The sequence below is a fragment of the Mangifera indica genome, chromosome 4, assembly GCF_011075055.1.
Source record: "Mangifera indica cultivar Alphonso chromosome 4, CATAS_Mindica_2.1, whole genome shotgun sequence".
Classification (NCBI taxonomy): domain Eukaryota; kingdom Viridiplantae; phylum Streptophyta; class Magnoliopsida; order Sapindales; family Anacardiaceae; genus Mangifera; species Mangifera indica.
Window position 1 is genome coordinate 8169359 of NC_058140.1, and position 60948 is coordinate 8230306.

At 32.0% G+C, this 60948-nt stretch overlaps 4 protein-coding genes across 9 annotated transcripts in view; 2 read left to right on the plus strand and 2 right to left on the minus strand.

Moving 5' to 3' along the window:
- Positions 1–816, plus strand: part of LOC123215054 (basic blue protein-like) — a 1009-nt gene extending 193 nt beyond the window's left edge. The window contains exons 1-2 of the mRNA XM_044635102.1: positions 1–25; positions 470–816. The exon at positions 1–25 is cut by the window's left edge and continues 193 nt beyond it. Coding sequence (XP_044491037.1) covers positions 1–25; positions 470–669 — 225 coding nt within the window. The 3' untranslated portion in view covers positions 670–816. The remainder of the gene's footprint in view (positions 26–469) is intronic.
- A 17355-nt stretch (positions 817–18171) lies between these two features.
- LOC123213485 (basic blue protein-like) lies at positions 18172–19033 on the plus strand. The gene is made up of 2 exons (XM_044632924.1): positions 18172–18397; positions 18579–19033. Exons 1-2 carry the CDS (start codon positions 18220–18222, stop codon positions 18776–18778), a joined length of 378 nt encoding a protein of 125 aa, XP_044488859.1. The 5' UTR covers positions 18172–18219; the 3' UTR covers positions 18779–19033.
- Positions 19034–40268: 21235 nt separating this feature from the next.
- On the minus strand, positions 40269–54181 carry LOC123214080 (probable plastid-lipid-associated protein 4, chloroplastic). 5 transcript variants are annotated; one of them, XM_044633789.1, is made up of 6 exons: positions 53839–54180; positions 53494–53607; positions 53040–53138; positions 41502–41576; positions 40928–40995; positions 40269–40557 (listed from the first exon to the last, which is right to left on the minus strand). In XM_044633789.1, exons 1-6 carry the CDS (start codon positions 54136–54138, stop codon positions 40485–40487), a joined length of 729 nt encoding a protein of 242 aa, XP_044489724.1. In that variant the 5' UTR covers positions 54139–54180; the 3' UTR covers positions 40269–40484. The 5 variants fall into 5 exon arrangements, with proteins under 5 accessions (XP_044489724.1, XP_044489723.1, XP_044489725.1 ...); XM_044633788.1 differs by having other exon boundaries at positions 41502–41612; XM_044633790.1 differs by lacking the exon at positions 53040–53138 and having other exon boundaries at positions 41502–41612.
- A 455-nt stretch (positions 54182–54636) lies between these two features.
- LOC123214784 (probable plastid-lipid-associated protein 4, chloroplastic) lies at positions 54637–60567 on the minus strand. 2 transcript variants are annotated; one of them, XM_044634769.1, is made up of 6 exons: positions 60205–60567; positions 59579–59692; positions 58984–59079; positions 57504–57539; positions 56013–56080; positions 54637–55002 (listed from the first exon to the last, which is right to left on the minus strand). In XM_044634769.1, exons 1-6 carry the CDS (start codon positions 60529–60531, stop codon positions 54930–54932), a joined length of 714 nt encoding a protein of 237 aa, XP_044490704.1. In that variant the 5' UTR covers positions 60532–60567; the 3' UTR covers positions 54637–54929. The 2 variants fall into 2 exon arrangements, with proteins under 2 accessions (XP_044490704.1, XP_044490705.1); XM_044634770.1 differs by lacking the exon at positions 57504–57539.
- Between the last annotated feature and the right edge of the window lie 381 nt (positions 60568–60948).

Here is a 60948-nt window from a genome sequence, read left to right on the forward strand (position 1 = left end):
ATATTTCAGACTGACGATGAACTCTGTGAGTATTTAGTTTAAATATATAGAATATTACTTTTTGAAAAAATTATTTAATTTGGTTCAAAAGTTTTGTTGGTCGAAATAATATATCTTTAGTTCAAACTTCGAATCAATAATTAAATTGTAAAACTCCTTTGACTTTATTGAGGTACCTTTATATTATTTTATATATATTAACATGCTTTATAGGGGATGAAATAATCTATTTGATTGGACTTATCTACCTATTAAAAGAGTTTTTTCTATGCATTTTAAATTTGATTCTTTATAAGCTCTACTAAAATTGGTAGAGCCAAACAAACCCTAACTAAAAACATGCACGGTGGTTGAAATATACCATCTATAGCAAGCAACTCTTTTTCTGCATGCATGTTAAACCCTTATGGATATTATGAAAAAAGTAACTAATCCTATGTATTTGAGGCAATTTCTGTTGAATTTACAGTGTTTTACTATAGTTCTGCGGACCACAACGTAGTGATTGTGTCACAGGAAGAGTATGAAAATTGCAAAGCCTCAAAAAATGCAAAAGTTTATCGGACAGGAAAGGATCAGATCAAGCTTAAAAAGGGACCAAATTATTTCATCTCCAGTATCAAAGGTCAATGCGGCAATGGATTAAAATTAGTCGTTCATGCACATTAATTCGCATATTTAAGCCAGTAATAACAGTGGTGCAATATTAATGCATCATGATATAAATTTACTAAATAAAAATGGCGGATTATTGCTTTTGTATGCGGGTGGTTTGTGTTTCGTTCCAAAGAAATAAAGCTTGTATTATTCCTCGAACTATTGTAAAAAGAACTAGAAATCGAACGTATTATTATATGCGGCTATTGTAGTTATTAGTTGTGTGAAGAAACGAATTGCAAGTATAATTAAAGAACATTGAAGAATTACTAATGTTCAATTTGAAATCAAGCAGGGGTAATGGTGAGTTTTACCAGTACTCATTGTTTCACTCAATCGACTGAAATATTAATAAAAGAATTCCTTTGAAGCTGGAACACATTGTTCATCTTCCTCATTGGTTTCTCGCCCCTATTTCTCTTCCTCATGCTTGCTTAGTGTAACAATCCAATGGTCCAAAAATTGAAATTTTGTATTTCTTTCTGACTAAATAATTGGTTCAAATTAGTTTGTGACGAGGATTGTTAGGTAGGATATTATTTTGTATAATTACAATGTAAACTTGATTCATGTTTTTTTTTTTTTTTTTTTGAAATAAAATTCCAATATATGTTTCCAGAATTGTTACTCATTTTTAAGGTTTTCTATGGTATTAGAGCTACTTTCTAGCATCAGTGGCTTATTTATGCACAGATTCAATGCCTCATGATTTGTTTTTGAAGTATACAATGTATGAGTCACCATTAGTCGATTCAATACACCAATTTGATAATTTTTCAATTTGGAATTTACAAGTAGTGAATCTGAGATTGAATGATGATAATTATCGCTACTAGAGAGCTTAGGTGATGTATTTCATTTGTGTTCATGGTCTTGAATCACGTCTAATAGGTTTGGAAAGTTGTCCTCCACATTATCTTGTTGTCAAATATGATTCTAGGTTAAAAGTTAAAAACATTAATCCTTAATATGTTTTTTGGAAGTGTTATGATAATTTGTTGATAAGTTGGCTTTTAGCGTCCATATTTGAGAATATGTTTAGTCATATAGCCTATTGTGGCATTGCTACATAAATTTTAAAAACCCTATAAGAATATTTTAGGACATAATCTAAAATTAGGGTTATGCAGTTGAAAAATTCTCTATTAACAATGAAGTATGGCTTGATCACTATAAATGATTTGGTTAGAAAAATAAAAGATGTAGCTGATGCACATGTATCGAGTGGTCAAGAAATAAACGAAGAGGAACTTATACATTTCATAGTAGATGGTTTAGGACCAAAGTTTGATGTAGTGATTGGACATGTTGTTTTAAAAATAGAGTCTCCCTTTTAAGCATAAGTTTAGCTAAGACCAAATTCATTCTTCAAAGATATGAACAATGGCTAAATAAGAATAAAGTGTATTCTTTTGACCTACATGAGGCACAACAAATATAGCATCACAAGTCAAAGATTTTCTAACAATTAAGCTAATGGAAGTAATGTAAGTGTTGTACAAACTAGTTTTCAAGCAAAAGGGAAAGGGATGGGTTTTAATAAACATTAAATAATATGTCAAGTATGTTGAAAAACAAGTCATATTACACTAAAATGTTACAGTCGGTTTGACATTACCGATATAGGAAATGCTTAACATATATCTAGTATTAATATTTGTCTCAATCCTAGTTACACTAGTGTTTTCAATTAAGACAATCATTATGAGGCAAATTCAATGGTTCAGTCAATAGTTCAACCACAGTTAACACAATTTGGCACAAAATTTTTTCACAATAAAGTCAACCTTCTAGTTCATCAGGCAATGGACACCAAGTGATTTGGGGCAATTTAGATCAGTCCAACATCACTTTTAAACCTCATGTTATTTCACCCAAAACATTTTTTGCTACTGTTAAATCCCTAAGTGTTTTAATGATGATAAAAATCTAAATTGGAATATCTAATAATGTCTAAGAAATGTGTTAAAACATTACCAAATGGATATAACTTGAAAAAAATAGGATTCAAAAATGAATGCCCGTGTGTCCTGAGATTGATGCCTATGTGTCCTCATGTTCAAGTTTTCAATGGAAAATTCATCATGCATTCTTCCTCGTTCAAATTAAAGGGAAGTCAACATGGTCAAGAGTCAAGCATGGATAAATACTCGTATGCTACAAGACATGCCCGTGTCTCTTAAATGAGAAAAATTGCAAAGAGCTTTCCTCATTCACAAGTCATTGTACATCAAGAAGAATTCAAAGGCGAAGACAATGAACACCCTTTTACGAATCATGGACGCTCTTTCATAAGCAAAATTTCATACATTCAAGTTCTCATTCTTTCTTCATTCATGCTCAATGTTCGACCATTCATGTAATGCAATGTAATGAATGACCATTCATTGAAAATGGATGCCCATTCAGGCATGTGGCGCGAGAAGAAAATTCAATTGTTTGGGGGTATGATCGAGGTTAATTGTGTCTAAAAAGAAGATCAACATGTCAGGGACACCCATTCATCTATGATACAAGTCCGTTCATATGACCTTTTTAAGAGCAAAACGTCCCTTTCAAATCTCAATGGCTTATTAATCAACAACCTTCTTCAGTACTTCAAAATCTCACCCTTTTAAAGTTTGTTTAATTACTCTCCCAATTATAAAATGTTTTAAGTTGTTTGGTTGTTTTTGGTACCCATTCCTTAGGTCATACAATAAACATGAGTTTGATTTTCATACACAAAATCGTTTGTTCATCGGGTGTAATTAATTACATAAAAGTTATTGTCTAAGTGCAAATGAAAAATTTTATGTTTCTACCAATGGCAGTTTTGATGAATCTTGTTTTGCTTTCAAAGAAAATCTTGATTTTTTTAATCATTATCATAGTGAAACACCCTATCATGGTTTCTAGTGATATTTTAATAAATAGTTTCTTCTTGAATCCTTCTTCTTCGTAAGATTCTATTGGGACATTGATGTGTGCACATTTTGCACACATCTAGCGTCTAGTTTTTAGGATTTTAGGCATATTTTATATTAAGTTTGGTTATGTTCTAATTAATTTTAGGTAATTTCGTAATATTTTCTCATTTAGTGTTTAAGTTTGTGTTTGTAAGAGTTTCCAGAAGTTTGAAGGCAATAGAAAGCAAATTCGGAACAAATTTGAAACTTGCAAAAAAGGAAGTAAAATTCTCCTTAAAAAAGAAAGCCAAAACAGGCAACTAATACGCCTATATTAGACAAAATTATAGAGATTCAACAAATACCCCAAGGTTTGAGCGCAAGTTGTCTGCCTAACTATATAAGGAGAATCACATGCATTCGATCATCATCATCTTTCACTTCAAGACTTCTCATTTAGTGTTTAAGTTTGTGTTTGTAGGAGTTTTGGGAAGTTTGAAGGCAAAAGAGATGCAAATTTGGAACAAATTTGAAACTTGCGAAAAAGGAAGCATAATTCTCCTAAAAATAGAAAGCTAAAACAAGCAACTAATACCCCTGTATTAGATAGAATCAGTAAGATTTAACAAATATCCCAAGGTTTGAGCACAAGTTGTCTGCTTAACTATATAAGGAGAATCACATGCATTCGATCATCATCATATTTTGCTTCAAGACTTCTCGGCGATTCAAGATTAATTAGAGAACAAGCAACCAGATTAAAGCATCAAGACTTGTGGAATACGACTAGAATTCAAGGGGATAATACTGAGCATTATTTCTTGAATCCATTCTCGTTATTTTTATACTCATTAAGATATGTTTTAATAGTTATAGTAATATCTAGACACAACAAAGGGGTTGGGTCAACCTAACACCCGACTCGGGCCCCCTAATTTTAGCCCAACCTATGAGGGCCCGACCCTCACTATAGTAGGTCATGTTAGGCTTAGGTTAGCTCATCATTGTGCAACAAATTAAAAAAATTTAAAAACTTTTTTTAATTTGGTTCTATGGGTGTAGAACAACTTCTACACTTCTGCACCAATAGAAGCTGCTGCCCTTTCAAATTTATTGTTATATTTTTTTCTTTTTTTTTTAATATAAAGCCCCCTCTCCTACTCTCTAAACTACATCAAAAACCTAATTTCTATATCTCTCTCAAAATTTTCTTTATTCAATCACTCTCTGCCTTTTCTTTGTTCAGTTTCTCTCTACATTTTCTTCATTCAATTTCAATCTCAAACTCTTTTAAATCTCAACGAAACTTTAATTCTATCTAGCAATTTAGTTTCCATTTGTTTGAAAATTTTGTATTTTTTCAATTATTTTTTTGTGTTTGGTTTTTTATTAATAAAATATTTTTAAAAAAATAATTATTAAATTTTACTAATTTATATTTTCTTTCAAATTAATATAATCGAAGATCGTAAATGGCATATCGATCTTTCAAATCATATTTTGTATATATTTTCAAATAATGTAAAATCATTTCTATTACTTATTGTCAAATTCTAATTAATAGAAACTCTTCATTTTATCAATAATGTCAAGTTGGGACTTGTTTTCTCCAATTACGTTTTCTTAGCTTACCCAATGCATAAGATCTAAGACAATTGTCGTCTATTTGCTCTGCCAACAAGAAAAACCAAGAAACTTGCACTAGGCCAATGTCACTTTTTTTTTTTTTGTTTTACCTACTACTTTCATTATTTCCTTAGTGTCTAACAATTTAGTTTCTATTTTGTTTTTTTAATTTTATTAATTATTATTTTTCTTTAAAACATTTTGATAATAAAAAAATTTATTATGTTATAAACGGTAAAAGGTGCTCAAATAATTAGGATAACTTCACTTTTATAGGCTCAAATGAAAATGAATGAGTTCAATGTAAACTCTATATAAGAGACCTCATAGAAACAAGTAAAAGTTCTCATTTGTTTCTACAAGGTCTCTCTTGTAGTGTTTATGTTGCACTCATTCATGATTAATTGAGTCTACAAAAGTGAAGTCATCCAAATTACTTGAACACTTTTTTCATTTCGAACATATTCAATTTTTCATTACCAAAATATTTAAAATAATAATAATTAACAAAATTAGAAAAACAAAATGGAGAGACTAAGTTGTTAGACATTAAAGAAATTGTGAAAATAGTAGATAAAACAAAAATACATGAAGTGACACTGTCTAACGACTACACACACAAGTTACTTGGCCCTTCTTGTTAGCAAAGCGTATGAGTGACAATTATCTTGACTAAAGCATTGGATAAGTCAAAAAAACATAGTTAGAGAAAGGAAGTCCTAGCATGGCATTATCGATAAATGAAAATTTTCCTTTAATTAAAATACGACAATAATTAATAAAAAATAATTTTATATCATTTGAAAATATATACAAAATGTTATTTAAAAGATCGACTTTTATTTACGATCTCTAGTTGAATTAATTTGAAAGGAAATATAAGTTAGTAAAGTTTAATAATTATTTTTAAAAAATTATTTTATTAAAAAAATGTTGGGTCAGCCCGTGCCCGCAATTGTGACAAAGTTTGCGGACCAGCCACAATACGACCCAACATAGATAGGGTCATGTCAAGGGCCTTCATTTTTATACGAGTTGGCTAAACATGAAAGGCCCGCTATTGTAAGGGACTAGACCCGACATGGCCTACAGGCACAATAGGCCTCACCAAAGTTGGCCTAATATGGCCTATTGTCATGTCTAGTAATATCTACCATATGAAAAGAAGGGAAAAAGACTATTTCCCACTCAAATTTTAGCTCAATCTCAAAACCACACCCACAGGAGATGAAAAACTCAAACTCTCACTCATGGTCAAACTTCTTTTAATTTTTTCTATTAAAGGGAAGGGTAAAATAGTTATTTTACTGTTTATATTAAAAGTTATAAAGTTTATTACTCCCCCCCCCCAAGTTTTAAAAACTAACATTTCACTTTTAATTAAAGTTTTTAAACTTTGAAAAGTAACATTTTCACCCCCAACCCTAGGGTTTCCACATTTTTCAAAACTTAGCCACCCCCTATAAATTTTAAAAATAGTAGTTTCACCCCCCACTCTTCAACTTCATCTTCCAGCTTCATCTTCGGCCTCCTCCTTCTCCTAGTGTGATGACGATAGTGCAATGAAGAGATCTTCATCTCCTCGTCACACAACCCAGATGACGAAAGACAACACTTTGTCATCCATTTTCACTCGTCGTGTTGTCTAAACGTAGCAATAAAGCGTCATCCTTTGTCTGTTCTTCCACATCTGGACGATACTTCATCGTCCAAATCTGGACAATGAAGGTTTGTCGTTTGTCGTCTAGATCTAGGCAACAAAGAATTGTCCTTCGTCATCCTTTATAGCCAGAGAAGGGAGATTGATGTAAAGCATCTACCGTCGATGGTGGTCAGAGAAGGAAGCAAACCCTAGGGATGAAATTTAAACTTTTCAAACTTTGAGAATGGGTGGGTTGAAGTGTTAGTTTTTAAAACATGGAAGGGGAAATGTAAAAATTTTGAAGTTTTAAAATTTATAGGTAAAATGATGATTTTACCCCTGTTTTTAACTAAAAATTTGGATGGCAGTTTTGTTAGAATATGCCCTAAAAACCAATCGTTTTAATTGGTTTTAAGGGTTGTATATCTTGCATATACATTATTAATAAAAGAAAAGTTCTGTTATACTTCACATGTTTTCAACGTCACTTATATATATATATATATATATGTTGTAGTTGTATATTACATCCATATTAACTACATGCATACGACATGTGAAAGGTCCCGATGAGTTTTAATAAACATCATCAAATCGTTCCCTACATAGGCAATCTATTTGGGCAATAGTATTGCATAATGGGTGCGTGCTATATCACCACAGTATATCAATGGATGATATTAGACATGGTGAATATACACATGGGTAAACAATGGAACCATTTGATGGTTAGAAAACTGATCAAAGGTTATTTTATTATATTGTTTATCGAACGTGACCGCTGAACGATGATCACATGGGCATTAATATGTAGTCAATGATACATCGTGAATCATACTAGTGTATAGATCTTTTGACTTGAGATATCACAGTTGTGCTTCGTTCTGGAACGTATGGTTCATACGGTGTATACCACGAAGCTAATCATGTCTCGTTCAGAAGTTGTTTTGATCATATGTTGCTTGAGCGAGAGGACAAGTGATGATCATACAAGGATCCGTCAGCTCGACTGCTCTCAAGTTCCCATACGAATATCGAGAAACATGAAAATCTAAGACACTGACCAGTGTAGATAAAAGACCACAAGAAAAGAGTTTCGATGTGGCACGTTATGATGTATTGCTTGATATTCGAAAAGATTAAATATTGGATTTTGACATTCCATGAATCCAAGTTTAATCGGGATGTAATGACGGAATGATTGGACTACATGGTAAGTGTGAGTAAGAAAGGTTCATTTGATATTATGTGAAGCTTGTATTTCATTATGATGTAGGGGTCATGGGACATTGCTAGATGATACCACATGATCAGTGGGAGCTTCATTTTGTAGCGGAAAATGAAGTATATCGGTTAACGACAGTTTTAGGTTATATAATGATATAATGAAACGTATCGTCCGATATGGGGCCCATGACTACGTCACTATGAACCTTGAAGGTCACACCTATATTTCAAGGAAGAAAATAGTGTTATGAAGCTGAAAATATTTATCCATGGTTGGCTAGCACTTTCCGAAGATAAAAATTGTGCTTTTCGAATAAGATTCAGAAAAGGGGCAAAATTGTCATTTTACACCTTTTAAATTGTTTAGAAAGTTAAAATGATTAATTTTGGGCACAAATCAATTAACATGTGTCAAATTCTCATTTCTCTTATTTTTCCACCAATGAGAATTAAACATATGTGTTAACTTGATAATTATCAAGTTTTAATGCAATAAATATGAGAGAAAATAAAGAAAAATATACATTTTTCTTTTCTTCTTCTTGTTTGCCGGGAAAAGCTTCTCCTTTCTCATTTTTCTTCCTTGAATGGTGTAAGTCAAGAGATCACTTATTTTAGCAATTCAAGCTTCCAAACTTCAAATCAAATTACAAGGTACAAGGTAGTTTACATGTTTCTATGTTTTATTTCTTGAAAAACCATGTAAACTTTTCAATACTATTGTTACATATGATGTGAACATAAATTGAAAATTTTAATTTTATTGCCAAAATCCTTCAAATGGTATCAGAGCAAGAGTTTGATCCTTGAATGACAAGAACATGCCATAATTTTAGGTGTTTGGAAGTGTTAGTGATCAAAACCTAAGCTATAATTTTTGTTATGTGTGATTGGTTCAAACCAAGTGTACATATGTTATTAGGAATGTCTTAATAGCATTGGAGAAGCTTTAAATTGTTGAAATTGTGTTGGATAACTTTTGACATAATTAAAATAATTAAAAAAAAAACCCTAATTTTAGAAATTTGGGTGATTTTTAAATTAATGGTTTAATCATGATTTATACATGATTGTCATGATATTCACATGAATTTTAATCTTGACTTTACATGGGAATGTGTTTTTTAAGAAACTTAGTTTGTGAGACTTAGTGAAGGGCATGAACAAGTTGACATGATTTCCATGTGTTTGGTTGATGGAAAGAACATTCAATGTTGATTGAATTATTATTAATTCCTTAAACTAGTGTTTGACTTGGTTTGATTGAGAATTGAATTCTTAATAGCTTGGATTGGATAAATTACTTTATGAGTAACCATATTCATGCTTGAATAATTATTATATGGTGAGATGAATTATGTTTGAGTGATGAATGATTCATATATGTCATGATCATGACACTTGTGAATTTGGCTCATTTTGGCATGTGTTATGTATTTATATTACAATTTGTCATTCTAAAATATATTCATGTTTAAGTATGAATTGAAACATGGTTAGTGAGATTTTGGTGAACTTGGTATATGTTTTGGAAACATCAAGAGTTAGGGTTTCATGGTTGGTTTCAAGAAATATGTAATATAGAATTTTGGTTTAAATTACTTTGTTTACTTGTTATGGTTTGATCTTGTAGACACCAAACATTGGATGTGTTTGTATTTTAGCAAACTTGAATGAAAAGCATGAAATATGGTAAATTATTTGTTAAGTTTACCAAATTACAAATTTAATTTATATGTATGAATGTTTGACTAGGATGCTCAAAATGTCATGTCATTAAAGGTATTTATGATAGTATTAATATGTGACATGTGTATGCTATATATATGAGACATAGTGACATAGTAAACATCATGCTTTTAAATGCTTAATATTATGTATGCTAGATTGAAATAGACTTAACATGTTAGATGTGTTTGTTGTCTTAGATACAAATAAAAACTCAAGTTTGCTAATCTAGGATTAAATTATAAGATATTGGATGTCTTATATGCAAGATCAACCTAATGTACATTTTAGATATGTGATATGCTAGGTTGTATGAAAATATGATTTCTTTTGTTTATTGAATAATATAGTTGATATGTGTTTAATAGCATGCCTAAGTTTTATGTTTTATGTTATCATGTAATTTATTTATGGTATATAACACATAGTTTTGTGTTTTAGAGAACTAAAACTTTTAGGCATGAAATATTCTTACAATACCATTTAGGATATTAGAAAAGCTTTCAATGGCATAAATTGTAAGAATATGATTAGTAATATGTCTTGGGTGACAAAAACGTATCCAAAGATATATACTAGATTACCCAAGATATAAAATGACTCTTATTAATAATAATAAAATCTTTCCTAAATTTTCAATATCAAATTCGAGCCTTCCATTGTGGGTTGATTAGGGTTACGTCATAAGGCTAGAAATCCTAGATTTCTATTATGTGATGGATACTATGTCATATGACGTAAAATTAGTCGATTGGTGTCTAGAGTACTATTTCTGTCATTCCCTAGATTCTATTATGTGCGGGAGTGATGGGGTATTATATCTGGAAAGCACGATGGGTTGAATTTGACTAGTTTAGAGTGCTTAAATCTATTATGTGTGGTGCTCAAAGCTAGAGGCTCACATGAATCATAGCTTGCATTTAGAATGTAAAAGGAAATCGATTCCTACTTATTGAGCTTGACGGACTTAGATCTATTATGTGCGGTTTGTCAAGTTTGATAAGAATTTGATTCCCCACTAGAAAGTGATCCAAAGAACTTTCCGAATCTTCAACCGGGGAAGTATAAGATTTGAATAAAATAGTAGGAGCTAATAAGATTAGGTTTATTGGTAATTTCTAATGAATTTGTTATTTCTTGCAGCATTCTCTCTTGTGATCTAGAATCTCAAAATGTCAATAGTAAACAATATACTCCTAAAATTGATAGACTCGCATGTGCTTATTGGTCCAAATTTTAAGGATTGGCTGAGAAATCTGACCATTGTTCTCAATCTTGAAAAGTCAGCTTATGTCTTGGAGGCACCTTTACCAACAGCAGTGGACCCTGATGCCCCTGAGGCAGAGCAAAGGGCTTATGCTGAATGGGTAGATGCTGACTTACGAGTTCGTAGTTATATGCTGGCATCAATGAACTCTGAACTTCAAACTCGGTTTGAGAACGTGAAGAGTGCGTATGAAATTATCACTACTTTAAGACAATTATATAGTGAAAATGCTCAAGTGAAGGAATATATTTTGATGACTTCACTATTCAGCATGCGGCTTAGAGAGGGCATTTCCCCAGATGATCATGTTATTAAAATGATTAATAAGACTGGGGAGTTACAAGTTATGGGCACAGATTTGCCGCATAATGTTCGGGTGAGTTTGATTCTCTATTCACTTCCTCCAACTTTTAAGCCGTTTATTACAAATTATAATCTCAATAGGATTGAGCGCACTCTCCCTGATCTTCTTAATGATATTCAAGAATTTTACAATAATGAGAAGAAAGGGAAAACACCAGCTGAGTTGCTAGCTATTTTTGCCACGAGAGGCAAAAAGAGGCAAGCTCAAAAGCCTTGGTGGAGAGGTTCACAGATGGGATCTGGTGGACCAAAAGTACAAAGAAAGGGTTTTAAGAAAACCACTACCAGATCTTCTAGGATGAAGGGTTTTGGCATTGGGGCATCACGTTCTCAGCCTCCACGACCATCTATTCCACAGAAAGAAAAGAAGCATGAGAAAAGCAATTGCTTTTATTGCAACCAAGAGGGGCATTTGAAGAGGAACTGTCCCCTATACCTTGATGATCTGAGAAAAAGCAAAACAGGTACATATCAGTGTTATGTAATTGAATTTGAATTAAATGTTAATTCAAACATTGATTCCTGGATATTAGATTCTGCTGCAACTTCACATGTTTGTGCTTGTTTACAGCATCTGCAGAATAGTTCTGCCTTGAGATGTGATGAGATCACACTGAGACTGGCTGATGGGACACGAGTTTCCGCAGAGGCTATAGGTGTATGTAATGTACAGTTACCTACTAGGCATGTAATAACTTTGTATAAAACTTTATATTTTGCTAATGCCACCAGGAATATCATCTCTATTCCAGTTTTGTGTAAAAATGGTTATCAATTTACCTTTAATAGGAATGAATGTCAAATTTATTTTGGGAATAGATTAGTAGGAAATGCTATCAATACAAATGGTTTGTATATGGTAGAGCTTGATTTACATAGCACTATGTATTCAAAATCATCTAAAAGAACTAGAGAACATATAAATCCAATAGTTCTATGGCAACACAGATTTGGTCATATTGGAGAGGATCGGATTCGACAATTAGGAGAAAGTGGACTTTTAGGTTCATTGGGTTTAGAACCCTATCCTACTTGTGAATCTTGTCTTCGAGAAAAAATGATCAAGCTTCCGTTTGAGAATAAAGGGGAGCGAGCCAATAATATATTAGAGTTGATACACACTGATGTGTGTGGCCCCTTTAATGAAATGGCCCGAGGAGGTTTTTCATACTTCATTACCTTTATCGATGATTATTCTCAATATAGGTATTTGTATTTAATGAAATACAAATCTGAAGTTTTTGAAAACTTCAGAGAGTTTCAAAAGGAAGTAGAAAACCAGACTAGGAAGAATATTAAAGCTTTACGTTCAGATTGTAGAGATGAATACTTGAGTACAGAATTCCAGGAGTTCTTAAGAGACAAAGGAATACTATCTCAGTTGACTCCGCCATTCACACCACAGCATAATGGTGTGTCTGAACAGAGAAATCGTACTTTATTAGATATGGTACGATCTATGATGAGTTTTACTGATTTGCCAGTTTATTTATGGGGATATACTCTTCAGACAGCACTGCATATGTTGAATAAAGCCCCATCGAAATCCATTCGAAAGACACCATACGAATTATGGTATGACAGACTTCTAAGTGTAAACTACCTGAAAATCTGGGGATGTCCTGCATTTGTCAAAGTGGTTAGAACTGATAAATTAGAGTCCTGAGCAGAAAAAGGTCGGTTTATCGGGTATCTAAAAGAAAGTTTAGGATATTATTTCGACTTTCACTCTGATCAAAGAATTATGGTCAGTAGAAATGTACATTTTCTTGAGAAAGAGTTCTTAGAGGAAGGTGGTGCAGGAAGGAAAATTGTGCTCGAAGAAGAGTTTGGAGAGCCCGTAACCGAGCCTATTCAGGTAAATCCTCCAGGTATACAATCACCTATACCAACTACAACGGCTCAAATAAGAAAGTCTGTTAGAGTGTCTCGACCTCCCGAGAGATATGGATTTCTGACAGAAGGAGATTTTGAATCTCTTCTAATGGGAGAAACTGAGCATCTAGAGGATCCAAAAACTTACCAAGAGGCAATATTGGATATTGACTCCGGTAGATGGCTAGAGGCAATGAATTCAGAAATTGAATCTATGAATGTCAATCAAGTATGGACGCTCATTGATCCACCTGATGGAATAGTTCCGATCGGATGTAAATGGATCTTCAAGAGAAAAATTGGCAAGGATGGAAAAGTTGAAACTTATAAAGCTCGATTGGTAGCTAAAAGTTATACTCAAAAACAAGGGTTGGATTATGAGGAGACCTTTTCACCAGTCGCGATGCTTAAATCCATCAGAATTCTCCTAGTCATCGTAGCATACTATGATTATGAGATATGGTAGATGGATGTTAAAACTGCTTTTCTCAATTGGTATATTGAGGAAAGTATCTATATGGAGCAGCCAATCGGTTTTGTATTCGCTACCGAGAGGCATAAAGTGTGCAAACTACATCGATCTATATATGGATTAAAACAAGCTTCAAGAAGCTGGAATATTCAATTTGATGAAACAATTTGAGTATTCGGTTTTATTAAAAATCTAGATGAGTCGTGTGTTTATAAATTGGATAGAGATAAAATTGTCGTTTTCCTAGTCTTGTATGTAGATGACATATTATTAATTGGAAACGACATTGGCACTATGACTGACTTTAAGCTATGGTTAGCGAAATCTTTTTCCATGAAGGATCTTGGAGAAGCAACTTATATTTTAGGTATTCGTATCTATAGAGATAGAGCAAAAGGATTAATAGGTTTATCTCAAAAGTTGTACATAGAGAAAGTGTTGAAACGCTTTCACATGCAAGACTCTAAGAGAGGTCTACTACCGTTTCCTCATAGAACACATCTATCAAAAGATATGTGTCCAAAGACTGATGAGGAACGACAATGAATGTGTGAGGTGTCATATGCTTCGGCAATAGGTAGTCTCATGTATGCCATGTTATGTACACGACCAGACATTGCTTTTATAGTTAGTGCAGTAAGCAAATATCAGTCAAATCTTGGAGAAAGACACTGGACAACAGTAAAAGCCATCCTAAAATATTTGAGAAAGACCAAGAAGTTGATACTAGGTTATGGGGGTCTAGAGTTGACGCTCAAAGGATACTCAGATTATGATTTTCAGTCAGATGTAGACGATAGAAAGTCTACGTCTGTATTTATTTTTGTTTGTAATGGAGGTGCAGTTAGTTGGAAAAGTGCTAAATAATCGACTATTGCAGACTCTACTACAGAAGCTGAGTATATTACCGCTTCAGAAGCTATAAAAGAGGTTGTTTGGATGCGTAAATTCACCACAGAGTTGGGTGTGGTTCCTCAGATGAGTCAACCAATAATTCTATTCTGTGACAATACTGGTGTCATTGCACAAGCAAAGGAACCAAGAGCGCATCAAAAGTCAAAACATGTTCAACAAAAATATCACATCTTGAGAGAATTCGTTGGAGCTGGAGATATTATCATTCAAAAGATTGCTTCGGCAGACAATCTTGCAGATCCACTAACTAAAGCACTGACGCAAAGACTGTTGGACCAGCATCTAGAGAAGATGGGCATTAGGTACCACAGCGATTGGCTTTAGTGCAAGTGGGAGTTTTTGTTAGAATATGCCCTAAAAACCAATCGCTTTAATTGGTTTTAAGGGTTGTATATCTTGCATATACATTATTAATAAAAGAAAAGTTATATTCTACTTCACATGTTTTCAACGTCACTTTTATATTTATATATATATATATATATATATATATATATATATATATGTGTGTGTGTGTGTAGTTGTATATTACATCCATATTAACTACATGCATACGACATGTGAAAGGTCCCATGAGTTTTAATAAACGTCATCAAATCGTTCCCTACATAGGCAATCTGTTTGGGCAATAGTATTGCATAGTGGGTGTGTGCTATATCACCACAGTATATCAATGGATGATATTAGACATGGTGGATATACACATGGGTAAACAATAGAACCATTTGATAGTTAGAAAACTGATCAAAGGTTATTTTATTATATTGTTTATCGAACGTGACCGCTGAACAATGATCACATGGGCATTAATATGTAGTCAATGATACATCGTGAATCATACTAGTGTATAGATCCTTTGACTTGAGATATCACAGTTGTGCTTCGTTCCGGAACGTATAGTTCATACGGTGTATACCACGAAGCTAATCATGTCTCGTTCAGAAGCCGTTTTGATCATATGTTGCTTGAGCGAGAGGACAAGTGATGATCATACAAGGATCCGTCAGCTCGGCTGCTCCTGAGTTTCCATACGAATATCGAGAAACATGAAAATCTAAGACACTGGCCAGTGTAGATAAAAGACCATAAGAAAAGAGTTTCGATGTGGCACGTTATGATGTATTGCTTGATATTCGAAAAGATTAAATATTGGATTTTGACATTCCATGAATCTAAGTTTAATCGGGATGTAATGACGGAAGGATTGGACTACATGGTAAGTGTGAGTAAGAAAGGTTCATTTGATATTATGTGAAGCTTGTATTTCATTGTGATGTAGGGGTCATGGGACATTGCTAGATGATACCACATGATCAGTGGGAGCTTCATTTTGTAGCGGAAAATGAAGTATATCGGTTAACGACAGTTTTAGGTTATATAATGATATAATGAAACGTATCGTCCGATATGGAGCCCATGACTACGTCACTATGAACCTTGAAGGTCACACCTATATTTCAAGGAAGAAAATAGTGTTATGAAGCTGAAAATATTTATCCATGGTTGGCTAGCACTTTCCGAGGATAAAAATTGTGCTTTTCGAATAAGATTCGAAAAAGGGGCAAAATTGTCATTTTACACCTTTTAAATTGTTTAGAAAGTTAAAATGATTAATTTTGGGCACAAATCAATTAACATGTGTCAAATTCTCATTTCTCTTATTTTTCTACCAATGAGAATTAAACATATGTGTTAACTTGATAATTATCAAGTTTTAATGCAATAAATATGAGAGAAAATAAAGAAAAATATACATTTTTCTTTTCTTCTTCTTGTTTGCAGGGAAAAGCTTCTTCTTTTTCATTTTTCTTCCTTGAATAGTGTAAGTCAAGAGATCACTTATTTTAGTGATTCAAGCTTCCAAACTTCAAATCAAATTACAAGATACAAGGTAGTTTACATGTTTCTATGTTTTATTTCTTGAAAAACCATGTAAACTTTTCAATACTATTGTTACATATGATGTGAACATAAATTGAAAATTTTAATTTTATTGCCAAAATCCTTCAAGTTTAGTCATGGACGAAAGTTTGGGTTTTTCATCTCCCATGAGTATGAGTTTGAGATTGGGACAAAATTTGGGTGGGACATAATCCTTTTCCCATGAAAAGAATGTTAAGTACTCAGAGGTGAAGAAAAAGGTTGGGTTTTAAATCCTAGTTCATCTTAAGGGGAGATTCAGATTAGGGAAAATTAAGGAAAAGAATCCAAAGCGATGAGTTTTGTACTAAAGCTCGCCGTTCCATTTAAGTTGGCTGTAAAAGTTCGATGGTCATCTGTGGCTATTCTTCTCCTCACTGTTAAGCTTTCTTTACTTAGTTTTTTTCCTTTTTTTTGGTAACGTACTTTAGTTTGTCCAACGGTAAGCATGTTCCAAATTGTGTTTTTTGTACAATTGAATCAATGGTTAGAATTTGTGTTGACATGGATCGCTAACTTGGATTCTATTTTATATAAAAGCCCCAATGTACCTACTTAAAGTCGGTTAATAAAAAAAATCAATTACTTTTTTCTTCAGTTTTGCTCAAATTTAGGATCGTATTCATGCACATATTCTAATTTATAATTAATAGAATATGATAAAATTAGAAGGTTATCTTAATCACATTATTTAATTGTTAAGACAAACGTGTCATAATAAGAATTTGAATTGATTAAGAAACACCACAAGAAATTTATCTTCTTAGTGTGAGGTTTATTGTAACACCAAAACGATGCTAGTAAAAAAGTCTTGGCATTGAATCATTAATTCTCCATATTACAACATTGTTGCATGCACCAACCAATTTGAGAAATATTATGTAAATATACTTTAGAGTACATAATTTTATAGATAAATAATATGTTATTATATAATTGAGTATTATTTTACCTTTAATTATAAATCATTCGATACATCATATATATATATTTAATTGTTATTAAAATATATATATATATATATAATTTTAGTTAATCAATTTTTGGTGAATAGTTGTTTTAAGTTCTTGATAACTCAATTAATTTTCTAAGATTGATATAGACAGTTTATCCTTTAGTCTAAGCTGTTTAAGTCAATCAAGTTAATGTTTCATGTTTCTCAATTTCTACGAAGCTCGAGACAAATGTCTAACACTCTAGACCCATATCTTCTTAAATTGATCTTTTTTTCGTTTATTTTGCAAATCAATTAAGTGTAACACAATTTTCTTACTTCATTGTCCTGTTCATCGACCTAGAGCATAGAATTGAGACTTACAGTCATTTCACATTTGCTTTTAAGTAGTATGGATATGACCCACCCCATATTTAACACATTATTCCCCCAAATAAACCCATCATCCAACAAAAATAACGTTTTATAGACAACCCACTACACAGTTCTTCTTAAGTCTTCTTCATTTTTCCAACTGCCAACTCAAAGTTTTACATCCATCCATCATTTTAGTTCTAATAATTCAAAACCATTGCTTTTTAGTAGATGTGTTCACACTAATAGGTCCCCACAGCCGGCTCCATAAAAAGGGCAAGTCACCCTTCACCTCACTAGCTAGTAATTTCTCTGGTTAAAATAAAAAAAATGGTGCAGGGAAGTGGCAGTGCAACGGTTGGGATTGTGTTGGTATTTTTATTGTTGCTTCAGACTGAGGTGAGTGAAGCAACAACTTACACTGTTGGTTATTCTGATACTAATGGTTGGACGTATAACGTCGCTAAATGGCCTAAAGGAAAGAGTTTTAAGGCTGGTGATGTTCTCGGTAAGGAAATTATGTTTTTCATATATAACCATGTTTATAGGACTATTTATACCTACGAATATATATTAATAGTAGACATCTACCAAAATCACTATATAGGAGATTAATAATCTCTTGGAGCAATTCTTTCTCTTATACATGTTTCCTTTATTAAGTTATATTTTTGTTAATGTTTTTACAGTATTCAACTATGATCCGTCCCTGCATGACGTGGTGGTTGTAAACAAAAGAGGTTACAAAAATTGCACAACCCCAAAAAATGCCAAAGTCTATCAAACAGGAAAGGATCGGATCACGCTTGCTCAAGGAAACAGCTATTATATCTGCAATTTCCCGGGCCACTGCGAGAATGGAATGAAAATAGCTGTTACTGCTAGCTAGATTATTATAAAGCTTTAGTTGACTTATATAATAAATGAGTTTGGTGTGGCTTTTACTCTATATATATATATATATATATATATATGGATATGTATCTGTATGTATGCATTCTACTTGAATAAATTTTATTGTAAGCGTGGCTTGTGTATGTATGTGCTTTTGTATTTTGTTCCGAGAAAAGTAAAGCTTGATATATGGGTTGATTATTAGGTATAATGCATATTCAAAAACTGGACACACAGTATTGCTTGTGAATTTTATATTTTTATGTCATTCAATATTATTTATTTTGTATTTAATTCTGACATTGATTTTCAGGATGAATTCATCCAGTTATGCCTGCAAAAACATAAACTATTGCGTAAACACTTTATTAAAACTATTAAAAACTAACAATAATAAATAATCATGATTTTGTTTTTTTAAAGAATGACAATGTCCCACCGAAGGTTTGTCTTTATGTTATTTTCCCACCCTCTAAATTCAAAAAAACATGTTTTCACATTCGTTATCCAATTCTCTTAATGAAATCTGTTAATGATGAGTTAGTGAAAATATAAAAAGCCTTTTATTTTTTTTTTTTTTTTTTGAAGCTGAATAATAATTTGTCCACAAAAAATGAATGACAAGTGAAAAAACTGATTTTTTTTTTTTAATTTGGTGGGAATCACTCGTTCTCCTGCTCTTTAGAATATAATTTATCAATAGCAAATAATATTTCAATGCCAATAACTAAATGTATGTACTATAATCTGAGGATTATTTTTTTTATAATATTGTTTAAAAGTACACTATTTTATAATATCACTTCTAAATAAAAGAGGGATAAAGTTCATGCCATGTCAACTAATTGGACTAGTCAAGAATCCATGCTAAACTTATGGATCATGAAATAGATAAGCCTACATGTTTTTCATAATAATTTTTGTTTTAACGGTTATTGCTTGGTAGTTTGTATTGTACCCATCACCACCGAAAGAAAAAAAAATAAAAAACGTAAAACAAAACAAAACAAAAAACAGAACGTTTTTATTATTACGTTCCAAACCTTATCTTAATATCTTGATAATTTTTTTTTTTTAATAAAAAGATGTCATTATCTTCTATCTCTCTTAAAAATAAAGTTGGTTGAACAGGTTAATTTTTAATATTTAATATTGTTTAACAGGAAGATAAATTACTGAGGAATTTAAGATACCAAAAGCTATTGGTAAAAGTTAATTTTTCTGGTGATTATGGTATGAGCTAATTATTATAAAATAATATATTTTGAACAATGTTATATGTACACACTTTTAGTACACAATTTGAATTCATAGATGATGTGTCATTATATAATTAGGTATTACTTCATCTTTAATTCAAAAGTATCTAATCACATATGTGTACATAGATTGTGTATTAAAAGTATGTATACATAGTTTTATTGATAAATTTTATAAAAGAATTTTACAAATATAAAGATAATTAAATTCATATAAACAATCAAAATTATCAGATAAATTTATATTAAATTTAAGGCTAAATGGTAAGTGTTGTCATCGACAACCAAATTAAAATCCTAAATTCCTACAACAAAAATATAGTAAAGGAAAGTAAGGATCGTTCCCTCGAAGAGTTCCAATTAATACGTCGTCTCAAATCAATCAAAACAAGGAAATAAGGGGGAAGGGTTTGAATTGAATGCGAATTATAATTAAAAATAATAAATAAAAATTAAGCAAAATAATCTAAAAGAAATAATCAATTAAACAAACCTTGGTCTATGGTCATATCCACTATTGGAACTACAATTGATCATCACAACCAAAAATATCAAATTAATTATTCAAATATTTATTGTGGTATTAATTACCTATCTTTCCTTACGATTGGTTAACCAAAAATATGTCTTTTAGTTAACCCTTATTGATTAACAACTCTGATATAATCTCGAATTTAATTAAGCAATAACATCAAGAATTAGAAAGACCAACAAAACAAGACAACACAAGCGTACAATGTTGCATTTAATCTAGTTGAATATTTTTCCCTAGGAATTATAGTTTCTAACACAGCAAACAATAAATCTCAGTTGTCACTTTAATTAGATGGATTGAACAATTACGGATTCAACATCTAAACTATTATTGATCGATTAATCAATAAACTAATCACGTGTCTTAGCAATCAACTAATATAATCATAATAAATAATCCAAGAAAATAATCAATACTTGAATAATTAGAAGATACATTAAAGAACAAAACTTAATCTCACAATTCTTATAGTTTCATGGTTTCAGATCTCTTCAACCAAGAAAAAAGAGTTTAGCAACTATAAACCATCCTAAGCTAGCCAAAATTCCCTTCTGCCAATTACAATGATGATTCTTTTTAGCAAAACAAAAGTATATTTATATATATTTTGTCCCCTCACTGAAATCCGGAAATAAAAAGTAATAATAATCCTTTAATCTAAGCAAGTAAATGTGATATATATCTTTCCCAAAAAGAAAGAAAAAGATATATGTTTTGATATATATTTTTCCCCCAAAAATATTTTTCTTTATCTATCTAAAATAATCTCTTTTGCCAACTAATAATCAACTTTTTTCTAGGAAGCAAATCTTAACTTTTGTGGAATATCTCAACTTATTTGGACGTCCAGATTTAAATTTCGAATTCTGCTCTCATCATTTCACATGCCCACACCTAGTTAGCATCACAGATTTTGTTAACTAGTAAATTTGCTCCAATTTTAGTCTTCTTGAACCAAATTCAGCTCCGAAAATGTTCAAACTTCTTAAGTGTAAAAAGATAAATAACCTCATTAGCTTGAATTAAATTTTCACACAATATAAGGGGATTAGAAATCAAAATAATGATAATTAACAACGTTATCACTAAATAACTATTTTCCAGCCGATCTTAGATGAAACAAAAAAATTTAACCTTTATATTTGAAAAGTGCAATTTTTCACTTGTTATCTATTTTCATTAGTGAAAATCAATACATAGAAAAATAGTCAAGTCAATTAACATGCATCTTTCTATTTTCACTTTTCCATTATTTTTTATATTTTTTCACTTTTATTCTTTTTATTTTATTTTTTCCCATATTCTTTCTATTTTCCCTTCTCCCATCATTCTTTCTACTTTCTCATTCCCTTGCTCTTTCCATTTGAAATGGCCTAACCATGTTTCTCTGTTCAAAACTTAATTCCATCTTCTTTCTCTCTCTATGCTCACCATATTCAATCCTTCTCATTATTATAAGTTTGGTATCTGTTGCATTCATTCTTTATCTGTATCAGTCTTGTAGGTTTTTCATTCTTAACTAATTGGTAACTGTTACATTCTTTCTTTGTTTGCATCAAGCATTGGATAACCTTTCCTTTAAAACCATTTCATATCATAGAGGCATTTCAATAGTCATGGTGCTCGTCACCTTTAGTTGTATGTCTTCATCTTTGTAAACTGTAAGACTTTAGGAGAATGTTCACAAATCACTATATTCAAGCTAGTTCCATGGTGTCTCTCATCTCTTTTGTTGCTTTACTTGTGCTAGAACATCACATTCGTTAGGATTTGTAATTAGTCTGATAAATGCCCTCGTTAGTATAATCTCCCAACAATTTGTCCTCGTTATTATAATAAATGCCCTGTACAATCAAGCATTTGTGATTTTTCATGCAAAATATACCTCTCCTTTGCAAAGGAAGTTGTACCTCTCCTTGTTCCAGTCTACCAATCACCCTTTAATTGATTAATGATCATGTCTCGATAATCCTTTTCACATTGTGATCATGCTTTCCCATTCTGTTGTGATGCCTCAATCTCTACAGACGACGAGCTTCACAGACAACGTGCTGCCTTCTGCCTATGGATGATTCGATTGCTTTTGCTCGGATTGGCAATTGAAACAATTTTTGCGAAGGTCTAAAGTACAATTTTTTTTAACTTAGTTAGGATTTTGATTTTTTTTCCAAGGGTATAAGTGGTACATTTTTTTTAATTAGTAAGGATAAATTTTTCAAAGTGGTAACAACAGTTTTATAATTTCAAAAAAAGGCAAAATAGCTTTTTTCTTTTTTTGGAAAATCAAATGGAATTCGTGAACAAAAGTTGATGACAAACGAAAAATTGAACTTTTAAACTTAAATGGTTAAAAATTGTCCTTTCATCAAAGTTCGGTGGAAAATAGTCCTTTGCCCTTAATATTGATTCATCAAATTTTTAGTTTAATAAAAAAAATTACAAAAAATTTATAAAAAAAAAGTGGATGTGGATGGTATCAAACTTTAGTAACTGATTGCAACCAATGCTTGTTGTATGTCTATCAACATTGTCAACGTTAAAAATGATAAGAGATTCAGGTCGGCCCAAGGAAAACAGAGATCAACAATATGAGAACACTTCAATCAAATCGATGAAACGATCGAAAGTAAACTAATTCGATGGGCAGTGTGAAAACACTACAATTCATTTTAATGTGTGTTAACTTAGGTGGCACCGATCATCTTTGTCATCGTATTTTTGAATATTATAAACAAATTTCACACCACTTGAGAGAGTAACAACAAACTATCTTCACCATATCATGATCGATTGGCAGCTTCACTGTAGTAGGTAATCTAAGCAGTTCAGTGTTAGAGAAATGATAAACTTCACCTTCACTCAATAGAAGATGTGCAACTGTATGGTCAAGTATGTTGTTGCTTTTGGCCAACCTTTTAATTACGTTGAAGCTGAAATTTAGGTGTGAATGATACAAAATAATGTTTAACTAGTATATAGAAAGATTCCTAGGTTTACACTTAAGTCTAACATCCTTAAAAATTTGGAACTGATAAAATTGAAAATTATGGCAAAGCTATCTGATTTTAATGATGTTATTTCTATTATTTCTTATTTATGAGTTACTTTTCTAATTAGGACTTAGAATACTTTTGCGCAACTATCCATTACATCAATTATGATTGGCAATTGTATAAAAAAGTTATTGCATTTAGGTCACTAGAATATCCCCATTCTAATGTTACAATTTATCAAGCATTACCAAATATTATTAATGAATATAAAATTATCAGCTTTATTTTAACTATTATATTAGATAATGTCAAAATAATAATAAAGTAGTTGAATTAATGATGAATCATATAAGTTTACTATTTGTTAGAAGATTCTTTCATATTAGGTCTAAATTTCATATCTTGAATTTAATAGCTCAAAATAGTTTGAGTTCAACAAAAGATTAAATGAAAAGAATTAGGCATGCCATCGGCATTGCTTACACTTCAACATCCCATTACACATACAAACATATAATAAAATGTGTAAACAAATGAGGTTAAGAACAAAAAAATAATAATAAACTAATGTTAAAACTAAGTAAAATTCAACATATCTCATGTTGAAAGCATATAAAGAACATGAAAAAACTATAACACAATTTTTCAATACATAACCAAAAGATTTTGAGAACTTAATTTTTTGAGTAAGTATGATCAAGACATGACCAATGCTCTAATGAAAATGTTAAAGCCCCTAAAACGATCACTAATCAATGTTCAAGTGTGTATTATCCCACCACATGCTTAATTTAATATTCTATGGTATAAATTAGTGATATTATTAAAGAATATTGGTATTATAATGTTTTTCAAGATATTGCAAGACAAACGGAGGAAAATTTTAAAATATATATTGGAAAGAAACACCTTTACTATTTGTTGCAGCCACCATTCTAAATCTTAGGGAAATTTTTTCAAGCATATAAAATTTATTAGAAACTATAAATGAAAAACTGATAGAATGTTTATCTTATAAAATAGAAGATATTTAGGATTTTATGCTCTTGAACCAAAGGTATAATATTTTCATTCTGTTAGAAATGTATAATATTTATAAAAATAAATATAGAAGGACGTCACAGACTCTTGAACCAAAGGTAAGTTCAGATGGTTCATCCAAACATAACTCACATTTATGATCTATTTTGTGCGAAGGTAAACAACAGGTAGGTCAAAGTTCAAATTATCATGAGTATTATAATTATATTAATATTGATCATTTTCTATAAATTATTTATCTAGAATGTGACTTCAATATTTTAGCATGGTGCAAAACAAATAAAGTCACTTATTTTGTGCTTTTTGTCATAACACATGATCTAATTATGCCTCTGTGTCTACTGTAGCATCAAAATCAATTTTTAAAGCAAGTGGATTATGTTGGATGACAAATGATCAAATTTACACCCTAATATAATGTGTAAAAAAATTTGGTGACTAGTGAATTCAAGTTGTTGAATTAGATAACAAAGGATATATTTGAAGATTTCAAGAATTTGAATGTTAAAGATGAATAAAAATTATATAGATAAAAATTATAACTTGTATATTATATAAATGAATTGATTGTTATTATGTTTGATTTTTTTTTTTTATCATGTAACTATAGTATTTCTTTATCATAAGTGAGGGATTATCAATATAATTTTTGAGGTATTGTCTTCGATTTTATTAATTTGAAAGTAAATATAAATTAGTAATATTTAATTATTTAATAAAAAATATTAAATGGGCCATGGGATTTTTGCCATAACACTTACCAAAGCCCATGGGCCAACCTATTATAATGCATTTCGTGACACGGGCCTTGTTTAGCTGGTAGGTCAGCCCGATCTGCAAGGCATGCACTATAGCAGGCCTTGACATAGCCTAATCCACCAACACATGGGCCAAGTCCAGGTCCACAACGCATGGCCAGTCCAATCTATTGACACATCTAAGTTAATCTATACAATATTCATATAACCATTAACAGACCTAGGCAATCGAGATCAAGCCCCCAAGTCTTAATCCTTTGGAAGGCTTGGTAGGTTGATGCTAGAGCCTGTTTATTTTTTAATATTCTTATTTTTGTTGTTTATATAAAGTATTTTAAAATTATATTATAATTATAAATTTTATTGGTTTAATTATATTAATTATTTAATTTAAATTTTTAATTGTCATTTGTAATAATGTAAACAATAATTTGATATATAGAAATAATTATAAATATTAATTATAATTAATATAGGTTGTAATTGAACAACATTCTTCAGGATGCTATTATAGTCTTTTATTTTTATGTATCCAATCATGTAGACACGTAATGACTTTAACCATCTAACCATCTTCTATCCTCAACAACATGTCCACTAATTGAGAATGTTAGCTTGGACACGATCTTAGAAATTGGGACAAATAAAGTGTCACGTGCCATTTGGGCTATAATGGAGAATCTTCTTGTGTATTGGTTCCATGGTTCCACCATAAAAGTACATTCATCCATCATTTCTCCTTCTTGGTGTTGAAAAAAAAAGTCTATCTAAAGATATCTAAACACAGCAGTAAGTCATGTCAACAGTGTAGGGTTGATCCTAACAAGATCCATCATGCCCACAGGTCGTGTAAGGTTAAGACCCACCAATTGGCAAGTCTTGTGGGTCGAGCCAAACCAATGATAGGGGAAGGCCCAAGGCTCCCTGGGTCATCTCTTCACATGCCAACCTACCATTTTATAAATTTTTTAAATTTAATGCAGTATAAACCTTTTCTAATTATGTGCAACAAGGTGAGTACCACTAAAATTTTATTGAAATTACCTCACTTATGACGAAGGTTGACCATTTGTCATCTAAGACATAATAGTCTTGATCATATTTGGATGTGCAACAAGGAACATAATAGTCTTGATCATATTTGGATGTAAGGTTGACCATTTGTCATCTAAGATAGATCCACCTACACTAATTAAAAGTTTATTATAATGCTATAGTAAACACTAGAGGCATTAGTGAATTATGTGTCATGGCAGAAAGCACGAGATAAGCGTTTTGATGTGTTTCCCACTATGCTAGAATATCAAAAGTTTCACTTTGATTCATAATTTCATCAAATTGTTCAATACTAATATAATTATAAAATTCATTGTAACTAGAACTTGAACCTACCAATTGCTTACCTTTTCGCATAATAGACCACAAGTACAACTTGCCTTTAGACAAACCTTTTGAACTTATCCATGGTTTTAAAGTGTGTGTAGTGTTTCCATATTTATGTTCATAAACATTATATGTTTCGAACAAAAAATTGTGTACAACCATGTATTCTAAAGGTTAAAGGTTCTAACAAATTATCACTTTTATCTTTTAACTAATTTTGAACTCTTAATAATTTAGTCTTAGAATCTAATATAGTAGCTACAACAAATGATAAAAGTGTATCTTTCTAAAATTTTTAAAGTTTTCTTCAATTTGTTTTCCAATATCTCTAAAATTGTTATTAAACCTATCATCTTTAAAATTAAAACTAATTTTCCATCATAAAATATAAAATTAAATAAGTTGTCGGGTAATAAGTTCTAGAGCATTGATTAGTAGTAGTTTTTAGGGGTTCTAACATATTCATTGGCTCACTAACAATTTTTCAATCATATTAAGTCACAAACCAGGGATTTTAGGTCTTTAGGTTGGGTATTTAAAAATTGGGTTACTGTATTTTCATATCCATTTAATGATTTTAACATTAAATATGTTGAATTCTATCTAATTTTAACATCAGTTTTTATTTTTTATTTTTTATTTTAATCTCATTTGTTTACACATATGATGATATTTTTATAGACATGATGAGATGATAAAATATAAGTGATGATATATCTTATTGCTCTTATTTGATTGCTTGCTAAACTCATTCCATCTTGTGTTATTAAATTCATTAAATAAAAAGTGCATCTAACATGAAATAATCTTCCATCTAACAACAAACTTAAATGTTTCATTCATTAATTCAACAACTTCACCATTAAATTTTGAATTATCAAATGAAATAGAAAAATAGATTTATTTATTTTATATTCATTAAATATGTTAACTAATACTTTATACATGGCCTCATCAAAACGAAGATAGTGTAACATCCTAAATGCAATAACGTTTTAGCATAATTGTCAATTAGAATTAATATGATGAGCAGTTATGTAAAAATACCCTAGCAACTCATCACTTGATGTTAATAAATCAAAAGTTTTAAAAATAACATCATTAAAATCAATTAGTTCTTTCATAATTTTTAATTTAATTAATTTCTAATTTCTAATTATGTCAAATCTTATTGTTGACCTAGGAATTTTTTTGAAAGGAGATTGAACACTATTATGCACCATCTATTCTAATATTGTATCCTTAACGCAGGAAAAAATTTGATCAAAAGTGACAACATACTTTACCATATAGTTTTGCATAGCTTGTTAACTATACGTGAAGTTCAACATCTCTCAGATGGAAGATTTGGTTGGATTACAAAAAGAAGATCCACAATCTGATCTTGATCTTGTAAAGGCAATATGTTGTTGCACTTAAATGTGTCGGTTACCTTTTTTACAATATTCATTTATATGCGGTAGAGATATCTTGTGCCCCCCAAACTAACACATATTAAATAAAATTCGTAGTGTTTGCACATTGTCCGTTGAACCAATTTACAACTTATGGTTTTGTGACCCATAGTTCTTTTACACCATATTAAAGGTTCCCTAAGCTAGACAACAATTTTTTGCTTTTCTTTTAAAGAAATATCATATGATGAAAGAATTGAAATGCATGGTAACTATAATATTGACAGGTAAAAGTTAGTCATTGACACTTCGTCAATTAGCTGATCATGATGTCTTATTAGAAACTAATTTTGGTCTTTACGTAGATGATTATTGGATTTCAACACAAACACCTAAATTGTCAACATGATGAAGAGCCTATGAGTCATATATAATATAGGTAGATTAAGTCTTAGAGGTCTTGGGTTGTTTGGAATGAATCAAGTTTGGTATCCAGATTATTAGCTTCAAATCTCATAAAATTATTTGACTTAAAGTATGAGTTTTTATACTTGAATTTTGAGTGGAATAAGTGTGTTGGAATTAAATTTTGAGAAATTGACTTTATCTAAATTGGATAAAGATAGGTTGGAAAAAATGGATAAATGTTAGGTCACATGCACGATTGTGCATAGTCTATACACACCCGTGCATTACCTTATATTGACCTTATCCAATGGTTTTATCATGTATCTAAAAACTTGGATAATCATGAATTCAATGGAATATGATGAGGATTTAGTGCTCAACCATGCATGGTGTATGAATGGTCATGCATCATATTCTATAAAAGAAGTCAAATTTTCAACCTTTATAACTTATTGCCAAACATTTTTGTCACACCTGCCCACACTCATTCACAAAGGTCCTAACAAACCAAGTTATGCTCGTTGTTAGCCTCTTTCACTCGTGTTTCATATGGATACAAAGGTTTCATCCTTTTCTTGGATCAAGAGCAACTTTCACCCAATTACAGTGTTGATAAATGTGCATGATTACATATCAAATCTCCTGGTATGAAACCTTTGTTATTAACATGCTTATGCACATTTATACCAATTTCAAAGGAATTGCCAGTGTTAGTATAATATTCTTTTACATCTTATGGTAGTTTTAGATGTTTTTAAAAGCATGATTACATATTGGCAATCTCTAAATGAATCTTTTATTGGTTAATGACCAATAGTGTGCCTATATTTATATTTAAAATTTTAAATATGTTTTGTTGAGATTCTTCTACGTTTATTGCCCATGAATTGACTTACAAATTAGCCTCTCAACTCAACATAAAAATGAAATCTATCATTATGAGAGTTTTCAAAAGACATCTAAATGATAAATTACCACAACTGTCAATCACCAAAAAATCTACCAAATAACCAATCTGACATCCCATAAGATAAACCCTAACCTTCTTATCTTGAAAAGCACTAGTCATATAACATAGTAAAAGAGATAGAAGAGTCTAACCTTAAAGAAAGCTTCACATTTCTTATAAGCATTTTGGGAAAAAGATGGGAAATGATTCAAGCCATCAAAAATAGCACTAGAACATGTGTCATTAATCCACTCATAAGCACAAAACATTATCTATAAAACATCATGAACGTCTGGGTTGTGCAAGTGGCATATTAAATGCTTAGTGTCGATCACCACATTAGTGATTGCAAAATCATGACTGCTCACATGGTGTTCATTTCATTTATAAAGGCAAAGAGTTTTCAAAACCCTATCCATACTCCAGGAATTGAAGGCAATTGTTATGCATTTGAAACTCCTCCTCGATCAAATTCGTGGGTATGACTCATAAGGTCAACCAAGAACTAATAGATAAGCATTGCTTCATGTCATAGCTCAAAGAAGAAATCTTGGATGAGGGACATTTTATTTTAGTAACCACAAATAGGAAATAGAGATCAAATTTGCCACAACTCTTGTAATCTATCTAGCATGGAAGAATTGTTTTTTATTATTTTGGAATCACTTCCCCCAACTTTTGCAATCATAATTAAAGTGTAATTACTCTTCTACCATATCTGAATCCTATTAAACCACCAACTTTTGCATTGATATATGACAGTTATAAATGCAACCTTAACTTTCAATACTATAAGGAGGCATTTGGTTCCAGGTTTTTAAGATTACTTTAGTAATTTATCTTTTATTCCTTTGTTTGATTTGTCAGTAATAAAATATTACAGTAATCTTCTATTACCAATACTGATATGACAGGTAATATAGGTGATAATCTGATTACCACCTTCACCTTAGGTATTTAAATATTACCAAGGTAATCTTGATTTTATTATAATTATATTATTATTTATTAATTTTTTGAGACAAAAATAAATTTATTTTTAATTAATATGATAAATAATGTAAAAAATATTTAAAAATAATTATATTCAAGAACATTTAAGTAAAATAATTTATTAGTAATCTTTTATTACTTTTAACCAAACACAATAATTATTTATACCTACCAAATTTTAAACATAGTAATCATTTATACCCAGTAATCTTCTAAGTAATCTATCTTTAAGGTAATCTTTCTATTTTGACAATAAAACATTATCTAAACCAAACGCCCCCTAAATTCTTAATAGCAGTAATGAGATAGACAAAGATATACATATACATGGATAAAAACTATGACACCAACAAATATGTCTCAAGGGCAATACGATATTTTCATGTTTGTCTATTTTTATTTTTTAGTATGGTATAGGTTGTGTTTTAAATTGAATTAAATAATCAATTTTCAAGTTGATGTACAACTGTGCATGACAGGTGCATGTCATTCATCTGTGCCATATCAGCCAAGTGGATAACATGTCATATTGGAGTTTTTAAAAGAGAAACACGATTATGCATACCAAGAATGCATGATCGTGCAACCAATTATATAGATAAACTTATATAAGGCATGATATCAATAGTTTTAGGGTATTTTTCATCCACATTCAATTGCATCCTTTTTTTGTGAGAGAGGGATCCCTAGATGATCCGTTTTTGGGGATCTGACAGCTCCGACAATAACATTTTCCAACAAGTGGAAGAAGAAAGGTCAAGAGACATCAAATCATCAAGCAAGGTAATCTAAGTAGTTTGACTATGCTTGAGATTTTTGGTTGATCTGTTGTAATATAGCTATGTCATCGATTTATGTTGTAATGTATGATAAAGATTAATGAATATATGATTCTTGAAAAAGGTTATTAAATCAAGAATGAGATATTAGTATGTTAAGCTAAAGAACTTACTAGATAGTGTTATAAAAGTTATCAATGCTCTTAATTTTATAAATGGGCATAAGCATGTTAATAACAAAGGGAAATTGGTGTATATCACAAATTGTTGATATATGTGTACATTGAAATGTTATTGGTATGTAATTTTGATCATGGTGAAAAAGTATTGTGTGATATATTGCAGTGAACCCTTATTTTATGTATCTTAGGATGCTAGAGACTTGATTGATATATGATATACAAATAGAAATCAAAGGTATAAATAATCAGACATGAATTAGACGAAAAATAGGTTTTCCAAGCGTTATGCACAATTGTACCAAGGACAAACATGACCGTGTCGTGCCTAAAATTTACAAAATTTGCATAATGTATGGCCATGCATGAGGACATGCATGCTCGTACATATGATACCCATAATTTTTCAAATGACTAGTAGAGGAAACTAGGGAGGACACGCACTATCATCTAGCAACTCTATACTAGGTAACGATGGACACCTGTATAGTAGGAATTCATGGTCGTTCATGTTGTAGAATGATTAAAATAACCATAAGAAGTACATAAGTTCGAAAAAGGAAAGTAACCTTGCATAAGGAAGGTTGTATGCTTGTGCATTTAATCGTGCATGCTTATACACACAATTACGATAAAGGATGAACAAGACGAATAAGTCATGCACCAATTAAGAAGGTAATACACCCATCGTGCATGCCCATATATAGTGTTAATTGCCATATATGCCCATTAGGGCCAAGTCACGTGTAAAAAGAATATTGCATAATTGTACACCTGATTGTAACATCCCTTTCCAGCCATACATATCTACCTAGAATATATATCTAAAATGACGTCTTACTTCTAGAAAATTTACAAAAACATTGGTAACATCAAATAAATAAACAAATAAACGTATGGCTCCCAATATGAATAACCACAAACTCATAAGTGTATTTATTGATAAATAAAACAGAGAAATCCTAAAAATATCAAATTATCAATCCAAGTGCGTAAAAAAATCCCAATACATGGATACATGCTAATTGATAAAAATAACTAAAATGTCTCAGGTTGAACCGCTGCTTCTGTCGTGACCCTATTGTTCTATGAATCTACCTACAAAATCACAAAGGAATGTGGTAAATGAAACACTCAATAAGTAGGTAAGCACATAGCATAACATCATAAATTTATATCTCAGGTGTCCTATATTTGTCGATATTATGGTATTCCATCCCAGATACTCATCTGATTTATTCGACACCTTGTGCCTATTCCTATTATCAGTGTTATCCTTGATGGCTCACGTCCAACAATGCAAAATGACGTCTTTGACATCTAGTTAAAGCATGTAATATCCTCAATGTCAACTATACGATGTACTTTTTACATATGTCAATCAAGCTTAGGATTAGAGTCACACAAACTGATCCTATCGTTTTCACTACCATACTGCACTCAGCTCTGTAATGTGTCACATTCCACACAACTTGGTGACAAGTCACACTGTATTTAGCTTCATGACCAATCTACATTGTACTAAGTCTAGTGAAATATGCACCATACATAGCTTGGTGGTAAGAATTTATTAGTGCATCATTGGTATTTTCAATTTGGAACTGCCTTGATCGAGGTCTGTTTGGTCATCTACATAGTAAAGCACCCCTATAATGGTTTCCATTATTGATAGCCATAGTTAGGTACTTTCTTCCTATTTTCTTTCATAATTATCCCTTATAGAGGCAAAAATAGTCATTTTAATATTCAAATATAAAATTTTCATCTTTCAAATACCTAAAGTCCATTTTTTCCAAAGGTACACAAGAGTGTGTCCCCTACACATGGGGGTGTTCTCTCTTCTAACACAAGCCTATGCATACATCACACATAGAAAGAATTTTTGCCCAATTCCACACAACCCTGTGTCACAGTTTTTTTAGAATTTTGGTTATGTTTTAGTTGTATTTTTCAACTACTAAATCCAATCCCAAATATGATCTAAACCTAAATCTCACTATCCAATCATTCATAAGGCCAGCAACATAATATTAACCAACTATGCTCCAAAATTGTCCATAAAGTTCATAGATTATGATACCAAACATGCACTTCCAACACGTCTAACATAACAATAACGATTTGTGCATAATTTGGTAAAACCACATATTCAAACTTCATGAGAATATTATCCAACCATCCTTTAATTATTGAGCAACCCTTATTCATCAAAGTATCATCCCATCATAACACAAAACCTTAACAATCAAGATTTCAATAACAACATGCTTATCATACTAAACATATATAGATGATAATCTAATTCACATGATAACCCAATCAATATAGAATCGACACATATAATCCATTCAAAAATCCTAAAAAATTTCAAAATATCAAGATTAGAAATACATTTACCTCTCTTTCGACACTAGTAAAGTCTTCTCATGGCAAAGGCTTTCCTCAACGAATCATTGATGGCTTCCCTTAGCTAACTTTTTCTTTGGCTTCCTCACACAACTCTTTGTTCTCTAAAGTATATTGTGTATATGAGCCAAAATGCATTTGGATTCATTTTATTTTCCCTATAATTAGTGACATACGGGTGTGTACTGTTCATACACAGTCGTGTATGCCATTACACCACTATGAAAATTTTCGAAATCCCTACAAAACTATTTCTTATCAAGAAATTCAAATGCACTAACTATGCACAGATAGTACTATTCATGCACGATCGTGTATACCTTTCAAACTTAGCCAAGTTATATAGATTGCTTGGAAAAAGACCATTTTACCCTTTACCACATCACACATGAGTGTGTGGCAACCTCACACAATCATGCATCACAGTTTTTTGACATGTTCACATACTTAACCATAATTAATTACACACAAGGTCAAAAGAGTAAAACACCCTTGAGTATACCTGTAGGTGCTACACAAATTGTGCATGACCATGCATTTAAGGAAAGAATAGTGAAAATGTTGAGAAATGAACTAAGTATTTAAGGTTTAGTTCCAAAGAATAGTATCAATTTAAGGGGCACACAGTAGTACCAAACATGCTAAATAAAGCTTATAAATTGGGCATACGATACAAGTAAAGGTGAAAGTTATTACATGTCTAAGTTGAATTAGTGGTTTAAGGTGCATGCATGTTAATCCATAGTTTGAGGTCATGAGGATCGTTACAAAGGGCACTTGTGAATTTTTCTCCCTACACTACCCGCAGTAAAGCTTAGTAGTTCGCAATTGAAGGGGGTGTTACACAAACACACTCATAAAGATCAATTTAACATTCAATTATTGTTGTAACTTTGTAGTTCTTTGCTTTCATGACACAAATAATATCAACATGGTGGACATAGAATGGTCCTTGGTATTCCTAACCAAACCACGTTTAAAATTGATTTCACTTTCTTTTATGTCTCTTCATATTCTTATATTCAAATTTGTCAAGGTTTGATGTGCGTCTTGTTGGTGAAAACTTTCACACCAATTGGATCTTTGCATGCAAAAAGAGACTCTAATATTAATGTCAAAACATGCAACCAAAAAGTAAATGTGAACTACTATTTTAAATTGATTTAAAATTGAATAGCAAAAACTTGCTTATCAAAAATCTTAGGCAAAATTATTGAGTTCAAAAGTGAGAAGTAACTAAATGATTTATAAAATATTGAATTAAGTTCTTGAAGGATTTTAATTTTGCAAGAATGTAGCTTATTAATAGCTTTTTATTTTGCTAAATAGTCTACCTTTTAATTGAAACTCTTAAAATATTTATAGAGACTCAAGATATCTTTTGTGAAAAAAACTATGCATTCACATTTCTTTCTTTTACTATTTACTTTTTAACTAAAGATAAGGTGTTCTCTACTTTCAGTAGAGAGGCATCATTACTTCTTTTGCTTTCATCTTTTGTTTTATTTCCTTTTGAAGAAAGGTGGAGATTCCATTTTTTGTTGGCAAAATTTCTTATTTAGGTTAGGTGTCATGCATCTGACAACATTCAAATTGGTGGGCTAAAGGAACAATCAATTGCTTTGGATCCTTGTAAGACTTAAGTGTATACATAAATTTTGACAGAGATTGGGTTTAATTTCCTCGCTAAGGCTATTTTTTTCCTTCATTGTTACTTAATTTGGACCTACAATATCCCCATTTGTATGATCTTATGCTTACATTTATTAATTTTCATGAATCTTAGAATATTAAAAAAATATATAAATGATTTTTCATGTATAAGTAAAGCTAGATTCAAGTCAAACTTGTTCGAGCTCAAACTTGAGTTTAGCTCAAATGAGCTCGAAACAAGTCACACCTAAACGAGCTTGAGTCAGAGCTCGAGCTTTATACACTAGAAAAACCAGCCCAAACCCAAGCTTGAGCTTTATATACTAGAAAAACCCAAGCTCAAGCTTTGAACCAAGTGACTCAGTTCAGTTCACGAGCCAAGGTAGCTCGCCTATTCTCATTTCGTAAAATGGGTGGGATGCTGTCATTTTATTCTTTTAAATAAATGAAAAACATGTTTTTTCGACTTCTCAATTCTTCTCATTCACACTCTCCAACTCCAAGTCTCCAATTTCCAAACTCTAGCCCTACCTTCAATCTTCAGTTCTAGCCTCTTTTCTCCTTTGATGATGTCAATTCTAGTAGACTCCATCCAAATTTTAAGTTCAAACGCTTCATTAGTTCAAGTCCTCCAGACATGTCTGTCTTCTATTTTGGCATTGGAACACTTATGTAATCTATTTGTCCAACGAGTGAAAATTTGACAGTGACAAGTTTGATGACAACGACAACATAAGGACGTTTCAGGTTTGTGTTTTTTTTTTTAATTTTTTGCTTGAATTTATTGAACACTAATTTTGGAATTAGAGTTTCTAATTTTAGGATTTTATCAGACTTGTTTTTTTGTTTTGCTGGTTTGTTGTTATGCTCATTAGGGTTGATTCGTTGTTGTGTTTACCCTAAATATGGTTGATTTGTTGCCGTTGAGTTTGTTATGTGTTGAAGAAGATAATAGTTTGTGTTTATAGGTTGGTGTCGAATTTTGTTTTTTTTTTTTTAAGATTGTTTTGTGCTAAATAAGATAGTAGTTTGTGTTAATAGTTATGTGTTGGAGAATATAGTAGTCTATGTTAACAATGTGATGTTGAATTTTTTTAAATGTTGCTTTGTGTTGAAAAATAGATTAGTATGTGTTATGGGAGGAATAAATTTCTCGGATGCCTCATTATTATAATTTGTTGCTTGAAAAGTAAACTTTGTGTTAAGGAAAATCATAGTTTTATTATGGGAATGAGAGGATTATGTTGAAAAAGACAGAAATAAGTTTCTTTTTTACTTTCTTTTTTTAGGAAAATCATAGTTTTATTATGGGAATGAAGGATGTGTTGCCCTATGGACTTGTTGATTATTATTATTACTTTCTTTTTTTGAGAAATTAACTTTGTGACAGAAGCATAATAATTAGATTATGGGAGGAATTAATTTCTTTGTTGATTTGTTGGTATGTTTTGTTGAGAAAGTTATTAGACTTGATGATTATGGTTTTATTGTGTTGTGTTCGCGGAAATTACAATATAGTTGGTCATGGGAGGAGTGAATTTTCTATTGAAGTGTGGCGTTTCTTTGTTTGAGAAATAATAGTGTTTGATTATTATTTATGGAGTAACCTTGTTCTTAATTGAATTAACGTTGGCTTTTTAAACTTGATTTTGTTTTGGTTATTTGGTTTTTAATCTTTTTTTCTCTCAAAAAACAGTTTAAACTTAAATAATATTGGTTAAATGTAAGTCATTAAAGATTATGCTAGATATGAATTGCATCTGAAGTTGCAGTGAGAAGTTGAAGATGTAAAGTTCTAGGTTGAAGTAATAATAAAGAAGAGTGATGGAAATTTTCATTTTGTTGGATTAGATATATGTTAAATGTTTAAATCTTTGGACTGAGGATACTGCCTCTTTATACAGTATTATTTGTATACCTTTTAAGGAATACAATTCATCTTTGTTTATTGTATTTAATAGAATTGAAGTTTATTTTTTATATAATATTATTGTTAATTTGTTATATGTTGGTTTTCTAGTTCCTAATAATTTTTTTTTCCTTAATAGAATAAAGTACTTTTACACTTAATAATATATATTTTATATTCTAAATAACAAGGAATTTTATACTTTTTGTTGTTTTTTATTTTTTTTATGCTTAATGAATTTTGATTGAAATAATGATATTTATATAGTTTGATTTTATTAGATGAGTTAGTATAGTTTAATTTAGTTCTAGATTATTGAAAAGAAGATAGAAGCGCAAGGGCTCTAAACAGGCTGGTTTGAGTTCGCCAAACTCGGGTCGTGATCAAGCTCATTGAGCCTACCTGAGCTAAGCTCACGAGTAACTCGGCTTGTAAGCGAGCCAAGTTTGAGTATTGATTTCTTTGGCTCGACGAGCCCAAGCTTAGGCTCAGGTTCATTTCAATAGTAACCGAACAAGTTTAAGCTTAATTCAACTCGAATTCAACCCTATACATACATACTTAACATACAAAATACGGTAAATGTCATAAGTGGTTAATCTAGAAAGAATTAGAGTATTTTTCATATATGATGGAATACCTATCTAAAAACGAATCTACATATTTAATGAAACTAAAATGATAAACAATTTTACCATAGCAAATGAGTATTTATGAATAATGTTATGTACATTTGAAGTAAGTTTCAAATTAGGTATTAACAATGATGTGTCATGATGTAATCAACTATTATTTTATCCTTTATTATCCAATTTTATATATGTGTGTGTGTGTGCGTGTGCGCGTGCGCGTCTTCTTATTAATTTAAGATTCCTATAAATTTTTTTCTGTACTTTCAAAATAAATTTTTTAACTTACTTTCAAATAAATTTATAATAAATTTATATTGTAGTAGAAATAAAACCTATATCATGATTTGTCATCTATAAATATGATAAGAAATTGATCAATTATCAAATTTATACATGTATAAACAAATAATTTAATTAATACTAGTTTCATTATTAGTTAAAAGTAGAGGTGGTGGTGGGTCATGTCAAGCTAGATCAACCACAGTCCACCATACTTGTGAGTCATGTTAGACTAAGGCTCATACAACAACAGACGTTTGCAAGCCAAGCTAGCCCACAAATAATTTACAGTTTGCATTTTAGGGGGTCATGCCTTGTCAACCCTTTAACGGGCTAACCCACAGGCCTTTATCAAGTCAACCCGTTAATTAAATAATAAAATATTATTTTTAGTTTAATAATTATATAAAATTAAAATAAAATTTATTTTCAAATTACTAAAATCAAGAACAATACTTTGAAAATTTTATTGATAATCTCTCACTTGTGACAAAGAAATACCATGGTCAACTTCTTGATTCTTAATTTTTAGAATAATGAAGTAAGTTTCTCTCTTTTTAGATTATTAGTTTGCTTTAAAGAAACATTGTTTATGTAATGACCACTCTAAAGACTCAATGAATACAACTATGTTTGAATGACCACTTTGAAGATTCTGTGAATGGTTTTGTAAGGTTTTACAATTGTTTTTGAATGATATTATGTAGATTATGTAAATGGTTTTGATTGAAGTGTTCTCACACTATTGATTTCTAATTAAAATGAAGTCTTTATTTTACTAATAATGTCGTACTAAGATTTGTTTTCTCTAACTATATCTTTTTGACTTACCTAATACTTGATCCGTGATAATTGTCACTCATAGGTTCTACTGCATAAGCACCAAGAAACTCGTGCGAGTGGTCATCGGACAATATCACTTCTCCATTTTCCTTTATCAGCTACTCTACCTTTTGTTTAATGTCTAACAACTTAGTTTTATTTTGTTTTTTACAATTTTGTTAATTATTTTTTTCCTTTAGAATACATTAATCATGAAAAAACTTAACATATTCTAAACAAAAATATGTTCAAACGATTGGGATAAATTCAATTTTGTAAACTTAAATGGAAAGGAATAGGTGCATTGTAACACTATAAGAGATACTTTGTATGAACAAGTAAAAATAAAATAAAATATCTAATCTCTTATTTTATTACAAAGATGCTTTGATTTGAAAAGTCTAGGTGGAGTAATAGATAAGGGAAAAATCAAAAGTATCACTCCAAACAATTTAAAGTGTCACTTCCAACTTTTGTTTTATCTGCTATTATACTTAGATTTCTTAAATCAAAACAACTTTATAGTGATGTATGAGAATTAGAGATCTAATTTCATTTTTACTTATTCCTACAAGGTCTCTCATAAAGTATTTACACTAAACTCATTCATTTTCATTTGACCCTATAAAAATAAATTCGTTACAATGATTTAAATACCTTTTTTGTTTGAAATATATTAAGTTTTTTTATTATCAAAATATTTTAAAGGAAAAAAATATTGAAAAAGATACAAAATTGTTAAATAAATGGAATTAAGTTGTTAGACAAAATATAATTTAATTGAGATTAAAGAGAATTTGAGATTGAAATTGAATGAAGAAAATGTAGAGAGAGAGAGAGAGAGAGAGAGAGTGGAAAATATGTTTTGGATTTGGTTTAGAGATATCTTTTCTTCAAATATTATTTATATAGACTTTATCAACTTAAGAACAAAGAAAATGAGTTGGTATAAAATCTAAAAATTTCTACGAATTAATAGAGAACTTCAATGAAATTACACACTGCATGCAATATAGCTGCTAGTCCTGTATCTCCTTTTGCCTTCAACATATTAATCCTAAGCAATTCTATTCTAACTTTTCTATATATAGAATAACTAAATTACAAGAGAAATTTAATTTAATTCATGCATTTATTTCTTTGTAAATTCGCACAAAACATCTTAACTTGCATATAACAAATATGAAACATGGACTGAAAATTCATATAAACAATGTGATGCCAAGAAGAATTATCTGGTCATGCTTGTTGAATAAACAACTTTAATGGACTCAAAAAGCTTTTCTGGATTTGGTAACATTTGCCTCACCATCCCTTATACTGGCTGCATCAAAGAGGAACTCTATACGATGGATCCACTATTTTCAAAATGAACAAGTTCCCTCTATCTCCCCTTGATATTCTAAAAGAAATAAAAATTTTCTTGAAATTTCCTTGTGAAACAAAAATAATAAAAACAAAATGGCATATATACTGAAACTTGAACCCCTGCAGCCTAAAATAAATTTAGACGTTAGGGTTTTGCTAAAAAGATATGTCTCATTGTTGGTTCTTGTACCATACAATGAGTCAACGACCTTGTACACAACTAAGAGATTAATAAAGGTTATATAGGCAAGAAAAGTAGAACAAAAAGACAGGGAAACAAACCCGAGCGAAAAATTGCCAAATCAATAACAATTTCAGTTAACACAAGCATGATATGATACAAGTAATTTCTCTTTCTTTTTCCTAACGTTTTGCATTAAAGAACAGGCTTTTGCTTTGCTTACCTCAACTCATCATCCAAGTATGTAATTTCCAACTGACCACGACCACTACCAGGTGACTTAATTGGTATCTGTCAAGCAGGATATAAGTTTTTGAAATAACATTATTATGGACTTTTGTGCAAGAAACTAAAGAAACAAATATAGATATAAGCAATATCGTCCTTGTGTCTGTTCTATCTGTGCACTCTTTTATGCATGACAAAACTTCTCTGAAGCAGTGCTTAATCATAAAATTCTGTCATGTCAAAATAAGAAGAAGAATCTTGCATTATAAGGCCAAAAAATTTGTTAAGTATTAATTTAGACAATCAGAGGTAAAGGATGGATAAGAGGCAATTTATCGTTTGGCGTGGCTTGTATGCTATGGACTGCTTAGACCAATATTGTTATATATATGACTATTGGATTAAAACAATTTTTAAATTGAGTTGCATCTAATTATATGCATATCATTCCAAATATGCCATGGTAATGAATACTATAATTTAATCAGAATTAACCATCTGAAAGTGCTATGAGATACTGGTAGTGTGTATTTGTGACATTTAGTTGAGACTAGGAAGATATCACATACCAGATTAGCAATTCTGAAATAGTCAAATTTAACAGCCACCCTCTTTGAATTGAGAGGTACCAAATTAGCTGTGGCCTGCAGAAATGCGAGAGGTACCAAATTAGCTGTGGCCTGCAGAAATGCAGATCATAGATTTTCCTAAACATAATCTTAAATATATGATCCTCCAGTAAGTGAGGAAAAAAGGTGAAAAATATATCCAAGCAAAGCTGGTAATATAACAGTACCAAAATCTGAAGTTACGAAAATAGCTTCATAATAATCCACAGCCTATAAAAGAGAGTCAACATTAGGATATCAGATCTCAAGTAAACTCAAAGAAGACAATCTTGAGCGGGGGGTGGTAAGTCTGATTCTCATTCAACCATATGACAGTTGCAATGTAACTGGAATATTAATAAAAACTTCTCAGTCCTAGAATTCTCATTTCTTGATGCTTTAAAGATGCATGTTTAATTCTTGTATTGATAGATGGGCGAAGAAATCACCGGACAAAGCATGGACCAGATTCCATAGATTTTTAGATAGCTTTATGGAGTTCAGAAACACTTTGGCATTTAGATTAGATTAAGAAATTTATCATCCAGCATCATGCCGGTATAAGTAGAATAATTTGATCCATCAATGATATATAACTCAAGTAAGTGTACAATCAAGGCTCTTTTTATACTCAGAAGACAGAGAAGTATATATCATTAAGAAATTGAACTTTTTATGAAGACCTGGATGAACTCAATATTAACATCCATATATAAATCAGCAGAGTGTATGGTTTCATTTATTAGTTGTGTCAAGGATTTCAGATGGCTGTTAATTGAGGGTTGTCAAGATACCACTGAACTGTCCTTGTATTAGTGGATTTGATTTCCCTCTCCTCTCTAAATGTAATAATCTTTCTGAATCAGTGCAATTATTGTATATTCCCAAAGGTCTACCATGAATTTATTCATCAGAAGCAAAGATACTATTGAATCCTCAATGCTCTCTAGAAAACCATGGTCTTAGAAAGCCGCTACTCAAAAAAGATGATTCTAAATTTTTTATGCACAATTTTTTTTACCATAAACAACTCGGAGTTTCCAGCTGCTTTTAATTGCTATAAAGAAACAGATCTAGACAAATTGTAAATCAGATTTGCATCACCTTAAAATTTAGAGAAGAAGATAACTGGAGTTACCAGATAAAATTGTTAGTGAATTTGTAGAAGCATAACAAATTTCAAGATAAACGGTATGCAAAAATAAATCACAAATCATACAAAATATATTATATTAAACACGGTTTGACATAACCTATCTGTATCCGCAGATGATAGAAGAATATATTATAATCACAAAATTACAAGTGTAACATATTAAATGATATCCCAAGGGAGCAATCTACCAAAACTTCAAACTCATGATATCCTAAAAAGTGTTTTCCAAAACTCTCTACATGTTGACAAACTTTGTGATTGTCTCACATATTTTTGTCTCCCATGAACTGTCTGATTCTCAAAATCTTAAATTTATAGACTAATGGAGATATACATTTCCTGCTAGTAAATAATTTCCTAATCCTTATAGAAATATTATTCCTTCTATAATTATATTTCTATCATAATAAGTTTTCCTAAAACAAACTCAATCGTCATGGAGAAACTAAAAGAGGAAAAGAGCCAAAAATCCTCAAAAAAAAAGGAAAGGGAGAGGAAACACATGATATTCTTCAACCAAATTTGCAGTAACTACAAGCATTTCAAATTATAGAGTAACTCCAAGAATTTCAAATTATAGTACATAACAGGGTTAAGCAAATTATCCTATCGGAACAAACGAACATTGGATAATTTCTGGTTCTAATTTTGAGGAAACCAAAAAGTTCGGGTCCGATTCCAGTTCCTCCAAGGAATTGGAGCCAACCCAAGACCCGACCTACTTGCAATTTTGGGTACTTGGTCAAGTCCCGACATAGCTTCTTTCTTTTTTAAATTCTAGATAAACAAAATGGCGTTATTTGATGCAAGTGCTATGTCAACAACGATTTGATTTGATTTTTCCTCTCTAAAAACTTCATACTACTCATTTCACTCTTCTTTCAAATAAAAGACGACATTTTTTTTGCCTTGATCTCAAAATTTGGCGTATGAGTGATTTGATTATTCCTCCAAGCTTCCTTGAATCTCCTTTGATTCTTCATCATAGGTATGTTTGTCCCTTCTTACCAACTTTTCACTTGGTTATTGTTAAATTTTAGGGTTTGTTTCGGTTAATTCTCTATCAGTTGTCTCTTATGGAATAATTTTTCTTCCATTTGAGTGGTCTAACTTTCTTACCAATTTTACCTTTTTTCTTATGTTAGGATACATGTGTATGTAAAGAAGAGAGGAAGGAAAGAGATCATGAGCAAGACTTTGGAGGCTACGGATGTTAATTACACAACAAGAGAACAGACAGAAGACAACCAACAAGGAGAAGTGGACAAGCAGCCAAAAGCAATAGGCAAGCAGCTAGAAAAAGTGACCGCAAGGATATAAATTAGTGAGTTGGCAAACCATGAGTGGAGAGGGATTATAGAGAGGAAAACAAGAAAAAAGTAATACTATGTACATAAATAATGTGCATAACCAATGATATGTCTCAATGTAATTAAATAGTTTAAAATTAAAGATAAATGAATATCCAATTAAATGGTAACATGTCATTGGTTGTATATAAAATTGTGTATATGATGTTATTGATAAGAAAAAAACCTAGAAGGGAGAGGAAGATAGAAAAGAATTGTGAAGATTAAAAGTGGAGAGAGAGAGAGAACCAGTCTCTCGAATGCTAGCTGAGAGTGTTTTGTTGTGTTTCCAAATTATTGTTTGGCTTTTGATGTAATGAGCCACTGAACTCTACTGTTGTAACTGTGGAAAGGATATTAATACAATATTCATATTTCTATCACTTGTCTTGTGTTTGTGTGGCTTGATATCCAATAGAATAATGGTTATATTGTAGCTGCAGTTTGACCTAAGCAGGATAAACTGGGAGCGTATGCTTCCCAGTGACTGAAGAAGGGCAACATAGAGAGTCATTGCCAAATCCGTATCAACGTAGTATCAGAGCATGACGAGGATGGAATCAAGGGTAGACGGACTTGAAAGAGATACGAAGGCGGTGAATGAGAGGTTTAATGGGGCGGATTCGAAAATGGGAGAAATGAACTCTCGGATGGAGAATATAGAGAAAAGTGTCGAGACAATGAAGGTGTCAAAGGAATTAGCTGGTCATTCAAGGCTAGCAGATTTTATGGCAGATTTTATGTCATTCTATGGCTGATTCTATGGCAGATTCTATGCCATTCTGTGGCTGATTCTATGGCAGATTCTATGCCATTCTGTGGCTGATTCTGTGGCAGATTCTATGCCATTCTGTGGCTGATTCTGTGGCTGATTCTGTGCCATTCTGTGGCTGATTCTGTGGCTGATTCTATGGGTGATTCTGTGGCAGATTCTATGGCAAACTCTATACCTTGTACAGCTGTAATTATTGTTGTAAATTCTTTATATTTTCCTTATTTAGGATATACTAGCTGTAGGCTATTTTTAGACAGATTTGTATATGGTAGTTTAGCTATTTTTTAGAACTAAATTTCAGCTTGTATTCATAATATATAATGGGCATTCTTCTCCAAGAAGGGGACACCAGTTTTTGCTCAAAACTTTCTAAGATTATCATGGTATCAGAGCCTCGGTTCTGAATTCTCCTGTGTCTCTTCGTCTTAAATCCAACTCAGTCCTAGTTCAGTCTTTTGCTCTTAGTTATTTTGATCAAGTTATCTCAGCCTCATGTCTTCAGACAAGTATGATGTCTTCTTGATTCGTTTTAATGGCAAAAACTACTCAGCCTGGGCATTTCACTTCAAGATATTCGTCAAAGGCAAAGATCTATGAGGTCATATTGATGGCAGCAAACCTGCACCTGACAAAGACAAAGACAAGGATGAGCACTCCAAGTGGGAAGTCAAGGATGCTCAAATCATGGCATGGATTCTAGGATCTGTGGAATCCAACATCATCTTGAATCTTCGACCCTTCAGAACTGCAGCTAAAATGTGGAATTATCTAAAAAAACTCTATAGTCAACACAACACTGCTCGTCGATTTCAACTTGAACATGAGCTAGCAAATCTCCAACAGGGCAGTCTCACTATCTCTGATTTTTATTCTAGCTTCATAAATCTTTGGGTTGAATATACTGATATTGTCTATGCTACCTTACCGCCCGAAGGTCTTAGCTCTGTTCAATGTGTACATGAAACTACTAAGAGGGATCAATTTCTTATGAAACTGAGATCTGAATTTGAAAGCACCAGGTCTAATCTGATGAATCGAGAAACAGTCCCATCCTTGGATGCATGTCTCAATGATTTATTTCGCGAAGAGCAACGACTTCTTACTCAAGCCACCATGGAACAATTTAAATCCACTTCTGTTCCTATGGCTTATGCAGCTCAAGGTAGGCTAAAAGATAGGGACATGAGTACTATTTAGTGTTTTTGTTGCAAAGGATTTGGCCATTATGCTTCAAATTGTTCAAAAAAATTTTGCAACTATTGCAAAAAGGATGGGCATATCATCAAGGAATGTCCTATTCGACCCCCCAAGAGATCTGGAACAACATATACTGTCTCAGTTGGTTCCTCTAGTGCTGGTAGTTCTGTGGATACAACACATCTGACACAAAGTGCTCTTGCTCCTGTTCAATCTGTGACACCTGAAATGATTCAACAAATGATCATTTCTGCATTTTCCGCATTAGGACTCTCAGGTAAACCCTTCTCTAAACCTTCTCCTTGGTACTTTGATTCCGGGGCTTCCCATCACATGACAAACAATGCTAAATCTCTTACCAATGTGAGTAAATATTCTGGAAATCTCAAGATTTATACCGCTAATCTTGTTTCTGTCGGACAATTAGTTGAAAATAATTGTAAAGTGGAATTTTCTAAATCTGGTTGTGTTGTGCAGGATCAGCAATCGAGGAAGATGATCGCAAGGGGGCCTAAAGTAGGACGACTTTTTCCTCTTCAATTTCCTATGTCTCCATGTTCCTCTTTACCTGTTATCACTTGTAATTCTGCTTATGTTGATTACCGAGCATGGCATAAACATCTTGGACACCTAAACTCTCATGTACTTCATGCTTTGCTAAATTCTAGTTTACTTGGGAATAAAGGATCACCATCTCTTAGTACTGTTCAATTTGATTGCAATTCTTGTAGGCTTAGAAAAAGTAAAGTTTTGCCATTTCCCATTCACACACCTAAGATAGTCCAGCCTTTTGATTTGATACATAGTGATGTATGGGGAATGGCACCAATTACTTCCCATGCTAATTATAAGTATTTTGTCACTTTTATTGATGACTATAGTCGCTTCACATGGATTTATTTTCTGCATTCTAAAGATGAATTGTTTTCAGTTTTTAAGCTTTTTCATACATATATTCAGACCCAATTTTCTGCCAATATCAAAATTCTTCGTTCTGATAATGGGGGTGAGTACATGTCTCATTTATTTCAAGAATTTCTGCAAACCAATGGTATAATTTCTCAAAGGTCTTGTCCTTCAACTCCTCAACAGAATGGGGTGGCTGAAAGAAAGAACCGTCACCTTCTAGATGTTGTTCGCACCCTTCTATTAGAGTCATTTGTCCCCCCTTGTTTTTGGTGTGAAGCTCTCTCCACTGCTGTTCACCTTATCAATAGATTGCCTTCTCCCACCTTGAACCATGTTTCTCCTTTCTTTCAATTATTTGGTCATACCCCAAATTACTCTAACCTTCGTACCTTTGGTTGTGTGTGCTATGTTCATCTTCCTACACATGAACGCATAAAACTAACAGCTCAAGCTGTTCAATGTGCTTTTCTAGGATATTCGGTGCACCAAAAAGGTTTTCTTTGTTATGATCCCAACCTCCGACGTATTCGGGTTTCTCGAAATGTGATTTTCTTTGAAAATCAGTATTTTTTTTCCACACACAAGGATGACCTTTCTCCTTCATTCTCTGTTTTGCCAATATTTACTAACTCTTCTGCAGATTCCGTACCTTCTAAGCCTCTCATAGTCTATCAACGACGCAAGATTTCAGCACCTCTTGGGCCTCCTCCAGCTCATTCCCTTAATGTTGATCCTGTTCTAGCAATTGTACTAGCACCTCTAAGACAAAGTACTCGAGTTCGTAAACCACCAGATAGGTATGGTTTCACCTCTCCTTTATCTTTGACAGCCACTGTGTCTTCTATTCCTATTCCTTCATCCTATAAACAGGCACTGGAGCATGAATGTTGGCGAAGAGCTATTGAAACAGAACTTCTTGCACTTGCAGAAAACCAAACCTGGGATGTTGTTCCATGTCCACCATCTGTGAAACCTCTTGGTGGTAAGTTTGTGTTTTCTATCAAGCTCCGTTCTGATGGATCCATAGAACGTCACAAAGCTCGATTGGTGGTTCTTGGCAACAAGCAAGAGTATGGCCTAGACTATGATGAGACCTTTGCACCGGTAGCCAAAATGACCACTGTACGAACAATCCTCGCCCTTGCTGCATCACAATCATGGTCTTTACATCAAATAGATGTAAAAAACGCTTTCTTACATGGTGATCTCAAGGAGGAAGTTTACATGAAACTCCCCTGCGGTATGTCTACTTTCCCTAATGATGTTTGTAAACTAAAACGCTCTTTGTATGGATTGAAGCAGGCACCACGAGTATGGTTTGAAAAGTTTCGATCGACTCTCCTTGGTTTTTCATTTACTCAAAGTCAGTATGATTCCTCCTTTTTTCTCCAACGGACATCTAAGGGCATAGTTGTTCTCCTTGTTTATGTGGATGACATTGTTATCACCGGTTCTGATATGGAGGCTATTTCTAAACTTCAGAATTTGTTGCACTCTACTTTCCACATGAAAGATCTCGGCCAACTTACCTATTTTTTGGGGTTAGAGGTGCATCATCAGCCTCAAGGTATCTTCTTGAATCAGCACAAGTATATTATGGATTTGGTTCAGCTAGGTGGACTCACAAACACTAATTCTGTTGACACCCCAATGGAAATTAATGTGAAATATCGACGTGATGAAGGGGAACTTCTTGAGGATCCTACTTTGTATCGGAAGCTGGTTGGAAGTCTTATTTATCTAACTATCACCCGCCCAGACATCTCTTATGTTGTCCATATTGTCAGCAAGTTCATGCAAGCTCCTCGACATCTCCACCTATCTGCAGTCCGCCGCATCATTAGATATATCCTTGGCACACCTAGTCGTGGCTTATTCTTCCCTACTGTTTCTTCTCTCAGATTACAAGCCTATAGAGATGCAGATTGGGCTGGCTGCCCGGACACAAGAAAATCAACTACAGGATGGTGCATGTTTCTTGGTGATGCTCTTATCTCTTGGAAATGCAAGAAGCAAGACTCAGTCTCCAAATCATCCACTGAGGCAGAGTATCGCGCCATGTCTACTACATGCTCCGAGATCATTTGGTTATGTGGTCTTCTAACAGAGCTCGGTTTCTCCCAAGATCAACCTACTCCCTTACATGCTGACAACACTAGTGCCATCCAAATTGCTGCCAATCCTGTCTACCATGAACGCACGAAGCACATAGAGGTTGATTGCCACTCTATTCGGGAGGCCTATGATCGCCAAGTTATCACTCTCCCACATATCTCCACTACTCTTCAGATTGCAGATATTTTCACGAAATCCATGACACGTCAGCGCCATAACTTTCTTGTTAGCAAATTGATGCTTGTTGACTTACCAGCATCAATTTGAGGGGGGATGTCAAAGGAATTAGCTGGTCATTCAAAGCTAGCAGATTTTATGGCAGATTTTATGCCATTCTATGGCTGATTCTATGGCAGATTCTATGTCATTCTGTGGCAGATTCTATGTCATTCTGTGGCAGATTCTATGCCATTCTGTGGCAGATTCTATGCCATTCTGTGGCTGATTCTATGCCATTCTGTGGCTGATTCTGTGGCTGATTCTATGTGATTCTATGGGTGATTCTGTGGCAGATTCTATGGCAAACTCTATACCTTGTACAGCTGTAATTATTGTTGTAAATTCTTTATATTTTCCTTATTTAGGATATACTAGCTGTAGACTATTTTTAGACAGATTTGTATATGGTAGTTTAGCTATTTTTTAGAACTAAATTTCAGCTTGTATTCATAATATATAATGGGCATTCTTCTCCAAGAAGGGGACACCAGTTTTTGCTCAAAACTTTCTAAGATTATCAGAAGGAACACCTTCAAGAGCTTCAGGAGATGGTGGTCAACAAAGACAAATGATGTGGGGGAAACAGAGGCAAAACCCCAATGGACCAAAGACCATCACCCTCTCATTCCCCTCCAGTGAGAGAGATTTTGTTGCCACCACCAACGAGAAGACAGCAACCAAGCAAAGAGGAGGAAACCATTGATAGAGTAGTGTAGGGAAAAGATTACCAAGGGGGAAATTGATAGGATGTCCTTTACCATTGACTGGAGCTACCCATGTTCAACAACGTGGATCCCATTGGAATTTGCAAGAATTGAGAAAGAAATTTTTGTAAATTAGTGTAAGCATATTCTAGACCTACTTGGTGAAACAAGTATGCTTAGGTGCAAGTCAGTCAAGACTATTGAGCCCAATTCAACCAACTAAAATGAAGGATGTAGTGAATAAAGAGCAATACCAAAGACTCATTTGTAAGCAAATTTATCTGTCACATACACGACCTAACTTAGCCCTTGCAATGACTATAGTAAGTCAATTTATGTACTCCCTAGGCTCAATACACTTTGAAGCTGCCTAAAGAATTTTAAGATATCTAAAAGGAACACATGGTAAAGATTGGGTATTACTCCTTAGGAATCATGGTCACCAACTGTTAAAGACTTACACTGATGCAAATTGGGCAGAGATTGTTATTAATAGAAGATCGATATGTTAGACTATTGCACCTTTATAGAAGGGAATAGTGTTATTCAGAGGAGCAAGAAACAAAATGTGGTAGGTAGAAGTAATGTTGAAGCTAAATTTGGATCAATTGCTCACGGAAATTGTGCAGTTATATGAATAAAGAGGTTGCTAGAAGAATTAAAGGCTCTTGCTCCTTCACCAATCAAGGTTCGCTGTGATAATAGGGTTGCAATTGTGATTGCTCACAACCCGGTTCTTCAGGACATAACAAAACATATTGAAGTTAACAAGTGCTTTATTAAAGAAAAGATCGACAATGAAGTAATTTGTATGTCATATATTCAAATTATCAACCAAGTTGTCGATGTTCTAACAAAAAGGTTACATGAGAAACAATTTGATAGCCTAGTTAGTTAGTTGGCCATGGAAAATATCTTCAAGCCAGCTTGAAGGGAAGTGTGAAAAATCTGGAAATGTCACATTGGGTTTCCTAATTCTCACATCTTAAATGTCTCAATTTCTAATTTTCCAGAGATATCAGGTATCTCAATTTCTAATTTTTCAAAGATTATTTATTGTTCTTTGCTAGGATTATCTTGTAAATATAATAAATAGAAATTGTGTAACATCCCAAGAATTAGATGTAGTTCCCTAAATTAGATTTCTTCCCTATAAGAAGAAGTTAATTCTTATGTAATTTTCATATACTAAAATACAGTTCCTTCAATTCATATTATATCTTGGAGACAGTCGCTATTCTTCCCCAACTAGTTTTACTACAACGAAGAGGAAATTTTGACAATATAACAGGGAATATGTTTTCTTTTTCTGATATGGGCATGTTATGTTATTGCTATAGAAGGTTCACATTAAGACTTATTCTACATAAATTAGGACACTTTATATTGGTGTGTTTACATTTTCCTATAAGAGCACTTTGCACAAATTGGCTTTTCCCATATATCAAGAGTTAGGCTCAACTAATGATTTTGCTGCTCCATTGCATATTTTAACAGTTGGTGAGGCACACTCTTTGGAGAACTTAATAGAGGAAATGGTAAAGAAAACCCATTGGTTTGATAGCTTAGTATGGTTACTTTGTGAATTGATTTTTTCACCAATTATGGAAAATGTGTTCTTTCTATCTTCTATATTTTTATCACTATTTTGGGGATGTTACCTTGCAATACAAAAAAGCCTGCCTTGCTCATATGATAATGTGTAAGTTCTCCACCCAAATAATATGGGTGTTTTCCATTTTATTATCACCTTAGAGTTAGACAACTAGCCCAACAATATCAATCTTGTTTGGAAATGAGATAAACAGTAAAATAGAAAAAAAAAATTCTTATTTAGTAAACATTTATTGCCATGCTTACTGTGAGAAGTGATTTTATATAGGGACATGAAAACTTTATTTTCCATGTTGTGGATATGAAACTTACAAATCATGTTGTTGACTTGCAGAGCACATCACGTTTTCTTTTAATGTTGATTTTTCAACTTGCTTCTCTGGCTTTATCCAGACAAGTCTCTATTAAATACCCATGTTTCTATAGAGGTTTATCGTTTTGGAAATTTCTCCAGCCTTCTCACTTGTGAAGGCAGATTCCAGATCTGCCTGACAACATAGTTGGATTTCTAATGGGTATACAATTAATCAGATTTCAATCCTTTGCATTAACTCTTGTTCTTCTTTCTTCTGTTGAGAGGTGAAATTACTCATACCTTAATTTACACCATTGTTTACTTCTCCACAATGAGCAATATTATATGTATACATTTTTTATATACAATTTCAATACAAAGAAGATTTTTCATCATGTGATTAAGTATTACTTCATCTTTAATTCAAAATCATCCAATCATATGATAACATATTATCTATTGATCTAAATTATGTACTAAAAAGTGTATGTATAAATTTATTGTTCTAGAATACTTTGCTTGAAATGCATACTGCTTGGAAATGTTATGTTGATAATGTTGTCACTGGAAGGTAAGCTTGTTCTTAAATAATATTCAGAGAAAATGTAAAATAAGGGTGTGCATGGTCCAGTTTAGTATGGTTTGAGAACTTTTTCAAATCAAACTGAAAAAAAAAAAAATTTGAAAATTTTTAAATCAAACCGAATCATTTTGAGTTTCAAACCAAACTGAAAAAATATAATTTGATCTAGTTTAGATTACAATTTAAATATATTAAAATCATTCACTTATAAATATATATTATTTAATTATAATTTTCTAAAATATAATATAAACATGTAAAATATATATACAATGTATATGTAAAAAAAATGACAAAATAAATATAAAAAAAGTTATACACCTAATTATTTATTAAAAAATTATCAAATATAGTTTTATATATATTTAAAAAAATATATAATTTATAGTTTAGTTCAATTTGAAAATTGTTTAAACTATCATCTCAATTAAAAACTTTTTTCAAAAAAATTTATCAATCCAAACCAAATTATAATTTTTAAGTGGTTATATCCAGTTTTACCATTTGAACTGAATTATGCACACCCTGATACAAACACAAACACAATCAGAAAGACAAACAGGTATTGAACTAGAAGAATCACCTGATTAAAGAATGGCCAAGTTTCCATATTTTGAGCCCTTAGAGTATCTGTATTTATTGCCTGATAGATTTTTCCATTCGGCCTTAAGAACTTGGGCCTCTATCGCAGGAAAATAATAGTAATTAAGTTGTATGGTTAAAAGGAAATAGAGAGTTATCAACGAACAACGTATTCAAACAATTTGTAAAAAGGGAAAAGAATATTTAATTAATGTAATATTCCATGCAGAATGTGGTAGTATCCACACATACCAGAACATGACTCATTATGCATGGCGAATATGAAGAGAGCAAATTAACTTGGCAATAATTTCAAATATAATAAAGAACTTTATGATAATTGTAGATAAATGTTCAACCTATTTGGATAAATTTCAAATAAAGCTTGGAATTCAAGAAACACAACAAAATGAAAGTAAAAATTGGAATGTATACATCATGCCTACCACACCAACCTTTGTTTTTAGAATAGACTGAGAGGTTGTATATAAAAGCTCCCATTTCCCATTTAACAGATTAGACTTGAGAGGCTCCTTTATCTCATTCACCGACTCAAGTTGGCGAGCAAGCTGATTGAAAACAGAAAATCTAAAATTAATTTCAAATAAATCACCTCTGCTCTCAATTATAATACAATTTCTTTCTTGATGAGGCCATTTGGAACAAGGGTAAAATATTCTAATCCAGACCCAAAAAGAATACGTCTCAAAAACTAAACCTGCCATAAATAATAAAAATTATAATAGTAATATTAGATGATGGAATAATCGTACTACTTAAAAGAGAATAATAAGGTTAACCTGATCAACATATTCTTGGTCTTCTGGGGAGGCTTCAGCGCCTCGATCAAGAGATGCAATTGCCTGATAAAGCTCCTCCTTGAGCGTCTTAGCATCCTTGCTTTTGGTGGAAAAGCCTGGAAAGAATGAAACAGAACGTATAGTGTGTTGTGGCTTCTTGGGTCTTAATACCAAATAGGGTGGTGGTTTTGGTTTGGGTGATGAGAAGATAGTGAGGGAAAGGGGTGCAGTTGAAGATGGAGGAGTAGCGTTTGAGAAAGAAATTAGACAAAAAGAGGAAGAAGAAGAAATGACAGCCATAGATGATGGATGAATGATAAACCATTGGAATTAATTAATGATTTTTGAATGTCAGTTTTTATGGACAGCGGATAAAGAGTGTACTGTGTATGTGAAGGGAGGAAATCCGGTCTTACCTGTAAATTTTATTTGATGTAATTCTTACGAGATATAATTAACTGATTTAAAATTTGTAAAAATATAATAAATTAAGGCGACTAATGTCACACAAGAAGATTGTTGCATCAATTGCAAACATTAATTTGCATGAATTGATTTGTATGATAAGTTATAAATTGAGTTATAATACCTACACCTAAATTTGAGTATTTAATTGAGTTAGACATTATTTTATCTTTCCTTCAAAATGATAATATATCATCTGAATAATCAATTAGATTCTTTAAATTAAGTATACATAATTTTATTCTTGTAAATATTCCTCCGACTCTAATGACATTGTTGATGCGGAACCCCCAACTATCCGCATAAGTAGTATGCTATATAAATGAACAGATGTTGAACATAATGGACATTCCTAGCAATGACCAATGTATGAACATTAATAAACAAAGTTCACAACAAACTTCAATTAAGAGATTCATTATAATACTTATACAAAAGAAAATGCCAAACGGCAGAACTAGTAAGTAGGCCATAAGAAAGGAAAAACTTTTCAACAAAGAAGACTTATCTATGAAATTTACAATTATATTTATCTTTAAAAAAAAAAAAACTTGTGGAGATAAGTCCATTCTTGTAACCAAGTAAGCTTGATTGAGGGAAATTTAACTGTCATCTCTAAGTATGCATCAGGTAGGCACTCGGTAAGACGGATCAATCATTTTCAAGATGAACAAGTTACCTTTGTCACCTCTAGATATCCTGCCAGAATGAAAAAATATACACAATATTTCCAGATCACAAAGGACAGTTGAAGTATAATCTAAGAAACCTTGCCAACAAAAGAACTCATCACTAAATTATCAATATTATAAAATAAATATTCACTTCTAGTGCAAGATACTTTATGAACTTCACTCCCAAATTAATTAACTCTTCTCTCTCACCTTAACATCCCAAATTTGATTCACGGACAAATAAGGTGTCAGGAAAAGGCATTCTTTACAGGGTTAATAGTTTTTCCTCTGATTAACTTTATTCAAAATATATGCATTGAGAGACAATTCGTCATACTGAAAGTGTAAGAACAAATCAACATGTCATCATGAGACTTATCACATCAATTAGAAGACTATTCCTTCTTTCGGCATTTCAATTTTTGTGAACTATACGGCTTTAGCAGTCAGTTTCAACAGGAAAATTTATCATTTACTTTTTCTGCCAATCACAAGTTTCATGTTTTAAGATCAAAGGATACTTAATTTTCTTTTAAGCAAGTGAAAGCTTCATGCAATTACAATCACAATCACAATCATAAGCTTTCCTCCCACATATATTGTGCACAACCAGAAGCTAGGGCACGTACAAATGAACTAAAATACCACACATACAAAATAGAAAAGAAACCAACCTGAACACAGATTTAAAATCATTTAGAGAGAAAAAAAAATGCTACATCCATAAATGAGTTTACAACCATCCAAGAGAAGTGCCAAATCATTGTAAAAAGCTAATGAACAGCATTCAGTAATATACATGCAGTTAGAGGGAAAAACTGTTTGTCAAGTGCAAAGTCATGATGGTGATTCTGTCTAGATGCTCTGCAAATAATAACTATTTAGTTTCTATTTTGTCTTTTCGCTATTGACATGGAGTTTTAGAAAGCCTAGGAAAGGACAGAAGATAAGATCATACAGGAAAAGTAAATGGTAATATAGAATAAACTTTCAAGTTCGATCATATGAATAGTAATTTCTAGAATGTTAACTAACCGCAGCTCTTCATCTAAGTAAGTTATTTCCAATTCACCACGAGCCCTTCCAGGTGCCTTGATAGGTATCTGCAAACCATTGATAATGCAATTTATGTAACTCAAGAACCAAACTAGTAGATAGTCAATTAGAATAACGATACCATGACTTGGGATGAAAATCTATTGCAACAAAATGGTGAATGCTTGTAAGATTTAATAACTACTCAATGCAATTTATGTAACTCAAGAAGCAAACTAGTAGATAGTCGATTAGAATAATGATACCATGACTTGGGATAAAAATCTATTGTGACAAAATGGTGAATGCTTGTAAGATTTAATAACTACTGCCATTGTGACATCTTTATCATTTTTCAAAGAAAATTAAAAAACTAAACTTATTTCCCTCCACTGGACTTAATATGCTCATGCTTTTTTCTTGTTCCAAAATGTTCCAGGTAGCTCCATATACATGCAAGTCATTTCCTCAACATCTTGATAAACATTCTTTGGACAAAACGCCAGGAATGCCATTTTACATCTCACGGTTATAGGGTCATATCTTTGGGGCATTTCATGTTTTCTATAACTAAAGTATATAAAAGGTTAGGGTTGCATGCATATGTGCCTTTTTGTATCTGATATACAATTTGATCTTATGTAAGTCATAAGCCTATCTATTGCTGTCAATTGACTATGCATATATATATATATATATATATATATATATATATATATATATATATGATTTCAAACTGATTGTGAAGGGAGTTATTTTACTTATTGCAGAGTGGTATAGTTAAAAAAAGAGAAGAAGAGTTTTTGGAGTCAAGTGTATCAGAGAACTGTCCCAGATCCCAGAAAAGGGGTCAAACTGATTGACATCATTTGTGCTTGTGATTGCAAGTATTTTTTATTTTATTTTGTACACCAATGGATAATAAATATGTCCCAACAAGCCCAACTAACACGACAAAGTTTCATCAGGACTATGATGCACTCCCGGCTTAAAGCACTTTAGGAGATTTAAAGAATGTTCCACAAGGGTGGTCAAAACACAAAAGTAGACCACTTATCCACAAAGGTTGTCATATCACTCACAAAGAAGCAAAAATGATACTCATAAGTAATGAAAACAATTCTTTATAGGTGGTGATTGTAAGGCCATGGTAATAGAATGTGTTTGTAGATTTTCCTTAAATAGTGGATACTAACATCACCACGTATAAACATAAGCATATTGCCTGAACCACATAAACGAATATCTTTTTAGTGGTTGTGTTGTATTGGGGTTTTTTTTAATCATTACTTCCACTTACCAAGTATTTGATAAAGTTTCTCATTTGGCTTCAGCATATGAAATAGAAACACTAAAGTAATTTAAATATCGAATAAGAACTCAACTCTAGATTTACACAGTCAACAGTACATAAGAGTTACGCAGAATATAACCATTAAGAAGAACAATTACCAGGCTTGCAATTTTGAAATTATCAAATTTTACAGCTACCTTTCTTGAATTCAAAGGTGTCAAATCTGCTGTAACCTATAAAGTATAAATGTCAATGACCAGAAAAAAATGATACAACCATTGTTCAACCATAAATATTCATTTTAACTCTAAGCAGATAAATAAGTGTTTCCAAGTACAAGCAGCAGCACAAGAGACACAAGATTACATGATGAACAATGTATGGCTTGTATAACATTAGAAACTCCTGGAGCCTAAAAATGCATTGCTCAGTTTCTATATCTTTTGCATAAGCTAACGTATGAATAATAGAGATGACAATTTTGGCCCAAATTTATGGTTTTTGACCCTTCCTGACTCTAATAGGGAGGAAACTCCCGGATAAAAATAGAGACGAGGACGAAATATATCCCCACAATTGAGAACAGGAATACATATGTCCCGTCCCAGCCCACCCCGTCCCGTCCGGCCCCATCGCCGTCACCGTCCCCGTCACCGTCCCCGTCCCCTACCCCATCTCCACCCCCATCCCATCCTCATCCCGGTCATTTATATTAATATTTTTGCTTAAAATACTAACATATCTTCATAGTTTTAGATTATTTATGTTTTTCAAATTTATTTATATTTTTATTGTGTATATTAAAATAGTTAATATATGATATTTGTGACATTTGAAATTGTGAATTGGTTTTAATTTTAGTTAATTTTGTTATCTAATATATTTATATTGTATTTAGAAGGTAAGGAAAAGGGATTTTTCCCTATGGAGGCGAAGGCAGGGATGGGAACAGAGACGTGAACAAGGATGAGGAGGGGATTTTTTCTTCGCGGGGAGGGGACTTTTTTCTTTGCTAGAAGGAGGCAAGGATCCTTTTCATCCACGTAACGGGGACGAGAATTGATATCTCTTACAGGGACGGAGACGAGGATTGAGATCCATCAATCCCCTTCCTGTTGTCATCCCTAATGAATAAATCAATTGAGCTTCAAATGATAAAAATACCATATGAAATATGTGCAAAGTAGCTAGCATAGCCTACTATTTATGCTTAAAGAAGACAGCTAACTAACAACAATTCTTGAATCTAGCCATTTTTTTATCCAACATAGCCACTTCCTCACTCCCTCCTTTCAAATGGTAGTTTAGATTATGAAAGTTAAAGAATCAACTATACCAGTGGTTAAAAGGACAAATGCTTGTAAAACTAAAAAAGTTGCTCCTGAACCTTGAAAATAAGAACTTCAACTTCGCTTCATACTGATGCATGGTTCTTTAATTGCATTTAACTAATGAAAACTTAAAGTTTTCAACATAATAAGTCACGTAATTGTAATTTGGGTAATAATAAAAACTTTTAGAAAGCACATAGGGAGGGCAGAGAGCATGAAAGGTAAGAGTCAAACAAACAGGCATTGAGCATAGAATTAATGTATCTTTGAATAATTGAAGTACAAAAGACAATGGAAAGCAAATCATAAGTCAAAAAATGCAGAGAGGGTTTGAATTTAATATTACCTGGTTGAAGAAGGGCCATGATTCCATATTTTGCGCCCTAAGTGTATCCACATTGATTGCTTGATAATTTGTAGTAGATCTTAAAAATTTAGGCCTCTGTCACAACAATTCTTTTTGAGTGACTCAGTTATACAATCATCAGAAAAACTCAACTGATAAAGAAAAATAGCTTGAAATCAAACAAGGAAATCAACTGTCCACAAATATATAATTGTAAACAAAATGAACATCACAGCTTGTAAGCATTTTTTTCAAGAGACAATGATGAAAAGGTTTTCCCAAATGTATCATTTTACCAAATCAAATTCAAAATTCAGCATAAGGCAAGAACTTGAAAGCTTGTATGCATTTGCGTGCATATGTCAAATGGATCATATTCATTAACTCAATTCCCTTAACATTATTATGCAACACATTAAAGAAAACAAACAGTTCAGAATCACTGAAAACAAAAGAATTAACAGAATTGGTTATTGGTTATTGTTGAATATTAATACACATCACAGTATCATACAAATGTGAGACGCTTTGTGTACCAAAAGAAATCTAAAAGTTATCCGTGAAAGTAAGGGAAAATAAGTGAATATTACTTTACCTGTGTTTGCAAAATAGACTTTGAAGTAGTGTATATGAGCTCCCACTTTCCATTTAATAACTCAGATTTGAGTGGCTCCTTTGTTGGATTAACTTCTTCAAGTTTACGGGCTAACTATACACAAACAATTTTCAATCATCAAACAAATCCATAAACATACACATTAGAATTTATCTTTTAACTACTGTGAAATGTTGTGGATTAATCTTTTACCCACCTCAAATAGTGGAGCTATGTCTCGCCCAATTCTTAAGTTGAACTCATGACTTCAGGGTTGGAAATAAATCAAGAGACAATGTACCAGGTGTTACATAACAAACCATATTGAAGATATTATGTTTTTATTAACCAAGTTCCTAGTTATCAAACACAAGAAAAGCACTCAACCAAGGCCAAAAAATATATATATATATATATATATTTTGTTTTCCAGAAGCATTTAAAGTTCCAAAAGTTGACGACAGTTTTCTCAATTCCCAAATAAATAAATATAAACCCAACAATCAAATTGGTTTAACATTCACAAGACGGGCATTCATCTCAAATAAAGAAGAAATTAACTTTATTTGCTTACTAAGAACTCCATTTTATGATAAAACAAAGAAAATATAACTTAAAGCAATCACCTCATCAACTCGCTGCTGGTCTTCGGGAGAGGCTTCGGCGCCACGATCGAGTGAAGCAATGGCCTCAAGGAGTTCCTCTTTAAGAACCCTAACATCTTTACCTTTCTTCAAGAAGAAAGGAAAGGAGAAAGAGACATTGGGTCTCCACTTCTCCGAAGCTGATAAAACATTAACATTATTGGTGTAATTAAAGTTAATTGAGTTGTTGAGTTTGATAGGAAAGTGAAAGAAAGAAACGTTTGATGGGTAGAAGAAATTTGGACGTGAAAAGGGCGAAAGAGAGACGATGGGGGAAGAGTTTGAAGATGAAGAAGAAGATAAGGCCATTAATTTGCTGGAAAGTCGTAAAAGCGGGAGAGAGCGGGCAGCTAAATAACTGATGAATATCGTATACACGTGTCGTGCACTTGTTCTTTGCCAAAGTTGATAGTTTAGAAAACCAGGATGGATCCGAAACGACCCAATTCAGTTGGGAGAGGTGACTTTGCTCCTTTAGTTTAGATTAAATTTATTTAATTCAAATTTGAATTGAATTTAAATTAAAAAATTTAATTGATTTTAAAATTAAATTAAATTTAAATTAAAAAATATTTAATTTGATTTAATTTAAGTTTAGTTTGATTTTATAATTCAAATCAGTAATTCAAATTTATGACTTGATTTTGCTATAATTCTCAATATGAATCGGTAACGTTGTTTATTATTTGAATAAAATGATATTTTTTTATTAATGAATTATAAATT

What these genes read in the sequence shown, in the direction of transcription:
- LOC123213485 (XM_044632924.1), top strand. Translation starts at nt 18,220, where the DNA reads ATGGTGCAGGGAAGTGGCAGTGCAACGGTTGGGATTGTGTTGGTATTT. An exon ending in TAAGGCTGGTGATGTTCTCG is followed by an intron (nt 18,398 to 18,578) that starts GTAAGGAAATTA and finishes ATGTTTTTACAG; the next exon opens with TATTCAACTATGATCCGTCC.
- LOC123214080 (XM_044633788.1), bottom strand. Translation starts at nt 54,138, where the DNA reads ATGGCTGTCATTTCTTCTTCTTCCTCTTTTTGTCTAATTTCTTTCTCA. An exon ending in ACCAAGAATATGTTGATCAG is followed by an intron (nt 53,608 to 53,838) that starts GTTAACCTTATT and finishes GTTTTCAATCAG; the next exon opens with CTTGCTCGCCAACTTGAGTC. An exon ending in TACTTGGATGATGAGTTGAG is followed by an intron (nt 40,558 to 40,927) that starts GTAAGCAAAGCA and finishes TATTTCTTTTAG; the next exon opens with AATATCAAGGGGAGATAGAG.
- LOC123214784 (XM_044634769.1), bottom strand. Translation starts at nt 60,531, where the DNA reads ATGGCCTTATCTTCTTCTTCATCTTCAAACTCTTCCCCCATCGTCTCT. An exon ending in CATGGCCCTTCTTCAACCAG is followed by an intron (nt 57,540 to 58,983) that starts GTAATATTAAAT and finishes TATACTTTATAG; the next exon opens with GTTACAGCAGATTTGACACC. An exon ending in TACTTAGATGAAGAGCTGCG is followed by an intron (nt 55,003 to 56,012) that starts GTTAGTTAACAT and finishes TCATTCTGGCAG; the next exon opens with GATATCTAGAGGTGACAAAG.